The 68,395-nt window shown below is 41.4% G+C and overlaps 1 protein-coding gene across 3 annotated transcripts; it reads right to left on the reverse strand.

Annotated features, from left to right (window-relative positions):
• Positions 1 to 16,797: 16,797 nt before the first annotated feature.
• nudcd1 (NudC domain containing 1) lies at positions 16,798 to 57,376 on the reverse strand. Of its 3 annotated transcripts, none has more exons than XM_029735948.1 (10): positions 57,150 to 57,376; positions 53,806 to 53,960; positions 46,112 to 46,297; positions 44,407 to 44,599; positions 42,625 to 42,816; positions 39,163 to 39,370; positions 27,856 to 28,003; positions 27,089 to 27,214; positions 20,683 to 20,842; positions 16,798 to 17,509 (listed from the first exon to the last, which is right to left on the reverse strand). In XM_029735948.1, the coding sequence occupies exons 1-10, from the start codon at positions 57,262 to 57,264 to the stop codon at positions 17,223 to 17,225; spliced, it is 1,770 nt and encodes a 589-aa protein (XP_029591808.1). In that variant the 5' UTR covers positions 57,265 to 57,376; the 3' UTR covers positions 16,798 to 17,222. The 3 variants fall into 3 exon arrangements, with proteins under 3 accessions (XP_029591808.1, XP_029591807.1, XP_029591809.1); XM_029735947.1 differs by having other exon boundaries at positions 42,601 to 42,816; XM_029735949.1 differs by lacking the exons at positions 53,806 to 53,960; positions 57,150 to 57,376 and adding exons at positions 49,742 to 49,994; positions 50,408 to 51,779 and having other exon boundaries at positions 42,601 to 42,816.
• Between the last annotated feature and the right edge of the window lie 11,019 nt (positions 57,377 to 68,395).

A 68,395-nucleotide genomic window follows, 5' to 3' on the forward strand; every position in this document is an offset into this window, starting at 1 on the left:
GTTCAGTTGTGTGGTCAGGTGCCACAAAAAGGGCAATTGGCTCAGAACAGGGCAGCATGGCTGGCTCTTGGATGTACACAGAGAGTTAACATTAATAATGTGCATATCAATCTCTCTTGGCTCAAAGTGGAGGAGAGACTGACTTCATCACTACTTATATATATCTATGAGAGTATTGACATGTTGACACCCATACATACCCCACAAGACATGGACACCCATACATACCCCACAAGACATGCCACAAGAGGTCTCTTCACAGTCCCCACGTCCAGAACAGACTATGGGAGGCACACAGTTCTACTTAGAGCCATGACTACATGGAACTCTATTCCACATCAAGTAACTGATGCCAGATTTAAAAAAACGAATAAAAATACATCCTATGGAACAGCAGGGACTGTGAAGGAACACAAACATAGACACAGACACATGCATACACACACAATAACATATGCACTATACATACACGTACGCATGGATTTTGCACTGTAGATATGTGGTGGATTAGGGGCCTAAGGGCACAAAGTGTGTTGTGAAATCTGTGAATGTCACGCCCTGACCTGAGAGAGCCGTTTTCTCTGTTTGGTTAGGTCAGGGTGTGACATGGGGTGGGCATTCTATGTGTCATATTTCTATGTTGTTGTTTTCTTTGATTGGCCTAGTATGGTTTCCAATCAGAGGCAGCTGTCTATCGTTGTCTCTGATTGGGAATCATACTTAGGCAGCCCTTTATCCCTCCTTCAGTGTGGGATCTTGTTTTTGTACTGCTCAGTAAAGCATGCAGAACGTGATGTTCGTTTTCCGTTGTTTTGTTATTTTGATTTAGTGTTCTGAGTTACAATAAATATAAATATGAGCATTTTCCACGCTGCACCTTGGTCTACTCCTATCAACGATCGTCACAGTGAATGTATTGTAATGTTTTTGAAATTGTATAAGCTGCTTAATTTTCCTGGACCCCAGGAAGAATAGCTGCTGCCTTGACAGCAGCTAATGGGGATCCATAATAAATACAAATACAAATAGTAAAACAATTGTGGGAGCTGCTGAAAATCTGTGAAATCTGTTGTGAAATGTAATGTCTTTAATTGTATATAACTGCCTTCATTTTGCTGGACCTCAAGAAGAGTAGATGCTGCCTGGGCAGCAGCTAAGAGGGATCCATAATAAATACAAAATACAAACCCCATTATCTCAACTAGATCAAGAGCTCCCTGTCCCCTCATACCACATTATTAAAAAAAGTCCCTATGGGTCGAGTCTATTCAAACCCCATGTCCTGCTAACTTCACTCTTAATTAACACAATTGAAATGGTCTGCTTGTCCTTAGATTACTGTCAAGCATTCCCATATTAATATGTTTTTTACTCTATTGGGCTGAGAACTTCCAATGGACAGAGCGAGAGGCAAGAGCCATATTCTGTAGCGTGAAGTATTACATAATTATGCATATTCATACCGCAGAATTGTGAGAGGAATGGGGAGCTTCATTTAGACTTCAGTTCTTCTGTTCTGTATTTAAATGGCTGGCATCCATGTAAACAACACCTCCTTCAAGTCAATGCCATATCCAAAGGCAGCCAGCTGAACATTATTTTGCATAAATCAGTCAGAGTCAGTCTAATAACAGGTTAAGTCTTTTGTGACAAAGTTATTTTCTTTATCACACTGAGTACCTTTTGTTCATTGTTTCTGTTGTTGAAGAGCCCAGTGCCTAATGATTGTGTTGACCATAAGAAGACCCAATTACCTATCCTGCCAATCTGTGGTAGGTCTGAGAAGTATTTGGGTTAGATTACCACACCACCGCTGCCATCATCCCAACAAAAGAAAAGCAATAAGACCTATTTTCAAACCTAGGTAGAGTTGAATGTTCTATTTTCTAACAAACAGACATAATTAAATTGATTTAATTGGGTCGCAGTGGTCTTACTAAATAGGGTGAGTGGGTCTGACTGGGTCTGACTGATAGGGATGAGGGATGGTGATTTTGGTTCTTTTCTATTTGCCATCATCCATTACGCAATGCTCTCTGAGATTTGATGATTTGGGGGAATTACCTGACACCAGTTGCTTTATGCAGTTGTGAAAAGTGATTTTGTTTAGTAATTGAGTAAACAATTTAATCAATTTAAGTCTACTGTTGATAACTGTGGGTAAGAATGGTGAAAATAATTGGAATGGTGATGATGAGAACAATCCACAATACATAAAGCTTTGATACCCTTTTTTATGATATCATTGTAAATACAGTATATATTTCATATTTAGTCCCACTTTAAATGATGTTCAGCTTATAAAGGCATCATAAAACGTTCATAATGCCTTCATAAGCATTATATAAATGTGTTACAAAGTATCTATAACCATATGTCATGCTTTATAAAGGGTTGATAAATGTGGCATAAATGTGTGACATAATCACCAATGTCAAATGTGACATAACCCACTATGTTGAATATGGAGTGGCCATCACAAAGCCCTGACCTCAATCCCATAGACAATTTGTGGGCAGAACTGAAAACTGCGTGTGTGAGCAAGGAGGCCTACATACCTGACTCAGTTACACCAGCTCTGTCAGGCGGAAAAATTCACCCAACTTATTGTGGGAAGCTTGTGGAAGGCTACCTGAAATGTTTGGCCCAAGTTAAACAATTTAAAGGCAATGCTACCAAATGCTAATTGAGTGTATGTAAACTTTCAACTTCAACTGTCGATGGGAAATGGCATTCTGAGATGTCACTACACACAGTTCAAACATGTAATGTTAGCTAGCTAGACAGCCATCTAACGTCAGCTAACATTAGCTAGCTAATAGCAACTTTAACTTGGGGTCTTTTGTTTAGATGTGTAGCTTGCTAAATAATGAACCATAAGCCCAATCCATAGAGTACTAGCAATACAAACCAATTGTCATAGCTAGCTTATAACTAGCAATGCGAAATGGGATTCTGAGAAAACATAGCTAACGTTAGACACAGTTCATACACGTAAGTTAATGTTAGCTTTCAAGCCAGCCATCTAACCTCAGCTAACGTTAGCTAGCTAACACCAAGCTTTAACTTGGGGTCTTTTGTTTAGATTTGTAACGTTAAAACCTCTCTTGGGTTCACACTATTCAACAGCCAGTGAAAAATCAGAGCGCCAAATTCAAAACCACAAAATGTCATAATTCAAAGTTCTGAAACGTACGACTATTTTACACCATTTTAAAGATACATGTCTCCTTAATGTAACCACATTGTCCGATTTCAAAAAGGCTTTACGGCAAAAGCATAAAGTTAGATTATGTTAGGACAGTTCCAACACAAGAAAAACCACACAGCCATTTTCCTAGCAAGGACAGGCGTCACAAAAAACAGAAAAACAGCTAAAATTATGCACTAACCTTTGACGATCTTCATCAGATGACACTCCTAGGACATGATGTTACACAATACATGCATTTTTTGTTCGATCAAGTTCATATTTATATCCAAAAACAGCATTTTACAATGCCGCGTGATGTTCAGAAAATATTTTGCCTCCAATACTGCCGGTGAATCAGCACAACAATTTACAAAAATACTCATCATAAACGTTGATAAAATATTAAACTGTTATTCAAAGAATGATAGACGAACATCTCCTTTATGCAACCACTGTGACAGATTTCAAAAAAGCTTCACGGGGAAAGCACACTTTGCAATCATCTGAGCACTGCGCTCAGAAAAAGACATCAAGCAATACAGATACCCGCCATTTTGGAGTCATCAAAATACTGCCCCCTACCCAAGAGAGGTTAACATTAGCTAGCTAGCTAGCTAAACAATTAACTATAATCCCAAACCATAGAGTACTTACTAGCAATACAAACCGAGTGTCATAGCTAGATAAAGTTAACCAAATAGGTTTGATGTTAGCTAGTTAGCTAGCAAACATTAGGCTATAACTAGCATTGCGAAATGGCATTCTGAGAAAACATCACTGACGTTACACAGAGTGCATACATGTACATTTACATTACATTTACATTTAAGTCATTTAGCAGACGCTCTTGTCCAGAGCGACTTACAAATTGGTGCATTCACCTTATGATATCCAGTGGAACAACCACTTTACAATAGTGCATCTAAATCTTTTAAGGGGGGGGGGGTTAGAAGGATTACTTTATCCTATCCCAGGTATTCCTTAAAGAGGTGGGGTTTCAGGTGTCTCCGGAAGGTGGTGATTGACTCCGCTGTCCTGGCGTCGTGAGGGAGCTTGTTCCACCATTGGGGTGCCAGAGCAGCGAACAGTTTGGACTGGGCTGAGCAGGAACCGTGCTTCCTCAGAGGTAGGGGGGCCAGCAGGCCAGAGGTGGATGAACGCAGTGCCCTTGTTTGGGTGTAGGGCCTGATCAGAGCCTGAAGGTATGGAGGTGCCGTTCCCCTCACAGCTCCGTAGACAAGCACCATGGTCTTGTAGCGGATGCGAGCTTCAACTGGAAGCCAGTGGAGAGAGCGGAGGAGCGGGGTGACGTGAGAGAACTTGGGAAGGTTGAACACCAGACGGGCTGCGGCGTTCTGGATGAGTTGTAGGGGTTTAATGGCACAGGCAGGGAGCCCAGCCAACAGCGAGTTGCAGTAATCCAGACGGGAGATGACAAGTGCCTGGATTAGGACCTGCGTCGCTTCCTGTGTGAGGCAGGGTCGTACTCTGCGAATGTTGTAGAGCATGAACCTACAGGATCGGGTCACCGCCTTGATGTTAGTGGAGAACGACAGGGTGTTGTCCAGGATCACGCCAAGGTTCTTAGCACTCTGGGAGGAGGACACAAGGGAGTTGTCAACCGTGATGGCGAGATCATGGAACGGGCAGTCCTTCCCCGGGAGGAAGAGCAGCTCCGTCTTGCCGAGGTTCAGCTTGAGGTGGTGATCCGTCATCCACACTGATATGTCTGCCAGACATGCAGAGATGCGATTCGCCGCCTGGTTATCAGAAGGGGGAAAGGAGAAGATTAATTGTGTGTCGTCTGCATAGCAATGATAGGAGAGACCATGTGAGGATATGACAGAGCCAAGTGACTTGGTGTATAGCGAGAATAGGAGAGGGCCTAGAACAGAGCCCTGGGGGACACCAGTGGTGAGAGCGCGTGGTGCGGAGACAGATTCTCGCCACGCCACCTGGTAGGAGCGACCTGTCAGGTAGGACGCAATCCAAGCGTGGGCCGCGCCGGAGATGCCCAACTCGGAGAGGGTGGAGAGGATGATCTGATGGTTCACAGTATCAAAGGCAGCAGATAGGTCTAGAAGGATGAGAGCAGAGGAGAGAGAGTTAGCTTTAGCAGTGCGGAGAGCCTCCGTGACACAGAGAAGAGCAGTCTCAGTTGAATGCCCAGTCTTGAAACCTGACTGATTAGGATCAAGAAGGTCATTCTGAGAGAGATAGCAGGAGAGCTGGCCAAGGACGGCACGTTCAAGAGTTTTGGAGAGAAAAGAAAGAAGGGATACTGGTCTGTAGTTGTTGACATGGGAGGGATCGAGTGTAGAAAAATAGAACTATAATAATCTACTAATGTAGATCGCCGTTTCTTCCACATCACCGTCATCAGAAGACTACAATGTTTTCCTCAATGAAAATGTTTTTACCTAAAACAGGGATTTCCTCATCATCTGATTCATTTTTCATAGTCCATCACAACTTTTTGCTACTGACCTTCGTCGATAGCACCTGACAAATTCAGGGCAGCAATGTTATTGAGAGCAGTAGCAGCATATTTGCAGTTCTCCATGGCTAACATTATATCTTTCGAAAAAAAACTGCAGTGGAAAGGATACGCATAACGCATAACGAGCAGCTAATTTTATAGACACAAGTTGCTACACTGCAGACCAATCTGAAACTCATCTTCAGCATTTTCAGCCCACTCATTATCTCAGCCAATAATGGCTAGCAGGAAGGTTCCTGTATTTTCTTTGTCTAATCCAACTAGCCTTGTAATTTAACATGTATTTTTTGTATTTACAGATGGCATAAAAGTTTGTTATTAAGGCACATGAAAGTTCACATGTTCGAGAGGGCATTTCTGTAATTAGATAATTTTTTTTAATAATACGTTCAAATGGCTCTCCTGTGAAGTCATGACTTGCGACATACGCGTAGTTTCCTGAAACGGGTCACATATGCTGAGCACTTGTAGGCTGCTTTTCCTTCACTCTGTGGTTCGACTCATCCCAAACCATCTCAATTTGGTTGAGGTCGGGAGATTGTGGAGGCCAGGTCATCTGATGCAGCACTCCATCACTCTCCTTCTTGGTAAAATAGTCCACAATTGTGTTGGGTCATTGTCCTGTTGAAAAACAAATGATAGTCCCACGAAACCCAAACCATTCTGCGTATCACTGCAGAATGCTTTGGTAGTCATGCTGGTGAAGTGTGCCTTGAATTCTAAATAAATCACAGACAGTGTCCCAGCAAAGCACCCTGACACCAAAACACCTCCTCCTCCATGCTTTACGGTGGGAAATACATATGCGGAGATAATCCGTTCACCCACATCGCGTCGCACAAAGACACGGCGGTTGTAACCAAAAATCGCAAATTTGGACTGCAGACCAAAGGAAAAATGTCCACCGGTCTAATGCCCATTTGCAGCAATTCAACCATGAAGGCCTGATTCAGTCTCCTCTGAACAGTTAATGTTGAGATGTGTCTATTACTTGAACTCTGTAAAGCATTTATTTGGGATGCAATTTCTGAGGCTGGTAACTCTAATGAACTTATCCTCTGCAGAAGAGGTAACTCTGGGTCTTCCATTCCTGTGGCGGTCCTCATGAGAGCCAGTTTCATCAAAGCACTTGATGGTTTTTGCGACAGCACTTGAAGAAACTCGCCAATGTCCAGTCTCTTGACAACAAGGTAGACGAAATCCGAGCAAGGGTTGCCTTCCAGAGAGACATCAGAGATTGTAACTACATTTGACTCTATGGAAACCACATATCCTGAGGCTGAATTTATTGTAGCTGGGGATTTTAACAAGGCTAATCTTAACAAGTACATTTGTATTGAGCAGCCTACCACTGACAATTATGTATCTACCATGGGGATCTGCGATCACATTGGAACATGTAAAAGGTACCGATCTGTGAAGTAAAATAGCCACCCCTCTTGCCTTACTCTGAAATGAGGAATGAAATCTCAGGTAGTCTCAGGTAGTCTCTTCAGACACCTGTGCAAACACAAATATATACAATTTTGAAGGTTAAATATATTACATTTACGTTTAAGTCATTTAGCAGACGCTCTTATCCAGAGCGACTTACAAAATGGTGCATTCACCTTATGATATCCAGTGGAACAACCACTTTACAATAGTGCATCTAAATCTTTTAAGGGGGGGGGGGGGTTAGAAGGATTACTTATATATACATTTGGTCACTAACTCAGGAGTGATAGGGAAACGCGTTCTACATCCTTGGCTTCCAACAGCGCCCCCTGGATTGTATTTCTTCAGACTTTAGAGCAAAGCATGATAACTCTTACTCTGTGCTAACTGAGATTTGTGACCATTTAACCTCTCAACAGCAAGTTTGCGGGGGGTATGCTTTTTCTGAACGTCACATGCTAATGTAAAAAGCTGTTTTTTGATATAAATATGAACTTGATTGAACAGACATGCATGTATTGTATAACATAATGTCCTAGGTGTGTCATCTGATGAAGATCATCAAAGGTTAGTGCTGCATTTAGCTGTGATTTGGGTTTTTGTGACATTATATGCTAGCTTGAAAAATGGGTGTCTGATTATTTCTGGCTGGGTACTCTGCTGACATAATCTAATGTTTTGCTTTCGTTGTAAAGCCTTTTTGAAATCGGACAGTGTGGTTAGATTAACGAGAGTCTTGTCTTTAAAATGCTGTAAAATAGTCATATGTTTGAGAAATTGAAGTAATAGCATTTCAAAGGTTTTGAAAATCGCGCCACAGGATTCAACTGGCTGTTACGTAGGTGGGACGATTTGGTGCCACCTAGCCCAGAGAGGTTAAAGTGACCACGTATAGTCAATAAACAGAGAGTAGCAGCAGCGTCAAAGAAGGGTCTGTGTAGCCCTTTGATTAGCTGTTCAGGAGTCTTATGGTTTGGGGTAGAAGCTGTAAAGAAGCCTTTTGGACCTAGACTTGGCGCTCCGGTACCGCTTGCCATGCGGTAGCAGAAAAAATTGTCTATAACTAGGGTGGCTGGAGTCTTTTAGGGCGTTCCTCCGACACCACCTGGTATAGAGGTCCTGGATGGCGGGAAGCTTGGCTCCAGTAATGTACTGGGCCATACGCACTACGCTCTGTATTGCCTTGCGGTCAGAGGCTGAGCAGTTGCCATATAAGGCAGTGATGCAACCAGTCAGGATGCTTTCGATGGTACAGCTGTAGAACCCTTTGAGGATCTGAGGACCCAGGACAAATATTTTCAGTCTCCTTAAGCTTTGTCGTGTCCTCTTCACAACTGTCTTGGTGTGCTTGGACCATGTTAGTTTGTTGGTGATGTGGACACCAAGGAACTTGAAGTTATCAACCTGCTCCACTGCAGCCCTGTCAGAGAACGGGGGCGTGCTCGGTCCTCCTTTTCCTGTAGTCCACAATCATCTCCTTTGTCTTGATCACATTGAGGGAGAGGTTGTTGTCCTGGCACCACACAGATAGTTCTCAAACCTCCTCCCTTTAGGCTGTCTCATTGTTGTTGATGATCAAGCCTACCACTGTTGTGTCATCGGCAAACTTGATGATGGTCGTGCAAGTCGTGCCTGGCCATGCAGTCATGAGTGAACAGGGAGTACAGGAGGGGACTGAGGATGCAAAATTTATTTTAAACAGCGGTTGACATGCTTCGAAGTACGGTAATGGAATATTTAGAATTTTTTTGTCACGAAACGCGTCGGGCGCGTAACCCTTATTTACCCTTTCGGATAGTGTCTTGAAATCTCTCTCTCTCTCTCTCTCTCTCTCTCTCTCTCTCTCTCTCTCTCTCTCTCTCTCTCTCTCTCTCTCTCTCTCTCTCTCTCTCTCTCTCTCTCTCTCTCTCTCTCTCTCTCTCTCTCTCTCTCTCTCTCTCTCTCTCTCTCTCTCTCTCTCTCTCTCTCTCTCTCTCTCTCTCTCTCTCTCTCTCTCTCTCTCTCTCTCTCTCTCTCTCTCTCTCTCTCTCTCTCTCTCTCTCTCTCTCTCTCTCTCTCTCTCTCTCTCTCTCTCTCTCTCTCTCTCTCTCTCTCTCTCTCTCTCTCTCTCTCTCTCTCTCTCTCTCTCTCTCTCTATATATATATATATATATATATAGATGTTTCGTCTGTCTTTGCGTTCAATGATACCGAATTCCTAGCTGCAGACTAGTAATTAATATCAAAGACTTGTTATTATTCTGTCGGTTTCAATAGTCTAAGAGTTTAACCACGTGGTATGGATCAAGTTCAGAACGAGGAATGCATAGTCAAACCTTGCAAATAAATAAAAAAAACCTTGGCCCTCTCTTCTCGAGGTAAGCTGGTCTCCTGATAGAAAATCTGGGTGGGGATTATATTCGGAACGTAGAAAAGGCTGTCTCATGATGCCAGGTCCTGTCTGTGTCCCTGGGGGCGTGCCAAGGACTTAGTTAAGACTCCAAAGGGAATTTGAGTTTCCTTCATTAAACAGTCCAAAATCACATTTACACAATTTCACAAACAGTTCCATCCTTATTCATTAATTTTATACAACCATTAGATAAAAGTCTCACAACTGAGGCTATTATATAAACAGAGCCATGGTAATGTGGCCGTATTGTCTCTCATGAGTTTCACAAAATTGTACCAAACGGACCAGTTCGTAGCTGGATTCTTCACCGATCATTTATACCTTCTCCAGAACATAAATGTTGTTCGGTTCCCCAGTCCTGTGAGGTGGAAGAATTCCTTTGTCTCTCTCTGTCTGTGGCCATGAGGCGGGACATTTTCTTAGGAATTTATGACCACTCAACAGGGCCTGAGTAGGGGGAGGTAGGGGCATGGTACATAGAAAACCCAAAGAGGGCAACGTCATGACAGTAGCCACCCTTTTGTCTTGATGACAGCTTGATGACAGACACACTCTTGGCACTCTCTCAACCAGCTTCTTGAGGAATGCTTTTCCAACAGTCTTGAAGGAGTTCAGACATATGCTGAGTACTTGTTGGCTGCTTTTCCTTCACTCTGCGGTCCAACTCATCCCAAACCATCTCAACTGGGTTGAGGTCAGGTGATTATGGAGGCCAGGTCATCTGATGCTGCACTCCATCACACTCCTTGGAGTCCTTACACAGCCTGTAGGTGTGTTTTGGGTCATTGTCCTGTTGAAAAACAAATTTACATTTACGTAATTTAGCAGACGCTCTTATCCAGAGCGACTTACAAATTGGTGTATTCACCTTATGATATTGATAGTCCCACTAAGCGCAAACCAGATAGGATGGCACATCGCTGCAGAATGCTGTGGTAGCTATGCTGGTTAAGTATGCCTTGAATTCTAAATAAATCACAAACAGTGTCACCAGCAAAGCACCATCACACCTCCTCCATGCTTCATGGTGGGAACCACAGATGCGTTGATCATCCGTTCACCTACTCTGCGTCTAACAAAGACATGGCGGTTGGAACCAAAAATGTAAAAATCTGTCTAACGTCCATTGCTTGTGTTTCTTGGCCCAAGCAAGTCTCTTCTTCTTATTAGTGTCCTTTAGTAGTGGTTTCTTTGCAGCAATTTGACCATGAAGTCCTGATTCACACAGTCTCCTCTGAACAGTTGATGTTGAGATGTCTGTTACTGTGAAGCATTTATTTGGGCCACAATCTGGGGTGCAGTTAAATCTAATGAACTTATCCTCTGCAGCATAGGTAACTCTGGGTCTTCCTATCCTGTGGTGGTCCTCATGAGAGCCAGTTTCATCACAGCGCTTGATAGTTTTTGCGACTGTACTTGAACTTCTTGAAAAATGTTCTGGATTTACTGACCTTCATGTAATGATGGCCTGTTGATTCTCTTTGCTTATTTGAGCTGTTCTTGCCATAATATGGACTTGGTCTTTAACCAAATAGGGTTATCTTCTGTATACCACCCCTACAACTGGCTCAAACACATTAACAAGTCACACAAGTTAAATGAAATGCATTACAGGTGACTACCTCATGAAGCTGGTTGAGAGAAGGCCAAGAATGTGCAAAGCGTCGTCAAGGCAAAGGGTGGCCACTTTGAAGAATCTAAAATCTAAAATCTATTTTGATTTGTTTAACACTTTTTTGCTTACTAAATGATTCCATATGTGTTATTTCATAGTTTTGATGGCTTCACTATTATTATTACAATGTAGAAAATAGAACAAAGAATGAGTAGGTGTGTCCAAAGTTTTGACTGGTACTGTAGATCATGAAGGAACGCATCTGGGTTACAACGTAAAAAAATGTATCTTCACAATTATACAAGGGTCATAGTTTTTCAATTTGGTATCTGTAATGCAAGAAATTGGGCAGTGTTCACTGATATCATTTGCAAAAGCACCACTAGCCAAATATTTATGGGGATGGAGGAGTTTTTATTATCAGCTGAGTCAAGTTGAACTCAAGACAGATATTCTTAAACTGATCTGTGGCATGTGTATGCCAATCAAGATTGAGATCTAACACAATCAGTTCAGTTACCAGAAGGGGTTTTAAATAATCATAAATAATAGAATGCATCAATTAATATATGCATATTTTGGCTAATGGACACTTTTTTATAACCAACAGCTCAAATATTTTGGGGGCAGAGATGCTAAGAAAGCATGATGCCATACAGGTCTTACATAAATAAACTTTAAAAAAGAGGGAGGGGTGGCTATTACATAGACTAAATGGCAACGTCCTTATCCATAATCAAATTATTCAGCCAGGTCTCTGAGATAACCAGAACGTCTGGCCTAGTGTCATGCACCCAAACATCCAGAAAGTCCAGTTTAGACATTAGGCTTCGCACATTTAATGGAACAGTCCAAGCCCTCTGCGAGATTTGAAAACATCAGGAGTATCCATGGTGACAAGAGTCAATAGAACTGAATGAGCTAGCCAGGGCACAGGGCCAGCGAGGGCACAGGGCCAGAAATGATAGGACGTTTTTAATTAGCCAGCAGAGACCCAATCCATTCTTCAAAGTCCTGTTTCAGCCATTCAGAGCTACCATTCCTAATGTCATTAAATCCCACATGGACTACAACAGGATAAATTTCCGTGTGCTGACGTAGAACAGTGGGGAGCAGTCTAGTAATATCCTGTACTCAAGCCCCGGGGTAACACAGGATTTTTGTTCCAGAAACCGAGACGTTTCTTACCATAGAGCTGCTTAAGACAACGGCCGGCGAGATGAAAGAGGAAATCTGCCCATTCCCACGCCTGGCATGATTCAGGAGACCCATCGAGGACCTGCGAGAGGCGGAATCTCGTACGCCCGCAACTTTTGGCACACGGTTCGAGCCTCCCATAACCAACAAAGCCTCATTCACCATAGAAGCAACAGGGAAGCATCCGAATCCAACGCGGAAGCCCCCAGGGGTGAAGGCACCGGAACCTCTGTATCCAGGGTGGCAAAGCTGTTTGAAGTCTGTATCCTGTCTGGGCTTCCCACTGCCAAGGAGGCCCCAATTGCCAAAGGCTGCTGCTTTTGATTCTATGGTGAGTGATGTGCCTCCATGGCTGGTTGGCAGGGTCAAGAATAGGAACGTCCACTAACTCATCAAAAAGGATTCCATTTTCCAGGGAAGGGGGAGACCCCTTCGGGGAGGGATCCCTGCAGAGCACCAGCCAGTCGGTTACGGAGAGATGACGCGACAGTGACACTCCCATCATCAGGTCAGATCGACGTTCAGCTACCTGAGTAGAAGAGAAAGTAGGCGGAAGTGGATTCCCCAGTACCTTGTGTAAGTTTGCTACTTGTTTGCTAAGAGTAGCCACTTCTCTATAGTCCTCTGCGAGCAAACATTTGCCACATTGAAAGTCCGGAAGGTCCACATTGTCCCGGAATAAATATGTAAATATCACACCCACGTGTTGTATGATATTTCCATCCTAGTGTGAAGTCACTCCAGGGTGTGATATTCAAATCCTTGGCGGAAGTCCCGCCCCCCTCTTAAATAACAAGATATATATATATATATTTTTTTTTATTTCACCTTTATTTAACCAGGTAGGCAAGTTGAGAACAAGTTGTCATTTACAATTGCGACCTGGCTAAGATAAAGCAAAGCAGTTCGACACATACAACAACACAGAGTTACACATGGAGTAAAAACAAACATACCGTCAATAATACAGTAGAGAAATAAGTCTATATACAATGTGCGCAAATGAGGTGAGATAAGGGAGGTAAAGGCAAAAAAGGCCATGGTGGCAAAGTAAATACAATATAGCAAGTAAAACACTGCAAGTAGATTTGTAGTGGAAGTAAGAGAAAAGTAGAAATAATGGGGTGCAAAGGAGCAAAATAAATAAATACAGTAGGGGAAGAGGTAGTTGTTTGGGCTAAATTATAGATGGGCTATGTACAGGTGCAGTGATCTGTGAGCTGCTCTGACAGCTGGTGCTTAAAGCTAGTGAGGGAGATAAGTGTTTCCAGTTTCAGAGATTTTTGTAGTTCGTTCCAGTCATTGGCAGCAGAGAACTGGAAGGAGAGACGGCCAAAGGAGGAATTGGCTTTGGGGGTGACCAGAGATATACCTGCTGGAGCGCGTGCTACAGGTGGGTGCTGCTATGGAGACCAGTGAGCTGAGATAAGGGGGGACTTTACCTAGCAGGGTCTTGCAGATGACCTGGAGCCAGTGGGTTTGGCGACGAGTATGAAGCGAGGGCCAGCCAACGAGAGCATACAGGTCGCAGTGGTGGGTAGTATATGGGGCTTTGGTGACAAAACGGATGGCACTGTGATAGATTGCATCCAGTTAATTGAGTAGGGTATTGGAGGCTATTTTGTAAATGACATGGCCAAAGTCAAGGATCGGTAGGATGGTCAGTTTTACGAGGGTATGTTTGGCAGCATGCGTGAAGGATGCTTTGTTGCGAGTAGTTGGTGAACCAGGCGAGGCAATCATTTGAGAAACCAAGGCTATTGAGTCTGCCGATGAGGATGTGGTGATTGACAGAGTCGAAAGCCTTGGCCAGGTCAATGAATACGGCAGCACAGTATTGTTTCTTATCGATGGCGGTTACGATATCGTTTAGGACCTTGAGCGTGGCTGAGGTGCACCCATGACCAGCTCTGAAACCAGATTGCATAGCAGAGAAGGTGGGGTGGGATTCGAAATGGTCGGTTATCTGTTTGTTGACTTGGCTTTCGAAGACCTTAGAAAGGTAGGGTAGGATAGATATAGGTCTGTAGCAGTTTGGGTCAAGAGTGTCCCCTCCTTTGAAGAGAGGGATGACAGCAGCTGCTTTCCAATCTTTTGGAATCTCAGACGACACGAAAGAGAGGTTGAACAGCCTAGTAATAGGGGTTGCAACAATTTCGGCAGATCATTTTAGAAAGAAAGGGTCCAGATTTTGCAGCTCTTTCAGAACATCAGCTGACTGGATTTGGGAGAAGGAGAAATGGGGAAGGCTTGGGTGAGTAGCTGTGGGGGGGTGCAGTGCTGTTGACCGCGGTAGGGGTAGCCAGGTGGAAAGCATGGCCAGCCGTAGAAAAATGCATATTGAAATTCTCAATTATAGTGGAGGTGACAGAGTTTCCTATCCTCAGTGCAGTGGGCAGCTGGGAGGAGCTGTTCTTATTCTCCATGGACTTTACAGTGTCCCAGAACTTTTTTGAGTTTGTGTTGCAGGAAGCAAATTGGCTTGAAAAAGCTAGCCTTGGCTTTTCTAACTGCCTGTGTATATTGGTTTCTAACTTCCCTGAAAAGTTGCATAATCACTGTTCGATGCTAATGCAGAACGCCACAGGATGTTTTTGTGTTGGTTAAGGGCAGTCAGGTCTGGAGAGAACCAAGGGGGGTCAAGATCTGTTCCTGGTTCTACATTTCTTGATGCTTATTTAAGATGGTGAGGAAGGCATTTAAAAAAAAATAACCAGGCATCCTCAACTGACGGGATGAGGTCAATATCCTTCCAGGATACCCGGGCCAGGTCGTATCACGGGGGCTGTTTGATGCTAATGCAGAACACCATAGGATGTTTTTGTGTTGGTTAAGGGCAGTCAGGTCTGGAGAGAACCAAGGGTTATATCTGTTCCTGGTTCTAAATTTCTTGAATGGGGCATGCTTATTTAAGATGGTGAGCAAGGCATTTTAAAATAACCAGGCATCCTCTACTGACGGGATGAGGTCAATATCCTTCCAGGATACCCGGGCCACGTCGATTAGAAAGGCTTGCTCACTGAAATGTTTTAGGGAGCATTTGACAGTGATGAGTGGAGGTCGTTTGACCGCTGACCCATTACGGATGCAGGCAATGAGGCAGTGATCGCTGAGATCTTGGTTGAAAAGAGCAGAGGTGTATTTAGAGGGCAAGTTGGTTAGGATGATATCTATGAGGGTGCCCGTGTTTACGGCTTTGGGGTGGTATCTGGTAGGTTCATTGATAATTTGTGTGAGATTGAGGGCATCAAGCTTAGATTGTAGGATGGCTGAGGAGTTAAGCATGTCCCAGTTTAGGTCACCGAGCAGCACGGACTCTGAAGATAGATGGGGGGCAATCAGTTCACATATGATGTCCAGAGCACAGCTGGGGGCAGAAGGTGGTCTATAGCAGGCGGCAACGGTGAGAGACTTGTTTTTAGAGAGATGGATTTTTAAAAGTAGAAGTTCAAATTGTTTGGGTACAGACCTGGTTATGATTGATAGTTTGACAGAAGCCATCCTATATAAACTTATTGATGCTGTTCTGCACACCGCTGTTGTATTGCGCCGTTATTTGCCTGTTTGTAGCCTGCCTGTTAGCTTCCACGAATCTTGCCATTCTCCTTCGACCTCTCATCACAAGCCTTTTTCGCCCACAGGACAGCCTCTGACTGGATGTTTTATTTGCCGCATCATTCTCAGTGAACGTTACACACTGTCGTGCGTGAAAAGCCCAGGAGGACGGTCGTTTCTGAGATACTGGAACCAGCGCACTTGGCACCGACAATCATACCATCCTCAAAGTTGCTTAGGTCACTCGTTTTGCCCATTTTTAATGTTCAATCGAACAGTAACTGAATGCCTTGAAGCCTGCTTTATATAGCAAGCCACGTGACTCACTGTCTGTAGGGGCGAACCATTTGTGAACAGGGTGGTGTACTTAATAAACTGGCCACTGAGTGTATATGGGAACATCCTATATTGATATCACCATTACGCAAGTAATACTTTTTCAATTTATCCTTCTCTTACCCAGGCATGTCAAAATAGGAAAGGAGTAAACAGAAAAGCACAGGTGATATGATGACACATTTTGGGCTTGAGTTCACATGCTTCTTTGTCATTTACTACCAGCACTTCTATAATTTTAGCAAAATGTAGAGGGCGCTTTAGTGAGTTCCTGTGCTCAGAGGCTCTAGATACGTGCCTACGGGGCCTGGTCAAAAGTAGTGCACTATAAAGGGAATAAATAGGGTGCCATTTGGGACTCACAAGGCTTCCCACTTGCCCACTCCTTCCTTGTTCTTGATTGATCAATTAAGGTAATTGATCAGTTATAAACTCCCCTCAGCTGGTTGACTAGGTCTTAAATTGGACACGAATTGAAAGGAAATAACAAAAATCTGCAGACACATGGCCCTCCAGGAATTGAGTTTGACAGCCCAGGTATAAAGGTACAAAACTCTTTTTGACAACAAAAATATTATAACGTTGTTTGGCTTTATTGGAATTTTTTCAGTACATTCTGCTTCTATTATACTGTGAGAACATGAATCATACTACATTTGGGCTCCTAAAGAGTGTCAACACCATAGGATATTCACAGAATAACATACAAATATGAAGACAGACATTTGAAAGTGTAGACATATTGCTGACAGATCAAACCCCTACCACAAATGACATTACACTACCACACTTACTGTAGGTTCTAGATACACTCCTTTTACTTTGTGGAATGGTATAGCTGTCTCAGGGGTAGACAGTGTGTATGGTGGATGGAAACATTCTAAGGGGCAGATTCCCAGACACAGATTAAGCTTAGTCCTGGACTAAAATGCTATCTCAATGGGGATTCTCCATCCCGGATGTGTCCGTAAAACTGGCCATAAAAGTAGTCCCAGATCTAATTGTTGATCTTCAGAACAAATAGGTTGTTAGAGGTCAGGACGAACAGTCTCTCATTGGTTGCTCTGAAGCCTAGGACAATGTTGTTTGACTCCAGGCTGGCCACCTGTTGCTTAGCGACCTGGCCCACCTGACGACCCTGCATCCTGTTGAACAGGACTGTGTCCACCGGCGACGGCTGCCGGTAGATGAACACCCGGCGAAGACACTCCCCCAAGGCGGCATAGGAGAAGTTTGGGGGGCAGGTGGCAAATTTCTTGTCACGTTTCGACGCCTGGACGTAGCCTAGGAGATCCGAAAAATGAAAAAGACAATGAGTAAGTTGGAAGAAAATAAAAACATTTTTGGTTGCACCTCGTGTCACGTTGGTAGAATACCTTCTACTCATCTCCAAAGACACGGAGAAACACAGGGCTTGTTGTGACAAACATCAGCCACACGGGAATTAGCATCGAACTAGCTCAAGATGGCGCCGAAAGACATGGCAGCTCTGCTTCTAGCTCGTATGCAACTTTGCAGTATTTTCTTTTTTTGTGTGTTATTTCTTACATTATTAGCCCAGAAATTTTTTTTGTGTTATTACATACAGCCGGAAATAACTTTTGGATATCAGAGCGGCGGTAACTCACCAGCATTACGACTTTCCCGAATTGGATCCTTTGTTCGTACCCCCCAGGGCAATTGAAGTTATCCCAGAGGCTGCACAAAGACGCCACCAGCAGAAAAGAGGTATTCGCAGTGGACTTCTAGTCTGACTCAGGAGACGTGTACACCATCCACCGCTTCAGAGTATATTACTCGCTAATGTTCAGTCTCTGGATAATAAAGTAGACGAACTCAGGGCAAGGATCTCCTTCCAGAGAGACATCAGGGACTGTAACATACTCTGTTGCACGGAATCAAGGCTCTCTCCAGATATACTGTCCCCGTCTGTACAGCCAGCGGTGTTCAGTCCATCGCGCAGACAGGAATAAAGAACTCTCCAGGAAGAAGAAAGGCGGTGCTGTATGTTTCATGATTAACAATTCATGGTGTGATTGTGATAACGTACAGAAACTCAAGTCCTTTTGTTAACCCGATCTAGAAAACCTCACAATCAAATGTCGACCGTATTACCTCCCAAGAGAATTCCCTTCGGTTATAGTCACAGCCTTGTATATTCCCCCTCACCACGACAGCCCTCAAGGAACTACACTGGACTTTGTGCAAACTGGAAACCACATATCCTGAGGTCGCATTTATTATAGCTGGGGATTTTTACAAAGCAAATTTGAATAAACACGATACCGAAGTTCTATCAACACATTGACTATAGTGCTGCCGCTGAAAAAAAGCTTGGCCGCTGTTACTCCCCCTTCCGGGATGCCTACAAGGCCTTCCCCCACCCTCCCTTCGGCAAATCAGATCACTACTCCATTTTGCTCCTCCATTCCTATAGGCAGAAACTCAAAACAGGAAGTGCCCATCGTAAGGTCTATTCAATGCAGGTCTGACCAATCGGAACCCATTTTTCAAGATTGTTTTGATCACGTGGACTGGAATATGTTCCAGGTAGCTTCTTAGAATAACATTGATGTATACACGGACACGGTGACTGAGTTCATCAAGAAGTGTATAGGCAATGTTGTTTCCACTGGGTGTATTAAAACCTACCCAAACCAGAAACCGTGGATAGTTGGCAGTATTCGCGCAAAACTAAAAGCGCGAACAACTGCATTTAACCATGGAAAGGTGACTGGGAATATGGTCGAATACAAACAGAGGAGTTAGACACTGTGTAAGACAATAAAACAGGCAAAACGTCAGTAAAGAGAAAGTGAAGTCGCAATTCAACGGCTCAGACATGAGACGTATGTGGCAGAGTCTACAGACAAGATTACAAAGGGAAAACCAACCACGTAAGATCGGGGCCCTGGGTCTGAACCCCACCCTGTGCAACTGGGTCCTGGACTTCCTGACGGCCGCCCCCAGGTGGTGAACGGTACGACAACACCTCCACTTCGCTGATCCTCAACACTGGGGCCCCACAACGGTGCGTGCTCAGCCCCCTCCTGTACGCCCAACTCAATCATAAAGTTTGCAGACGATACAACAGTAGTAGGCCTGATTACCAACAATGACGAGACAGCCTACAGGGAGGAGATGAGGGCCCTGGCGGAGTGGTGCCGGGAAAATAACATCTCCCTCAAAGTCGACAAAACCAAGGAGCTGATCGTGAACTTCAAGAAATGCCCCCATCCACATCGAAAAGACCGCAGTGGAGAAGGTGAAAAGCTTCAAGTTCCTCGGCATACACATCAGTGACAATCTGAAATGGTCCACCACATAGACACTGTGGTGAAGAAGGCGCAACAGTGCCTCTTCAACCTCAGGTGGCTGAAGAAATTTGGCTTGGCCCCGATGACCCTCACAAACTTTTACAGATGCACAATTGAGAGCATCCTGTCAGGCTGTATCACCGCCTGGTACGGCAACTGCACCGCCCACAATTGCAAGGCTCTCCACGGGGTTGTGCGGTCTGGCCAACGCATCACCGGGGGTACACTGCCTGCCCTCCAGGACACCTACAGCACCCAATGTCACAGGAAGGCCAAATATATAATCAAGGACATCAACCACCGAGCCACGGCCTGTTCACCCTGCTACCATCCAGAAGGCGAGGTCAGTACAGGTGCAGCAAAGCTGGGACCGAGAGACTGAAAGAAAGCTTCTATCTCAAGGCCATCAGACTTAAATAGTCATCACTAGCCGGCTACCACCCAGTTACTCAACCCTGCACCTTAGAGGCTGCTGCACTATATACATAGACACGGAATCACTGGTCACTTTAATAATGTTTACATATTTCTTTACTCATTTCATATGTATATACTGTATTCTATTCTACTGTATTTTAGTCAATGCCACTCCGACATTGCTCCTCCTAATATTTATATATTTCTTAATTCCATTCTTTAACTTTTAGATGTGTGTGTATTGTTGTGAATTTTTGGATACTCCTGCAGCTAGGAACACAAGCATTTCACTACACCCGCAATAACATCTGCTAAATATGTGTATGTGACCAATAAAATTTGATTAGATTTTAATTACCATTGTGCCATTTCTATAGTAGTTTACAGGTCTCCATCTACACTCACTCTTCACACAAAGAGAACATCGCAATAATGGCATCCAGCAATCACAATCATGTCCTTGAAATACCTAAATGTACTCTCGTGACTGGCAGGCTGTAATTTAAAACAATATGCCACTAGCACACTTTTTGGGGTCAATTTTCATGAGTGTTTTGAGCATGTTAAATAAACTCAGTCTGAGGCAATGTCCTGAGACTAGCACAAAGACGCCACCTGAAAACAAATTTGTTTCCCTGATTTAGCGTTGTAAGAGGTGTGTCTGAGGTGTTGACAGAATTGCCAGTACTAATAATTACTAATCTAAAAAGTTTCTACACGTACCGAGGGCGTTGAAGGTGGCGATGTGTTCCCACATGTTGCTGGGCTGGTCCGGGCGGGGCTGCCACAGCAGGGCGTCCACATCATGACGCAGGCAGAAACTAGGCATCTCAGATGGGTTCAAGTCCACCGTGAACAGGTACTGATGGCTCCCTAAGTTCACCTGGAGAAAGAGATATACTGTAGTAAGACTTTATTAGTCCCAAAAAGATGGTTTGTAGATGTAGACATTTCAACTAACTTTCCACTAACCCTAACCCTTATCCGTAACCTAAAGATATGCAGTTCTTCATCTTGCATCTCTTTTCATCTCTCCAATCATAGCTTTTAGAGCCCAGTGAATCTCAACTCGATTAAAAAAAAGAAAAGTAAAATAGTTCCCTCAAACAAAACCAGAGAATATTATGGTTCCTTTTAATCAAATTATACATAAACATCCATGAAACATACACAACATTCCAAATTAATTGTCTATTAACTGAGGACAGAAAAACAATCAATAGGGACAGAGAATCAAAGTATTCTAATCAGGAGAGGACATGGAACCAGTGCATGCAACCAGTTTTTCTGAATGCATCAGTCTGCCTTCATTATTCCTCCCACAGTGGAGGCAGGAAGAGAGAAGGCGAAAGTGAGAGAAAAAGAAAGACAGCGTGACAGAGAGAGATAGACACGGAGATAGAAAGAGAAAAAGAAATTGAGAAAGACAAAGAGAAAGCCAGAGAACGATTGAGTCCCATTTCGAAGCACATGTTCACACAATTTATACCATGACGTTGTTCCTCTTTATACACGACCTTGTGCTATTATTGTATTGAAAGGTCTGGTCATCCAGTGTTTCACATGTGAATCTCTTTGCCAACAAGTTTTATCGGTAGACAGTTCTCCCCTCCAGTTTCCATGCTCACTTGACATTTGTATCATAAACAGGCCTGTATGTGATTGATAGTTGGCGATTGGTGACAGTTCCACGGACATGAAACAATCCTCAAAGCTATAGTTCACTTTTTTGTGGCTGCGTCCCTCACATTGTCAAATCAGCCAATTGGGATTTCAGAAGTCTTGTTTGTGTAAATATAATGACAATGAAAGTTGTCAACAACAGCTTTGGCCGTAATTTAAAGTCTGCAACGACGTTCAAACATAATAAATTATGTAAGAATAGAGTAAAGCACTACCCTCTGAATCGCTTTACGGTCGGATGCCGAGCAGTTGCCATACCAGGCGGTGATGCAACCGATCAGGATGCTCGCGAAGGTACAGCAGTATAACTTTTTGAGGATCTGGGAACCATGCCAAATATTTTCAGTCTCCTGAGGGGGAATAGGCGTTGTTGTCATGCCCTCTTCACCACTTTCTTGGTGTGTTTGGACCATGATAATTTGTTGGTGATGTGGACACCAAGGAACTTGAAACTCTTGACCCGCTCAACTACAGCCCCTTCAACGTGAATGGGGGCATGTTCGGCCCTCCTTTTCCTGTAGTCCACAATCATCTCCTTTGCCTTGCTCACGTAGAGGGAGATGTTATTGTCCTGGCACCACAATGCCAGGTCTCTGACCTCCTCCCTATAGGCTGTCTCATCGTTATCGGTGATCAGGCCTACCACTGTTGTCATCAGCAAACTTAATGATGGTGTTGGAGTCATGCTTGGCCACACAGTCGTGGGTTAACAGGGAGTACAAGAAGGGACTAAGCACGCGCCCGAGGGGCCCCCGTATATAGAATCAGCGTGGCAGATGTGCTGTTTTCTACCCTTACCACCTGGGGGCGGCCTTCAGGAAGTCCAGGATCCAGTCACAGAGGGAGGTGTTTAGTCCCAGGGTCTTTAGCTTAGTGATGAGCTTTGTGGGAACTATGGTGTTGAACGCTGAGCTGTAGTCAATGAATGTGATTCTTACATAGGTGTTCCTTTTGTCCAGGTGGGAAAGGGCAGGGTGGAATCCAATTGAGACTGGGTCATCTTATTTTTTTGGGGCAGTATGCGAATTGGAGTAGGTGCCCCAAATTCCTAATGAGTTAATTATTACATGATTCATTTAAATTGAGTAAAAATTTAACGTAGTAGGTAATTATTCGATAAATAGCAGTCATCACGCAACAGTAGCTAAGATGGGAAGAAATCTGTCCAACTACAACTGGCTTAGAACAGGGTAGCACGTCTGGCCCTTAAATGTACACGTAGAGCTAACAATAATATGCATGTAAATCTCTCATGGCTAAAAGTGGAGAAGAGATTGACTTCATCACTACTTGTTTTTGTAAGTGAATGCACAGAGGTGTCTGTCTAAACTACTAGCACACAGCTCGTACACCCATGCATACCCCACAAGACATGCCACCAAAGGTATCTTCACAAGGGGGTATCTCCCCAAGTCAAGAAAAGGCTATGGAAGGCACACAGTATTAAATAGAGCCATGGCTACATGGAACTCTACTCAACATCAGGTAACTAATGCAAGCAGTAGAATCAGATTTAAAAAACAGATTATGGAACAGTGGGTACTGTGAAAAGACACACACAAAGGCACAGACACACATACACATGATAAAGACATGCACTCTACACACACGCACACATTGATTTTGTAGATATGTCATAGTTGAGTAGTGGCCTGAGAAGCCACACTTAATGCATTATGAAATGTAATATTTTTTAATTAGCTGTATGATATACCACTAAGTAGCGTTGAGTCACTACTTAAGATTGGCAAATTTGCCACTGGCGCCCTGTGCTCTTCACAGATGAAAGCAGGTTCACACTGAGCACATGTGACAGACGTGACAGAGTCTGGAGACGCCGTGGAGAACGTTCTGCTGCCTGCAACATCCTCCAGCATGACCGGTTTGGCGGTGGGTCAGTCATGGTGTGGGGTGGCATTTCTTTGGGGGGCCGCACAGCCCTCCATGTACTCGCCAGAGGTAGCCTGACTGCCATTAGGTACCGAGATGAGATCCTCATGACCCCTCGTGAGACCATATGCTGGTGCGGTTGGCCCTGGGTTCCTCCTAATGCAAGACAATGCTAGACCTCATGTGGCTGGAGTGTGTCAGCAGTTCCTGCGAGAGGAAGGCATTGATGCTATGGACTGGCCCGCCCGTTCCCCAGACCTGAATCGAATTGAGCACATCTGGGACATCATGTCTCGCTCCATCCACCAACGCCACGTTGCACCACAGACTGTCCAGGAGTTGGCGGATGCTTTAGTCCAGGTCTGGGAGGAGATCCCTCAGGAGACCATCCACCACCTCATCAGGAGCATGCCCAGGCGTTGTAGGGAGGTCATACAGGCACGTGGAGGCCACACACACTACTGAGCCTCATTTTGACTTGTTTTAAGGACATTACATCAAAGTTGGATTAGCCTGTAGTGTGGTTTTCCACTTTAATTTTGAGTTGACTCCAAATCCAGACCGCCATGGGTTGATAAATTGGATTTCCATTGATTATTTTTGTGTGATTTTGTTGTCAGCACATTCAACTATGTAAAGAAAAAAGTACTTAACAAGATTATTTCATTCATTCAGATCTAGGATGTGTTATTTTAGTGTTCCCTTTATTTTTTTCAGCAGTGTACACACACACACACACACACACACACACACAGCTCTTTTATAAGGAACAACTTCCTGTATCCAGACACTCCTTCTGAGGGACAGACAGAAGCTCCATGTCACCACTCAGGAGTGGAAACCACGAGAGCAGACATAGAAAAATAATTATTCTATTTCTATGAGAGAGCAGGTCATCAAGGAGACTTGGTAACAAAAAAAAACGATGTCAATTTGAAGCAGAGTGGGGGGGGGGGGGGGTGAAAGAAAGGGCTCCAAACAAACAAGGTGAACATAAAAAAGACTGAACATTTTAATATCTCATATAATCACTTTACATCAAATCAAAGTTCATTGGTCGCGTACTCAGTTTTCCAGATGTTATCGCAGGTGCAGAGAAAAGCTTGTTTCTACCTACTTAATATGAGATAAAAGCTTTAATATAATACTACAAAACATCAATATAAACCAGTTTTTGTTACATTCACTGTCTATAATTTGACCTGTCAAATCCTAAATCCCAGGCTTTAAAATGACTGTCTGGAGCAGACAGCGAATCCCGATGAAGAATGGCGCCGGAGGGGATGGCTGCCGTTTTAAAGGCTCCTAACCAATTGTGCTATTTTGTGTGTTTTTTCCGCATTGTTGGAACTAATTTTGTCCGAAATGTTAATGCTACCGTCTCTTAAGACCGAAAAGAGCTCCTGGATATCAGAACAGTGATTACTCACCTTGAACTGGACAAAGCTAAAAAAATATTTATTTGTCTGACGAGAAGGATGTAATGTTGCTCCCAGACAGGCCCAAATCCCTGTCATTCGCATGAAGGAAATACAGGGGGCAGAGATCTGGGTGCCTTGAGAGAATTCGTCGGCGAGTGGGTAACCCGCCTCTGCCATCCGTTCTATTGGTCAACATACAAACACTGGAGAATAAACTGGATGAGCTCCGTACAAGACTATCCTACCAACGGGACATAGAAAACTGTAATATCTTATGTTTCACTGAGTTGTGGCTGAACGACGACACAGGTAATATACAGTTGGCTGGGTTTTCCGTTAATCGGCAGGACAGAATAACTACGTCTGGTAAGATGAGGGGTTGGGGTGTGTGTCTATTTGTCATTAACAGCTGGTGCACAATGTCTAATTTTAAGGTAGTCCCGAGATAATACTCGCCTGAGTTAGAGTATCACATGATAAACTGTCGACAGCACCATCTACCAAGAAGTTTTCATCTATATTTCCGTAGCCTTCAATGTACCACCAAAAAAACGACGCTGGCACTAAGACCGCACTCAACGAGCTGTATAAGGCCATAAGCAAACCAGAAAACGCCTATCCAGAAGCGGCACTCCTAGTGGCTGGGGACTTTAATGGAGGCAAACTTAAATCTGTTTTACCTCATTTCTACCAGCATGTCACATGTGCAACCAGAGGAGAAAAAATAAAAAACTCTAGACCACCTTTGCTCCACACAGAGAAACGTACGAAGCTCTCCATCGCCCTCCATTTGGCATATCTGACCATAATTCTGTCATCCTGATTCCTGCTTAGAAGCAAAAACTAAAGCAGGAAGCACCAGTGCCTCGCTCAATACGGAAGTGGTCAGATGACACGACTACTCCTATAAGACCCACATAGATCTCAGCTGTGATATAAATCCAGAAAAAACTACCAGCAGCTTGTTAAGCCGTTGCACCACAGGTTAAAAATCCTTACGTGTCTTTTCTGTGGCCTGGAGTTTTTCCTTATCTCATAACCTGGTCAGGTAAAACTCTGGGTCCTATTTATAGGCTATGACAGGGTCCAACGTTTTTACTCAATGGCCCGACCGGCCGAACAGAATTTGTGTTTAATATAATTTAGCAACGTAAGTCATTACTCCATTCTTAAGCATTGCATTGTCTTAATTGCATTCATTTTTGTTTCTAAAGTATGTAATTTTGAGAATATTTCTTTCCCCCCACTTAAAATAGAATGCTGCCCCTTTAAGACAATTCCGTTTCTGAAAGAGATATCGATCTGGCTGCAGTAGGCTAGCCAATGCTAAAGTGTAAATAATAAGTGACTATCAACAGTGGCCAGCATATTGCTGCTATGTTAACTATTGAAGGTTTAACCTTTGTAAATCACTTTCCCTAAAATAAATAAGATCAGTGAGTAGATTGATGGGTGCTTCTTTTTTGCTCAGGACAGCTCGCAGGTGCTGTGTGAATGTAGCTATCAACTTCTGTACTGATTGAGAAGTTGTGACTTGCAGTAGAATGCTGTACTTGAATGAACGGCCAATCATATTGCTCAAATACAAAGAGCACGACTATTCTGCTTGTAGTCTTCAATAGTTTTCCATGGTAGACCGCGACAGAGCAGGTAAATGTTGAACTGGAACGCAAAAATGCGCTGAGAAGTAAATAGCCCGGTCACTGCCGCTGCTTTGAAAGTGGTGTGGCAGCGCTACACCGAATATAAAATTACTGTGGCAAATGCTGTCTCGCCACATGTTTTCTGGTGGCTCTGAGCCAATGCCAAGTGTACTCAATTGGTTCTACTAACACAGCAGCCTGAGAGACATTCTAGGCATCTGAATTGAGACATTCTAGCCATCCTAATTGAGTCTAATGGATAGCTCTCTTAATTTCAAATAAAGAACCCCAAGATATGTGTGTGGACAATTCCATGTTCATTAAATCAAGACGAGCGTCGCTGACGACGCAAATGGAGAAGGTGTGCATGTCTACTGCGCCACTGTGGGGCCTCTTAGGGGAGAGGGGCTGATGTGGATATGACCAATAGGGGCTCACTGATAACAATGAAGGAGGGAGTGGATTAAAGGAGGGTGGCAAAAAGTGTCTCACCACGTGAGTGGGCTTGAGAGACTCTCCATCGAAGCGTGTCAGGTTGGAGCTGTCTTCTGGGAAGCCATCGCAGTCCTCCAGCTCCTGGGCGTTGCACGGGGGCTTGTCCTTGTCTGGGTTGGCATTCTGAACTCAGAGAAATGGAAGCAGAGATATTGGATAGCGTTAACAGTGAGAGGATGCATTGAATTCATTCATTAGAAGCCAATGGCGATGGGAACGCTAAATCCCTAAATGAGCAGTGAGTGGTTAAACAAGTTTGGACTGAAAATATAATAAAAAATAGGAAGCTGAGACTGAGGCAGCTCAAGAGAACTGGACATGATGGTGTGAGGGAGAAGTAGAGCTGATTTGAAAAACTAAAGAGGGAGGGGTGAGAGTGAGGAGAAGACCTGAAGGTAGGCGAAAGGGGCAATAAGAGGCTAAAAGTGAGGGCTCAGTGAGGGGGTTGAAGGGGGGTCAATTTAGGGGAGATTAGATGCATAGAGGCACAGAAAGTAACATCAAGATTGGAGGTAAAAAGAGAGATGGACAGCAAATGAGGGGTTCATAAAGGATAAATAAAGACTGAGGGTGTTGAGGAGAGCATAGGATTGGATTCATCATCAGTAACCCAGGGTCATGTTCATTAGAGCAATGGAAAAAGGAAAGATGCATTTCAGGTTAAGTAATCACTCCCTGTTTCACTCCTTTTTCTTCCGTTTCATGACTAATGAACACTTCCCAAAATTAAAAGACAAGGCTCAGCAAATGTCAGTGAGTCTCACCATGTCCTCAGTAGTGAGGTATGTCAGTCTCTCGTGGAGCAAGGCCGTCTGCTCCTCACTCATCAGGAACTCTCCTCTCCCGTCTCCTCCAGTCAGCAGCTCTGGCCACATGGGCCCCTCGCTCCTCTTCTGGAGAGTCACCTCCAGGCTAGGAACACACACAGAGACAGACAGGGTGGTAGGACTATACTGGCTGAGGGGTATGGTGGATAATTGCAAGATTATGTTATAATACTTTTATTGTATCAAATGGTTGTTTTATGCAACAGAATAGAGGATTCTTATAACTATTGTGTGTGTGCTCTACTGTGGATGGGCCTCTGGGAGATAACACTGACAGGAGATTTACGATGTCTTTTGGGTGATAAAACATAAATAGACCGCATTCCAGAGCATGAGTTAATGTTTCTGTTCTATATGGTACCAAGGAGAGATGACCCCAGGGCCAGACCCTGGTCTGCACACAAAGATGACTGTTTTTACAGCAGATACTGTCTGCTATGAATTATAGGTAACTTTCAGACAAATCTTAACCTTGTGATCCATTCTATACACCTGTTGTTTGTCATGTAGGTTGAAAGGGGTGTATGTTGGCTATAAAATACCTTTGTACTTTTGTCTCGGGGCTCTCAACGAATGATCGGAGCGTGAATTGTCAACCAACCATCCATATCGTAGAGCACTCAATCGATTGACTTTATATGTGTGCGTTGTATTGATCTGATCCCTTATTAATAAGTGATTCAAAATTTAGTTCAAGTATAACTCTGACTTGTGTGATAAGTTTGTCTCTCCTCATTTGATAGTAAAGGAATTAGCCACATTTGGTGACGTGTACCGCTCCTGACGACCTGGATAAATCGTGCACGAGGGATCCCTCAAACTTGGGATCTCAGGGAGACCACACTTCGGGAACGAAGCAGATGGACCCACCTTTGATCTGAGAGGCAGCGAGCCGAGTGGATACCACATCGCAAACTTAGTAAAATAAAGAGGTGAGCGAAACACGCAAAGTCAAGTTTTTAAGAAAAGCCTCTGATACGTAGGCTCCGAGTGTGTATTCCTGTGTGAGGGGGGCACCTTGGAGGCGTAAACAGGGCTGAGTCAGTGGAGGATGATCTGAGAGTTAGTCGACTCAAAGACACCTATCATTGGTCGGGTTGCGGGCGACCTAGAGCCGTCCTGACACTGAATTGATCACAGTGGGGATTGGTGCAGTCCGTAGGTGTGAGGGGCCAGGGTGTAGAAAAAGCCCATGGAGTTGGTGGAATAATCCTTTAATTCATTGCCACTTACTCAGCTGGGCCAGGGGTGCTTTAATTAGGTCAGGTGGAAATGTCCGACAGATCTCCACTCCATAAAAGGAGGAAATCACCATCGCCTGATCGCGCTGCTTTCTCTTCCTTCACTCTGTCTAATCTAGAAGTTCTGTGCGTCCATGAATCAACGTAAGTCCACCGACTCTGTTACCTTTCATCTGAACTATCTGTTACGATCGGGAGAGTGGGCCATCAGTTGTTGTTTGAAGTTATTTTCGCGTGGCTTGGAGCGCACGCTTCAAACATTTTGTCTAATGTGAATGGTCAATGATTCCGGCCCTACGGATCATAATAGGCCAATTATGCAATTGGTATGGTTAATATGTAATGAAATTCCATGTACACATGAAGACACTTGAAAGGGTGAAATAAGAAAGTAATTGTTTGTTGAACTGATCGGCACTGATATCCAACTAATGGCGATTATAGATTGAATAACCGATCACTGTTTGTATTATTCTTTCATGATAAATAGTTACGAGCCTAAATTACTCACCGATGATTCCTATTGACTTATTAATGAACTGAATTGTTGAATTCCCTAAATGATGTTAATAATGAATGATTGTTATGATTAGATCTTTGTGATGATGGATTTCATTGGATACACGTTATTCTGTTTCCTTTGTTATGCAGCACAGACTACTCAGTAAATATACCACTGTATGGTTAAAGGAATTCCTGCCTCAGTCTCATCCATTCCTCTGTCACCTGACCCTTGACCACCTGTTCACCCTCACTGTCAGTCATCCTACCTGTCCAGCTACCCACACAGATTCCACTAATCTTTCACAGGGTGACTGGGTTCTGTTTGAAGCACGGTACCTGGTGAAACCCTATCGGAAGGAGGACCTCATTCTGAAAAGTGTCTGTGTGAACGTCTACGTAATCCTCAGAAGTGGTGAATTCCAATTATTTTAAATGTGCTAGCCAGGTATGCCCTGGGTTTGGTAATTTAGCGTTAAATATCTAGAATCTGTGTGAACTAGTTTTGGCCATTTAACGTTAAAACATCCGGAATCTGTGCGAACTAGTTAAGACCATTTATGATATAATGTAAGATAGTAAGGTGCACCTGTAATTGTTTTAAATCTGTACCCCATTTTAGAAGTATTGAAAAGATGTAAATATATGAGTTGCATTATCCTAAGAACTAACCATGAGATAGAAATGAGAAAATATTCCTGCAAGTTGAAATATTGTCGAAAAACATCTAATTGATTAGGTATGTTTGGGAATAGCATTGTGTGGCTGTGATATGAGAGTTGTGTGAATGTGGAAATGAGTCTTAATCTGAAGTTTGGATAGTAACATATAGAAATATGCTTAATCAGATTGACATTTGGATAATAAGCTTTGATATAACGTTATATTGGGGTTCCGTTCCTTCACTGCCCATCACTTTAACCTCTATGGGACCGGCGGGACGAATTCGTCCCACCTACGTAACAGCCAGTTGAATCCTGTGGCGCGATTTTTAAAACGTTTGAAATACTATTACTTCAATTTCTCAAACATATGACTATTTTACAGCTATTTAAAGACAAGACTCTCGTTAATCTAACCACACTGTCCGATTTCAAAAAGGCTTTACAACGAAAGCAAAACATTAGATTATGTCAGGAGAGTGCCCAGCAAGAAATAATCAGACACCCATTTTTCAAGCTAGCATATAATGTCACAAAAACCCAAACCACAGCTAAATGCAGCACTAACCTTTTATGATCTTCATCAGATGACACACCTAGGACATTATGTTATACAATACATGCATGTCTGTTCAATCAAGTTCATATTTATATCAAAAACCAGCTTTTTACATTAGCATGTGACGTTCAGAAAAAGTATACCCCTCGCAAACTTCCGGGGAATTTACTAACAATTTGCTAAACTACTCACAAAAAGCATAACAATTATTTTAAGAATTATAGATACATTACTCCTCTATGCACTCGATATGTCCGATTTTAAAATAGCTTTTCGGGATGAAGCACATTTTGCAATATTCTAAGTACATAGCCCAGCCATCACGGGATAGCTATTTAGACACCCGGCAAGTTTAGCCTTCATCAAAATCACATTTCCTATAAGAAAAATGGTCTTACCTTTCCTGTTCTTCGTCAGAATGCACTCCCAGGACTTCTACTTCAATAACAAATGTAGGTTTGGTCCCAAATAATCCATCGTTATATCCAAACAGCGGCGTTTTGTTCGTGCATTCTAGACACTATCAGAATTGTAAATCACGGTCGTGCGCAATTTATGCAATTTATCTCGTAGAAAAGCGATAATATTCCGACCGGGAATCTGCAATTAGCTAAACAGCCGAAGGAAAATACTGCACGGGGGCGAATCGCGCCTAATTCTATTGTCCTCTGATGGGACACTTGGAAAAGGGGATAATGTGTTTCAGCCTGAGGCTGCCTCGTCATCGTTCAGGTTTTTCCCGGGTTCTGAGAGCGTATTGGAGCCCTAGGAAATCACGTTACAGCTAAGATCCTGACTCTTCAATAAACAGAAGCAAGAACAACAACACCTTGTCAGACAGGGTACTTCCTGCATGAAACCTTCTCAGGTTTTTGCCTGCCATAGGAGTTATGTTATACTCACAGACACCATTCAAACAGTTTTAGAAACTTTAGGGCGTTTTCTATCCAAACCTGAACAATAATATGCATATTCTAGCTTCTGAGTTGGTGTAGGAGGCAGTTAAAAATGGGCACATATTTTTTCCAAAATTCTCAATACTGCCCCCTTGCCCGTAGAGGTTAAAAAGCAGCAGAAGGTCTATAGTTCCTGAGAGGCTTGATTTTGCCATGGTCTCTGGGAGGTTAGAAAACTGTTGAGGATCCCATGACGGGCCGGTCATTGTCCGGGAAACAAAAGTACATTTTTTGGGTTCTGCTGGGAGTATGTTTGGAGAGATGCTTCGTAGCTATGGAGAGTCCTTGAAAAAGCAAACGGAATGGTTGTCTTGAGTACCTAAGAATTTCTTACGTTTTATATGGATTTTGCGAAGATACAATTCATCATTTTCATATGCGTGCATAATCGATTACTAGAGATTTGATGAAGTAATACTGGGAATATAATTAGATACAATTTAAACCACCGATACGTAGACGTACATAGGTTTTGAGTTGGTATCTTTAATGGATAATTTGAATAAAGATGAGGTTTAAGCATTATTAAACTGTCTGGGCAATTGTGCTCTAGAAACTGATTGGAGTGTGTCCACTTTTGGTTAACTTACTGTGACAATGTAACTATAAAACGCTTTTTGGATTTTCTCCGTACGGGTACTACTACATTTGAAATAAAAAACTGCCCTCAAGGCCTGAAAATGTGTTTTATTTTTTTCTTCCCAGTATGAGAGAAGATGCTGGATTTATTGAATAAACCTTTTCCATAAAGTTAGAGCGAATTAAGATGGAATCTCAATGTAATTTATAACGTCGTACAAAGCCTAGGGTATCCATCAAACTAATTATCATTGCGTGATTAATGTGATGTAGTAAAGTAATTGAAATACGTTGCATGAGAAAACAATCTGCTTTTATTAAAAAGTGCAAGATTTGTTTCCTAGTCAATGAATGTCGACTTAACTCTGACTGCTACTCTATTCCTTTGGCGAATGTGAGAATCTCGCCGGAGAAACGCTTGGACCTTTAAAACCTCTTTGGGCAAGGGGGCAGTATTTTGACGTCCGGATGAAAAGCGTGCCCAAAGTAAACTGCCTGTTACTCAGGCACAGAAGCTAGGATATGCATATAATAGATTTGGATAGAAACCACTCCAAAGTTTCTAAAACAGTTAAAATAATGTCTGTGAGTATAACAGAACTGATATGGCAGGCGAAACCCCGAGGACAAACCATCCAAAAAATAATAATTTCAGCTTACCACTGTTTCCAATGGCTGTCATGTTAATTATGAGGCGAAAACCTCCCAGATTGCAGTTCCTAGGGCTTCCACTAGATGTCAACAGTCTTTAGAAAGAGTTTCAGGCAGTTTTTTTGGAAAAATGAGCTAGAATTTGTAGTTTTTCTAAGTGGCTCCCATTTTGGCTGTAGTGTTTTCATGCGCGTCTTAAATTGTATAGTTTATTTACGTATTAGGGTACCTGAGGTTTGATTATAAATGTTGTTTGACTTGTTTGGAGAAGTTTATTGGTAACGTTTGGGATTCATTTGGTATGCATTCTGAAGGAGGGAGTTTTTGGGGTTATAAAAAATGACTTTATCGAACAAAAGGACCATTTGTGATGTAGCTGGGACCTATTAGAGTGCCAACAGAATAAGATCTTCAAAGGTTAGGCTTTTATATTATCGCTATTTCTGACTGGTTGAAAAATGTTTTTCATGCTTTTGTATGCGGGGCGCTGTCCTCAGATAATCGCATGGTGTGCTTTCGCCGTAAAGCCTTTTTGAAATCTGACACAGTGGCTGGATTAACAAGAAGTTAAGCTTTATTTTGATGTATGACACTTGAATTTTCATGAATGTTAAATATTTCTATTTCTGTCATTTGAATTTCCCGCTCTGCAATTTCACCGGATGTTGTCGAGGTGGGTCGCTAGTGGAACGCCTGCGCCAGAAAAGTTTTAATTAAGGCTATTTTCTGGGAATTGTGTTGTTATTATGTGCCTGATTTTACGATTACAGACAATTGTAAATTGGGCTATTTGTGTGATTTCTTCATCGTTTCAATAACATTGGGTCTATGGTATTACCTAAAATCTGTGTTTCTGATTGTAATTCAACTATTAGTATGTTTTGTCTGAACAGATACAGCCACTAGTGTTTGTTTAAAATAAAAACTGAACGTTTAACAGCTTGCTTAGTTCAAATTGAAAGATACATTTATTCAACATAAATAGCGAGGCGATTTCGATGAAATACGTTGTTGCCTAAATGGTCTGCTGAAATAACAGAGAATGGAGTCATATTTCAATAACTGAATCAAAGAAGAGACAGTTATCTAAATCTAATGAATTCAAATAATAGTGGATAGGTAATTGCGATAGAGTTGTGCACACCGAAATGTGTTTTTTTTATGCTTAGGGATTGAGTGATGTATTTTATAATTTGGCTCATTACATGCTATTTTTAAAGTCTTGGACATTTCATAAATGTGAAGCAGAAAGAGAAGAGAAAGTTGTCAAGTTTGTTTTTAATCTTACGAGGGAGGTAAGCACAGCACGTTGTTTGAGTATGGATTATACCTTTTTCCTACTGGTAAGAATAGGAGAGTTAGTTGTGCTCCCTGGGCTATATCGGGCTGTAAGGGATTCAGGTCTGAATAGTTGAATCAGAAACATTTTGTGATATTTTCTGATTATTGTTGCTTGGTTTTATAGTTTAGGGGACACCAGTGAATTTGAGCAAGAAGTTAAAGTATTTTAACATAATAATCTGTTTCCATTACGTGGAACAATGTCCGGTCATTAAAGTGGATTGCAGTTTGAGTTTATTTTTATAGGGACAGTGCACATTAATCACAGATGTGTGTGTGTGTCTAACGGCAGGGTATTCCAGACATGGGAAGCTCTCACAGAGAAAGCAGATTGACTAAAAGTGCTTTTCCTTAAAACCTGTTGGGGATAGGGGGCAGTATTGAGACTTTTGAAAAAAATATGTGCCCATTTTTAACTGCCTCCTACACCAACTCAGAAGCTAGAATATGCATATTATTGTTCAGGTTTGGATAGAAAACACTCTGAATTTTCTAAAACTGTTTGAATGGTGTCTGTAAGTATAACAGAACTCATATGGCAGTCAAAACCCTGAGACAAATTCTGACAGGAAGTGGATACCTGATGTGTTGAATTACCTTTAAGCCTATGCCATTGAAACACACAGGGGCTTATTAATCGTTGAGCACTTCCTATGGCTTCCACTAGAAGTCACCAGTCTTTACAAAGTTGTTTGAGTCTTCTACTGTGAGAACTGAACGAACAAGAGCCTTGGAACGGTGGTGGCCGACAAGACTCTGGCACGCGAGTTCATGTTGGGTACTCTCGTTCCAATACGTTTTAAAAGAGAATGCAATCGTCCGCCTTGAATATTATTCATGTTCTGGTTGAAAAAGGCACTAATGATTTATGCTATACAACGTTTGAACGAATGTAAATATTTTTTCTCCCCTCTTTCATGAAGAGAAGTCCGGCGGGCTTAGATCATGTGCTAACAACACGGAGCTTTTTGGACATAAATGAGCTTTTTCGAACAAAACTACATTCGTTATGGACCTGGGATTCCTGGAAGTGACATCTGATGAAGAGAATCAAAGGTAATGGATTATTTACACAGTATTTTCGATTTTAGATCTCTCCAACATGGCGGTTAGTCTGTATCGCAAAGCGTATTTTTCTGGGCGCAGTGCTCAGATTATGGCAAAGTGTGATTTCCCAGTAAGGTTATTTTTAAATCTGGCAATCCGGTTGCGTTCAAGAGATGTAAATCTATAATTCTTTGAATGACAATATAATACTTTACCAATGTTTTCGAATAGTAATTATTTAATTTGTTGTGCTGATTTGACTGGCGGTTATTGGAGGGAAACGATTTCCTGAACATCAACGCCATAGTAAAACGCTGTTTTTGGATATAAATATGAACTTGATAGAACTAAAAATGCATGTATTGTCTAACATAATGTCCTAGGAGTGTCATCTGATGGAGATTGTCAAAGGTTAGTGCATAATTTTAGCTGGTTTTCTGCTTTTGGTGACGCCTGTCTTTGAATTGACAAAACATTACACACAGCTATTGTCAATGTACTCTCCTAACATAATCTAACTTTATGCTTTCGACGTAAAGACTTTTTGAAATCGGACAACGTGGTTAGATTAAGGAGATGTTTATCTTTCAAAGGGTGTAAAATAGTTGTATGTTTGAGAAATTTGAATTATGACATTTAATTGTTTTCAAATTTGGCGCTCTTGATATTTCACCTGTTGTTGATAGGGTGTACCAGGGGTGGCACGCTTGCGTCCCACATAGCCCCTAGAGGTTTTAACATGTTAGGGCTAGGGGGTAGTATTTACACCGCCGGATAAAAAACGTACCCGATTTAATCTGGTTACCACTCCTACCCAGTAACTAGAATATGCATATACTTATTAGATATGGATAGAAAACACCCTAAAGTTTCTAAAACTGTTTGAATGGTGTCTGTGAGTATAACAGAACTCATATGGCAGGCAAAAACCTGAGAGATTACTTTACAGGAAGTGGCCTGTCTGACCATTTATTGGCTTTCTTTGACATCTCTTTCCAAAACAAAGGATCTCTGCGGTAACGTGACACTTCCCACGGCTCCCATAGGCTCTCAGAGCCCGGGAAAAAACAGAATGTCGTCATTGCAACCCCAGGCTGAAGCACATTATCGCCTTTGTCAAGTGGCCGATCAGAGGACAAAGGGCTTAGGCTCGTGCACTGGCCGCCCCCGTCTTTCTTTTTTCCCCTCTATTTACCGAAACGCAGATTCCCGGTCGGAATATTATCGCTTTTTTACGAGATAAATTGCATAAAAATTGATTTTAAACAGCGGTTGACATGCTTCGAAGTACGGTAATGGAATATTTAGAATTTTTTTGTCACGAAATGCGCCATGCTCGTGACCCGTTTTTACCATTTCGGATAGTGTCGTGAACGCACGAACAAAACGCCGCTGTTTGGATATAACGATGGATTATTTGGGACTAAACCATCATTTGTTATTGAAGTAGAAGTCCTGGGAGTGCATTCTGACGAAGAACAGGAAAGGTAATAACATTTTTGTTATAGTAAATCTGATTTTGGTGAAGGCTAAACTTGCTGGGTGTCTAAATAGCTAGCCCTGTGATGCCGGGCTATGTACTTAGAATATTGCAAAATGTGCTTTCACCAAAAAGCTATTTTAAAATCGGACATATCGAGTGCATAGAGGAGTTCACTATCTATAATTCTTAAAATAATTGATATGCTTTTTGTGAACGTTTATCGTGAGTAATTTAGTAAATTCCCCGGAAGTTTGCGGGGGGTATGCTAGTTCTGAACGTCACATGCTAATGTAAAAAGCTGGTTTTTGATATAAATATGAACTTGATTGAATAAAACATGCATGTATTGTATAACATAATGTCCTAGGTGTGTCATCTGATGAAGATCATCAAAGGTTAGTGCTGCATTTAGCTGTCTTCTGGGTTTTTGTGACATTATATGCTAGCTTGAAAAATGGGTGTCTGATTATTTCTGGCTGGGTACTCTGCTGACAATCTAATGTTTTGCTTTCGTTGTAAAGCCTTTTTGAAATCGGACAGTGTGGTTAGATTAACGAGAGTCTTGTCTTTAAATAGCTGTAAAATAGTAATATGTTTGAGAAATTGAAGTAATAGCATTTCTAAGGTATTTGAAAATCGCGCCACAGGATTCAACTGGCTGTTACGTAGGTTACGATTTTTTCTCATTTTGTCTGTCATAGTTGAAGTGTACCTATGATGAAAATTACAGGCCTCTCATCTTTTTAAGTGGGAGAACTTGCACAATTGGTGGCTGACTAAATACTTTTTTGCCCCATTGTATATAAAAAACACCCGAACAAAAATGCACTGGCAGGGCAATTCAAGCAATGCCAATATGTGGTGATAATGTATTGGGCCTATAGCTTACTACACAAACCTCATTGCTACAGTAATGTTTTTAATTAGTTAATGTTGCATAGGCTTACGTTTTTAAGTCATGTTCAAAAAAATCGGAGCACTAGATCTCGGTTTGCATTTTGACTCCGTGATCTTGACTCAGATAAGGTTGGTGACCACTGTTCTAGAGTTCTCTGTTTACACTATCAACATTTCCCTTTACTGTGGCAATAGTGATCAAATCAACGCAATATTAGCCACTTTCAATGCAACATACCAAAACAAAACGAACAATGCAAGAGATTTTGTTGTAGGCAGAACGCATCGGAGCAGGATTCTATTGCATTGACACACACTACTCAGCTTGTACTCTACACAGACCGGTGCGGCATAAACAAGCAGAGCTGCAGTAGGGTTATATGCAAATAGACCATTGCCATCTATGGATTTGTGCCATTTACTTTAAACTGGACTATGTTTACAGCATGAGCGGTCGTGAGTAGAAGTGCTTGTTTTGAGATCAAAGCGAGAGCAGCATTTTGTTCATATCCTTTGCTAGTTATTGCGTTATTAGCCCAGTTTTAGATAATTTGTAGTCAGCAATAGGGGAGTGATTGCTTCCAACAAGAGCGTTTCTAGACATTTTAGTAAAGAGCTTTTTTTGTTTTAAAGGGACAGTGTTGTATTTTGAGACAGGCTTAAATAAACTAAGTAGAGAACAGGCAGAGGGTAGCATAAATTGTCTGATTCTCTGTAATAATGATATGAGAAAACGAATGCATTTGTTAGTCACAGTAGCCTACACTGTTAAAACTGTAACTTAAAGCAGGTACAGCCTGTGTTCACAGTAAACGCACACTACATACCTACCTCAATTACCTTGTACCCCCTGCACATTGACATTGTACTGGTACCCCCTGTATATAGCAAAATTATCATTATACTCATTGTGTATTTATTATTACATGTTATAACTTTTCCATTATTGCTCTATTTTCTCCTCTGCATTGTTGGGAAGGACCCGTAGAAGGCGTTTCACTGTTAGTTCATAAACAACCAGTGTAGACTATGTGACGAATAAAATGTAATTGTATTTGAATGGTATCTAACAAATAGGGAACAAAAAACTAACTCTTATATGAGTCAAACTATAGTTTCCTGTTTGTTTGTAGATAGTGGTAATGCTCTGATATTTCACAAAAGCGAATTCACCATGAAAGGAAATCTGACTCACGACTCTGGGCTGAGTAAAAGCAGATGTGTGCCTGCTTCCAAAATTGCACCCTATTCCCCATGTAGTGCACTACTTTCGACCAGGGCATCAATATCTCTTAATCCTCCAGGGCGGGCTGGCAAGGCCGCTAACCTTTTCTCATCTTTGATGATCCAGGCACTGGCTTCGGGGTCCACAGGGGCATGCAGCTGCCCCTCCAGCAAGGGGGCAAAACCCTGCACCCCCACACTCACATTTTCCATGGAGAGCTTGAAGAGCACGTCGTCTTTGGTGATGCCCTCAGGCATACGCACAGATACTGTTATATCCTCTATTGTCTGCTGCCAGAAGTAGATTGGATCTGAATGGCAATGGGGAGAAATAAAAATGAAATGTATGGTCAATAATGTTGAGCACATTAAGATTTCTATAGACTCGTATCTGATTAATATATAAAAAACATGTAATACAAAGCATGAACTGTATCAAATTACCATGAAAACCAAGTCTGAAGTTGGAAATGAGGATCCTAAAACTATGATAAATGGTCATAGAAATACTTATTTTCCACCATAATTTGCAAATAAATTCATTGAAAATCCTACAATGTGATTTTCTGGATTTGTTTTCTCATTTTGTCTGTCATAGTTGACGTATACCTATGATGAAAATTACAGGCCTCTCTCATCTTTTTAAGTGGGAGAACTTGCACAATTGGTGGCTGACTAAATACTTTTTTGCCCCACTGTAAGTATTCAAGACCATTTGCTATGACACTCAAAATTTAGCTCAGGTGCATCCTGTTTCTACTGATCATCCTTTCTACAACTTGGAATCCAACTGTGGTAAATTCAATGGATTGGACATGGTTTGAAAAGGCACACACCGGTCTATATTAAAGGTCCCACAGTTGACAGTGCATGTCAGAGCAAAAACCAAGCTATGAGGTCAAGGGAATTGTCCATAGAGCTTTGAGACAGGATTGTGTCGAGGCACAGATCTGGGGAAGTGTACCAAAACATTTCTGCAGCATTGAAGGTCCCCAAGAACAAAGTGATCTCTATCATTCTTAAATGGAAGAAGTTTGGCCAGACGGAAGCCACTCCTCAGTGAAAGGCACATGACAGCCCGCTTGGAGTTTGCCAAATGCACCTAAAGACTCTCAGACCATGAGAAACAAGATTCTCGGGTCTGCTGAAACCAAGACTGAACTCTTTGGCATGAATGCCAAGCGTCACATTTGAGGAAACACTGGTACCATCCCTACTGTGAAGCATGGTGGTGGCAGCATCATGCTGTCGGGATGTTTTTCAGTGGCAGGGACTGGGAGAGATCCTTGATGAAAACCTGCTCCAGAGTGCTCAGGATCTCAGACTGGGGCGAAGGTTCACCTTCCAACAGGACAACGACCCTAAGCACACAGCAAAGACAATGTAGGAATGGCTTCGGGACAAGTCTCTGAATGTCCTTGAGTGACCCCGCCAGAGCCCGAACTTGAACCCGTTCGAACATCTCTGGAGAGACCTGAAAATAGCTGTGCAGCAACGCTCCCAATCCAACCTGACAGAGCTTGAGAGGATCTGCAGAGAAGAATGGGAGAAACTCCCCAAATACATGTGTGCCAAGCTTGTAGCATCATACCCAAGAAGACTCGAGGCTGTAATCGCTAACAAAAGGTGCTTTAACAAAGTACTGAGTAAAGGGTCTGAATACTTATGTAAATGTGATATTTCAGTTTTAAATTTTTAATAAATTAGTAAACATTTTTTTTTAAACTGTTTTTGTGTAGATTGATGAAGAAAAAAAACAACTTAATCAATTTTTGAATAAGGCTGTAACCAAACAAAATGTGGAAAAAGTCAAGGGGTTTGAATAATTTCCAAAGGCACTGTATACTGTCTAGGCTACCAGTCTATTACTTTTGAGCATGCTTGGTTATTGAATGAGAGATGGATAAATGGTAGCCTAATATTTGTCGTGTAGAGGGAATAAACCAGTCAGAAAATATTATAATGAGTGAGGCCCATATAATAACACTCAAAGAACTCAAAGACACATATTAGGCTACACGCAATCTCCTTAATGGCAAATGCATCTCGTTTATCATTAGCAAAAGTTATTAGCTGACCATTAGGCCTATTATAATGGTGCCAGGTTTCCCCCATGCTTGTCTAATACCCTTGTTTGAACCAAGTATTGAGTTTATTTGTTATAATTAATTGGTTATATGTTTAAGATGATTGAATTGCTCCTAAACTGTAATGATGTTGATGCATTATGCTTTTGAATAAATATTTATTTAATGTATAAGTGAATAGTTTGCTTTACTTTGAAGTTTAAGTTTTGACCAATAAGGTCGCTTGTTAAGTTGTGGCCAATAGGAGTTGACCTGGTTAACGGGAGGCCTGGGAAAAAAAGAGAGGGAAAAAATACGTTGATGAAAGGATGGACGTGTTACCTTAGGACGGTTGGTAAAGAAAAGTTATAAAAGAAGACGACAGAACTAGAACAAAACCCATACCTACTAAGACATGAAGGAAAATACATATTTTATTTTATAAAAGAGTTATAATTTTGTTAAAACTTAGTAAAGACTGAAGCTGTCGTCTCGTCGTGGAGGTATTTGCCAGCCTTGAGGTTAGCCTAGCATCGTGTGACACCGGGAGATAATTGCTTGGGAAGCTTAACGAGTTCGTGTTCCCATGGGATATCGGTTACGGCTAATGAGTACTGTCTGCATGGGTAGCTGTGCTTGCCTTGGACTTTGTGAGGAAACCTGCATAGAACTGCCATACTTCGCTGAGGGAATATCTACCAAGGAGTCAGTAACCACAACGTGAGGTGCTTCAGGATATTTTTGGGTGTCGTCATTTTTTTTTAGCTCCAACGCGCACCAACGGTTTATTTAAGCAAACTTGAAATAATTTGGACACGGGTTGTGCACGACTCATTGGGGATTATTTTTTTATTTCTTTTGATGTTGTGTCTGAAAATGTATTTGAAAAGGTTTTAATACACATATGGAACGTTATGTATATTGCCTTGGTGGAGTCATTGATTGTTTCAATTTCATTTAATGCATGGGATGGTTTATCCTGATTCAATAACAGAAACCTATAATAATTTAATCTGAACGTAATACCCTATTGTCATAACCCTAGATAGTTTACAAAAGGAATTCTTATTGGAGATGTCCTTCTCACCTAACATCCCATGCTGCTGAGATACTCTGCATAAGTTAATATTGTGAGAGTCATATTTGAGCCTGGTGAGAGGGTTACACTTGAATCACGATTTCAAAACAACAAAGGGCCACTTCATCACAAAACTCAGACACTGGGATGACAATGCATTCAGAATACTAAAATCTATGAATTTAGTCTAATGTTGCCTGTCACCCATTTCATGTTATTTCCCTGGCAACTGATGCTTATCACATACGCACGCCCGTTCCAATCTCAAATACAAACTGTGATCAATCACAAACCCTTTTACACCACCTTTCAAAGTTCTATCCAATCCTGAGCAGTGGAAAAAATGGCATACTTAAAACAGTTTCTTCATATGTTTTATTTTCTATGCAGCTTTTACCTATGACCTGTAGCATTGACCCACCAGTGCTCGACTCCATCTCCATGGCCTGTGCCGCAGGTTGCTCCAGCAGTGCCCCGTCCACATGTGTAAAAACAAAGGGTTTCTCCGAAGCCACCATTAGCCCTTTCCCTTGGGGCTCCAACGCTGCATAGTGGGGCACTGACTTCCCCCTCAGCACCTTCCTCTTTCTTACCTTGTACTTCTTCTCCTGACCTAAAAATGGCCGATACAGCACACACAGAATACATGTTCAAGCATTATTAGACTGATTTGATTGCAATTTACAGGTTTAATTCTCATACCTGGCTACAAACATGTATTTTCTCTGCAACTTCAATATTACATGTCTTTATTATCATCAGTAGCATTTCATTATTATTCAAGTTATTACCTCTAAATATTTGTCTAGTATACAAATTAAGAAAATGCTTGTTACAGAGAGGATTGTTACATTTTCATACTGACAAAACTTAACGTATAGGCTATCGGACTCAAAAGAAACATGCAATTTCAGAGGTGTGGACTCGAGTCACATGACTTGGGCTTGAGTCTCACATTTGATGACTTGAGACTCGACTTCACTTGGAGCCTCAAGACTCGGGACTCGTCTTTGACTTGAGACTGATGACTTGAAATTATTTGGCCAGGTTTTGTAATGTTTTGTCACTCATTTTGTGGCACAGAGTCTCCGTGGATTACTCTCCACGCAGCCAGAGACAGTAGCCACAAAACACCAGTCTCAACATCAACAGTGAAGAGGCGACTCCGGGTTCCTCTGTCCAGTGTCTGTGTTCTTTTGCCCATTTTAATCTTTTCTTTTTATTGGCCAGTCTGATATGGCTTTTTCTTTGCAACTCTGCCTAGAAGGCCAGCATCCCGGAGTCGCCTCTTCACTGTTGACGTTGAGACTGGTGTTTTGTGGGTACTATTTAACGAAGCTGCTAGTTGAGGACTTGTGAGGCGTGTTTCTCAAAATAGACACTAATGTACTTGTCCTCTTACTCAGTTGTGCACCAGGCCACCAACCTCCTGTGGTGTATCATGACAATACTGCAATACTCGATTTTCCATGGCAAAAGGAAGTTTCGAAGTAATTAAAGTTCTCTATGGACCCTGATCAAAATAAATGCACTATATAGGGAATATAGTGCCATTTGGGATGCATCCCATGTCTAATTTTCTCATTCTGCTCTACCCTCATTTTATTAATTACTACGAGGTAGCTTGGTTTCAGGTCGAATGTCCAGAATTTTTATGAAAATTCTCCTTAGCAACATTTATTTTGGAAGACACAGATCTACAGTTGAGATATCAGAGCAAATTAAAGTCAATTAATGCACATTTCGATTTCCCAAACCCTAAGTAAATGTTGTTTCTGTAGGCCAGGCTTTGATAATAGAAATTATAGCCATTGATAATAGAAATGATGTGCATGAAGGTGGTAAACATGCCACAAATGTTCACATTCTAATTCCCAGCTACATGCTAATTAGCTAGCCGTCATCAACTTATGCTCTTTCACTGAGAAACTAAAAAAGCAATGATGTGATCTATCTCCATATGAATAAGATGTTTAGTTTAACTGAGGCACAAAATTATCCTGAATGACTTAGTTACTATTCCCAACTCCCTCATCCTTGACAACACAACGAGGTAGATCACATACAATGGTACAGTGAACTACATACACTATACCAGCACCCATATAGAAGAGTTAGGTTTCGTCATCCCCTAGTGTTATGAGCAGTATATGGAATATAGGGTGCCATTTGGGACGCAAACACAGTGCCCCACCCCACTCACCCTGTTCTGCAGTGTTAGAGACTGTGATCCATTCCAAAGAAACAGAGTAGCCACTTCCCTTTGCATCAGAGTCCGATGATAGGTCTTTCTGGATGCGGAGGAGCAGGACCTCCATGGAGTGGACCCCAGCCTGGACGTGAGATATGCTGTGGAGGATGGTGAAGGGCTCCCCCATCTCCTCACTGAACAAGGGCTGACAAACACACACAATCAACAAGTCTAGTTAGTTCACAGACAGAAATGTGTTCTAAGTTAAGATCAATCCATGCACAGTGGGTACGAAATGTAGTATTTATAACACATCTATAAGAACAAGATATTAGGTACACCCGTTTATTAGGTACACCCGTCTAGTACTGGGTCGGACCTCACATCGCCTCCAGAACAGCCTGAATTCATTGGGGCATGGAAAAGTTGCTCAATTGGTATCAAGGGATCTAATGTGTGCCAGGAAGACATTCCCAACATCATTATACCACTGCCACCAGCCTGTACCGTTGACACCAGGCAGGATGGCACCATGGACTCATGCTGCTTACGCCAAATCTTGACTCTGCCATCAGCATGATGCAACAGGTACCGGGATTCGTCAGGCCAGGCAATGTTTTTCCACTCCTCAATTGTTGGTGATCGTGTGCCCACTGGAACCGCTACTTCTTGTTTTTAGCTGATAGGAGTGGAACCCGGTGTGTTCGTCTGCTGCATTAGCCGACCCGTGATAAGGACCGACGAGTTGTGCGTTCCGAGATCCCATTCTGCGCCATTAATATTGCCCGGTTTGTGGCCCGCCTGTTTGCTTGCACGATTCTTGTCTTTCTCCTTCGACCTCTCATCAACATTTTCGCCCATAGGACTGCCGCTAACTGGATGTTTTTGGTTTGTCGGTAAACCCTAGACACTGTTGTACGTGAAATGTCCAGGAAGCCGGCCATTTCTGTGATACTGGGACCGGCTCCTGGTACTGACAATCATACTACGCTCAATGTCACTTAGGTCACTCGTTTTCCCCATTCTAACCTTACATCGAACAGTATCATAATGCCTTGATTCCTATCTGCCTGCTAAATATAGCAAGCCACGGCCACGTGACTCACTGTCTGTAGGAGCGAATAATTTTCCGGGAATGGGGTGGTGTACCTAACAAACTGTCCACTGAGTATGTGACATAGCGTGAGTAAAGCTTCATATAACAAGCTACATCTTATTTTGCATTTATACCATAAATAATCATGTCAAATACATTATAAAGCTTTTATAAATAATGATGTACAATGTTCATTTAATGTGAATTCCCTGTCGCTGGGTAACCTATGTTATTAATGCGGATAGAGTTAATGTAAAGCTTTACCCAAATGTCTAACTGGCTGGGCTTGTGATTACCGTAAGTAGAGGTTATTAATTTCTTTCAAGCTTATCAACATGCTAAACCTGATCTTCAGAATGGTATATAAAAGAGGACTCAAGATAAAACAGGCCTGGATTAATATATTCCACCAAGGGTTGATGATAGGTTAATTTGACAATTGAGATTGATATCTCTTTTTCAAGTGAGATATAACTGCTGACCTTTTAAAATGGGATGAAACATTATTATTATTTTTTTTAAATCAGGGAAAAAAACTAAGAGGAAAGTGGATGCAATGTTTTTGGTCAATATCTGAACATTGATTATGACAGAGTATATTGCATGTCCGAGTCTTCTTACCTCCCACTTCAGACTGCGATTCTCCCTTCTCATGCTGGTTCTGAGGAGGTAGAGTCTGCCCGCACCGTCGGAGAGGGATGCCCAGGTGGCAGAGATGAAGCTAAGAGAGGCACAGAGACGGTCCTCACACGTAGTGGGGTCAGAGGGCATGTGGAAGACCTCTATGGGCTTCCCCAGTGCCGTGTCCTGTCAACACAATACAAAGACCTGTCAGTCTCCTGTCATCAATGGAGGATTTTTACAGAACCTGAATTCTGCTTATGAATGAAATAGTATATGCCAGGGTTTATTTGGCCCAAGTTTTTTTGTTTTACCCTCTACTGCACATTGTAAGTATTCAGACCCTTTGCTATGAGACTCGAAATTTAGCTCAGGTGCATCCTGTTTCCATTGATCATGCTTGAGATGTTTCAACAACTTGATTGGAGTCCACCTGTGGTAAATTCAATTGATTGGACATTTTTGGAAAGGCACACACCTGTCTATATAAGGTCCCACAGTTGACAGTGCCTGTCAGAGCAAAGACCAAGCCACGAGGTCAAAGGAATTGTCCGTAGAGCTCCGAGACAGGATTGGGTTGAGGAACAGATATGGGGAAGGGTACCAAACAATTTCTGCAGCATTGAAGGTCCCCAAGAACACAGTGGCCTCAATCATTCTTAAATGGAATTAAGTTGGAACCACCAAGATTATTCTGAGAGCTGGCCACACGGCCAAACTAAGCAATCAGGGAAGAAGGGCCTTGGTCAGGGAGGTGACCAAGAACCCGATGGTCCCTCTGACAGAGCTCTACAGTTCCTCTGTGGAGATGGGAGAACCTTCCAGAAGGACCAACATCTCTGCAGAACTCCACCAATTCAGGCCGTTATGGTAGAGTGGCCAGACGGAAGCCACTCCTCAGTAAAAAGTCACATGACAGCCTGCTTGGAGTTTGCCAAAAGGCACCTAAAGGACTCTGACGATGAGAAACAAGATACTCTGATAGAACTCTTTGACCTGAACACCAAGCGGCATGTCCGGAGGACACCTGGCACCATTCCTACGGTGAAGCATGGCGGTGGTGGCATCATGCTGTGGGGGTGTTTTTCAGCGGCAGTGACCTGGAGACTAGTCAGGTTTGAGGGAAAGATGAACGGAGCAAAGTACAGAAAGATCCTTGATGAAAACCTGCTCCAGAGTACTCAGGACCTCATATTAGAGCGAAGGTTCACCTTCAACAGGACAACAACCCTAAGCACACAGCCAAGACAATGCAGGAGTGGCTTTGGGACAAGTCTCGGAATGTCCTTGAGTGGCCAAGCCAGAGCCCTGACTTGAACCCGATTTAACATCTCTGGAGAGACCTGAAAATAGCTGTGCAGTGATGCTAACAATCCCACCTGACAAAGCTTGAGAGGATCTGCAGAGAAGAACGGGAGAAACTACCCAAATATAGGTGTGCCAAGCTTGTAGCATCATACCCAGAAGACTCAAGGCCGTAGTCGCTGCCAAAGGTGATTTAACAAAGTACTGAGTAACGGGTCGGAATACTTATGTAAATGTGAGGTTCTGTGTGTGGATTAATGAGGGGAAAAAAACATTTAATCCATTTTAGAATAAGGCTCTAACCTAACAAAATGTGGAAAAAGTCAAGGTGTGTGAATACTTTCTGAATACACTGTATATTAATAATGTTAGCTCTCCATGTACATTTAAGGGCCAGCTGTGCTGCCCTGTTCTTAGCCAATTGTAATTTTCCAAGGTCCCTCTTTGTGGCACCTGACCACACAACTGAACATTATTTATTTTAAGATTTAGTTGAGGTTTAATAAATGATTTGCCCCAAATACAATGCTTTAAGTTTTTGAAATATTTAGGACTTACTTATTCTTTACCATCCATTTGGAACTAACTGCAGCTTTTTGTTAATTAAGTGTTGCAGTAATTAAACCGTAGCGCATTTCCCAAGCTCTGTCCTGGGGACCCCAAGGGGTGCAACATTTTGGTTTTTGCCCTAGCACTACACAGCTGATTCAAATAATCAAATCGTGATGAGTTCATTATTTGAGTCAGCTGTGTAGTGCAAAAATCTAAACGTGCACCCAGGACCAAGTTTGGGAAATGCTGGACTAGTGTCTTACAGACTAATCCTGCTGCATTTTTTTATTTTACCTTTATTTAACTAGGCAAGTCAGTTAAGAACACATTGTTATTTTCAATGACAGCCTAGGAACAGTGACAAACATTGACTGTAGAATGGCCTTACTGAAGAGCTCAGTCACTTTCAACATGGCACTGTCATAGGATGCCAGCTTTCCAACAAGTCAGTTCGTCAAATTTTGTTCAGGGGCAGAACAACAGATTTTTACCTTGTCAGCTTGGGGATTTGATCTTGCAACCTTTCGGTTACTAGTCCAACGCTCTAACCACTAGGCTACCTGCCACCCCCTGCTGATGATGACCTTGACACTAGCTTTAATAGTGCAGATCATGTAGACCCATTGGATGAAAGATTTCAGCTGGGAACAAACTCAACATCATCTGACTCGGAAGAGGAAAAGACTGCACGACGCTGGCAAGCGACAAAGTGTATAGTCTATGAGTCCAAGGTCATGGAGCTCATGCAGTTCTGCCAGATCAGCTGCCATTGCCCAACACAAGATGAGGTTCACCAGCTGAACATCATTCAGGACCCTGCCTAGAACATTCAGCCAACACAACATCCATATTCAGTTAGACTGATGTTGTCGTATAATATAGAATGCACACAACTGCATTGTGTTATAGATATTGCTAGCTCATTTAATGGAGTTTGATTAAATGTTTTATAATCTTTTTACAAGTGTACTGACAAGTGACCAGTTGCATCAGAAACCAAAAGTGTTTGTCAAGTCCTGACCAGAAAAGGGGTTATTTGTTATTATTGTTTGGTCAGGACCTGGCAGGGGGTATTTGTTTTATATGGTTCGGGGTGTGTGTTTATGTAGAGGGGTGTTTGATTTATGTATTCTGGGGTTTTGGTCTATGTTTGTATATTTCTATGTCTGTTCAATTCTATGTTTAGGTATTTGGGATTGGGCCTTCAATTGGAGGCAGCTGTTTATCGTTGCCTCTGATTGAAGGTCCTATAATTAGGAGTATGTTTGTTTTGGGAATTGTGGGATTTTTTTTTTTTTTTTTGCACTGCTGAGTTTAGCCTGCAAGACTGTTTGTTTATTGTTTTGTTAACTTAAGTGTTCACAATAAAAGTGAAAATGAGCACTCAACCTGCACCTTGGTCCACTTACTACGACGACCGTTACAGTGTTGACTTCAACTTCCGGATCAATTCATTGTGATATTCATGAAATGTATTTGAAAGTACATAACTCCAATCTTACTGCCAAAAAAATTATTATGCAGGGAGTTGGCATAACATTTCAAATACATTTTTTCAAGTAAATACGTTTAAATAAAATAGTAGATTAGTCTGTCAATGTAGCAAATAAGTAGACATGGCTTGTATTCAAGACAACGTTTATTTACTCTGGAAACCTAGGAACAGTTAAAGGCTAAACTAAAAAAATAAAAGGCAATGTATGATATACAACAGAAGAAAAATACTACTAACAACTATAATAAATACTACAGTTATACAAAGGGAATACTTGCATTTGGTGTGGGGGGTGCAGTGAGGTGTTCATAGTCACTTTGATACAAGGGGAGATTGTTGTTATGGGACCTTTCACATCTCCTCGAGTCATCAACTTCTTTGTATCCAATATACTGTCCATCATGTGAGCGATAAATTGCTCAAATGGCCCCAACAACACATGCAGGCAAGGGTATTCGGTGTTCTCTGCCTAACTTCTCCCCACATAGACCAAACTCCAAAAATAATATGTAGGCCACCAAGCGGTATTGTCTGTAAAAGAATGACAAAAAAATGCGATTAGACTTTCATGGGCAATCGTTGTGTACTGTCTGTCGCAGCACGATGGAGTATATTACACATCTCAGACACACGTTAACTAGAACACACAGGTATAAGCTTTGACTAATGAGTCAAAGCCAAAGTCATCCCTTTACTCTTCGTCATCATCGTCAAAACATTTATCCAGTTTTGTTACTAGATGCACGGAGGCTGGCTAGCTACATTAGGCTACAGTACATTCTGGGTATAGCAAACAAAGCTAGCTGGCTCAACTTGGCTTGTAGTGGTACTAGCAAGCCACGTTATGGCCAAATCTATCTCAAAAGTATACTGTTACCGAACACTGCATTGTGTGAAAAGAAAGTGTATATTGCTAGCTAGCTACTGACAGCCAAATAACTTACTCTGTAATTTGCCCCCCGGTCCAGCTGGTTTTGGTTGCCGCCGCAAGTTGATCTGGAAGGTTCTGAAGAACGTCTCCAGCACCCCTCTATCCTTATGTGCATTGAAACTTTGATGTCGGTCACACACACACGATCCATGGGGTCTGCAGTGACCCTCTCCAGTAACAACTGTCCGCGATCTAATCCGTGGCAGCAGACATTCCTCTTCTGCCTGTATAGGCACCACCTGACCGTTGCTCCCCATCGCTGCACGCTAGTCACGAAATTCTTGTTCAAATTAATAGGGCTGTATGCCCCCATGTAAAATAATATTAAAAAACGGTTTTGTCGTCCAGCTCTTCTTGGAAAGAGGAAGCATCAGAAGCAGCCATTGTAATTACTTAGCAATCTTGGTTAGACATAGCTCCCGTGAACCTGTAGAAACTAGTACCGTTTCCATTTTCAAAAGGCTTCCTTGGAGGATGGGAACACAATTGGACAAGGAATTAGGGCTCCCGTCAGCGGTAGTCTTAAACAAAGCCAGAAAAAATGGGTCAATCTAGATATCCTGCAATGTCGTGGCAGATAAGAACGCTGAGACAAGTCCAATGGCTCTATTAAACAAGGACAACCATATTTACATGCTGCTAGCGTGATTGTGCAATCGTCAAAACAAAGGACACAATAATTGCTACAAAACATGACTCTGTTCATTTTTAGATCAGACAGCAGGCTCAATCAACTAATGACGTCATTGGTTGAACTCTCCCGGCGCCAAAATTCTAAAATACCGCTATGATGCATAATTATGTCTCAAACACCTTTCATCACTCATAATTATGTACAGAGACTGGGTTAAAAAACAAAAGTGTCTAGCGGTAAAATTTCCCTTTTTTTTACCTTAAACTTCAATGATCTAAAAACGCATAAACTTTCTTGATTTTTTTCATATTTGCATATGTTGTAGCTTAAACCCTACTTGACATCTTTTGTTTTTTGTGTTGTGCCCGTCATCGGTTGAGACAACATGCTCTTGAATACAGGGTGGGTGTCATGTTTCGGCTGATAAACGTACTAAAATGGGAATAAAATTGAAAATGTTTACTTTTAAATGGTACCACAAATATGGTTGGAGGCTCACACATCAGAGAATGTTGACTTAAATGGGAATATCTCTGTTTTAAAGTATACTGTCAATCCTCCATAGGAAACCATAGAAATATAGATAATAGAATAGACATGACCACTTAAGTTGACATTTGACAGTGAGTGGACCGGCAGCCATCTTTGTGGTAGTAAATAGAAGTAAAAATGTCAATTCAATTTACATTTCAATGGTGTACCAACTAAATTGCAGCGGTTTGAAGGGCTAGTCAATTCTATTTCTATGACTGAAATGAGACCCACCCTGTATTCAAGAGCATGTTGTGTCTCAACCGATGGCGGGCACAATACAAAAACCTCAGATGACGTAAAATAGAGTCTAAGCTTCAACATATGTGAATTAGTTTATGCTTTTATAGATAATTGATGTTCATTGGTTCAAACGATTCATAATTTTTTTATGAAATAAAAAAACAATGTTTAAATAAGGACAACACTGTTTGTAACCTTTTAAATTATATAAAACTCAACTGTATACCTTTTCCAGTGATGAAGACATGGATCTCACGGTATGGTGGGCTGTGCAAAATTGGCAAAAATTTGAGCAGCTTTATCTACTGAATGTTTTGGCATTTAGGTACAAAAAGTCATTTTCTGACCACTTCTTCCACGGGAAAACATATGGAAAGTGTTGTTGGAGTCAAAAGGGATACTGTCAAAAAGTGGTTCAATTCAAATGGATTTACCCAAAACAAATTGTATTGGTCACGTACACATATTTAGCAGATGTTATCTCAGGTGTATGAAATGCTTATGTTCCTAGCTCCAACAGTGCAGTAATAACTAACAATACAAACAAATCCAAAAAATGTAAAAGAAATTCAAAAATATAGAAATATTAGAACGAGCAATGTCAGAGTCCGAAATATAAATATATACAGTGCATTTGGAAAGTATTCAGACCTCCACTTTTTCCACATTGTTATGTTACAGCTTATTCTAAAATGGAATAAATGTTTTTTTCTCCTCATCAAATCTACACACAATATCCTGTAATGACAAAACAAAAAACGGTTATAAAAATTGTTTGCAAATGTAAAACAAATTCTAAACGGAAATACCACATTTAGATAAGTATTCAGACCCTTCACTCAGTAATTTGTTGAAGCACTTTTGGCAGCGACTACAGCCTCGAGTCTTCTGGGTATGATGCTACAAGCTTGGCACACTGTATTTGGGGAGTTTCTCCCATTCTTCTCTGCAGACCCTCTCAAGTTCTGTCAGGTTGGATGGGGAGTGTTGCTGCACAGCTATTTTCAGGTCTCTCCAGAGATGTTCGATAGAGTTCAAGTCCGGGCTCTGGCTGGGCCACTCAAGGACATTCAGAGACTTGTACCAAAGCCACGCCTGTCAGAGAGACCATCGGGTTCTTGGTCACCTCCCTGACCATGGCCCTTCTCCCCCAATTGCTCAGGTTGGCCGAGCAGGCCAGCTCTAGGAAGAGTCTTGATGGTTCCACTGTGTTCTTGGGGACCTTCAATGGTGCAGACATTTTTTGGTACACTTCCACAAATCTGTGCCTTGACACAATCCTGTGTTGGAGCTCTATGGACAATTCCTTCGATCTCATGGCTTGGTTTCTGCTCTGACATACACTGCACTGTCAACTGTGGGACCTTATAGACAGGCGGGTGCCTTTCCAAATCATGTCCAATCAATTGAATTTACCACAGGTGGACTCCAATCAAGTTGTAGAAACATCTCAAGGATGATCAATGGAAACAGGATGCACCAACTCTAAAAAAACAGTTTTTGCTTTGTGTGTAGATTGATGAGGAAAAACATTTAATCAATTTTAGAATAAGGCTGTAACGTAACAAAATGTGTAAAAAGTCAAGGGGTCTGAATACTTTCTGAATTTTCTGTATGTATATGATGGTGTGTATAGATAGACACGGGCAGTATAGGAATATAAAAAGGTGTGTACAACACTAGTTATATAGGGTAGGCCTTGACTAGAATACAGTATATACATATGAAGTGGGTTACCCATGTGCTGTTTTACCAGTGTATTGAGTGGACAAGTCAGAATATTAGTATCAGATAGACTTTGCTCCACTAATAATAATTCTCAAAAGCTATGCATTATGGAGGCATCAATTTCAAGTTGGATGGAGGTATAACTGAAGCAATGTCCTGAGAGATGTTGGGCTCTTGGTATTAAAAAAAAAAAAACATTTCCACTGTGGAGCAGCATTCATTTTTCAGAAGAAATTTACAAGATACCCATCAAGCATTTTGAGAGACTTACTTACCAGGGTAACCGTAAGATTCAGCACTCGCCCTTTGCAGTCAACAAAGAAAACACTGTCCTCATACCAGGGGTCTAAATGCAGGTAGTTGTACATGCCAAAAGCACGCACATGGTCCAGGGTGTATTGACTGTCCTTCAGTTTCACCTCCGCCACAGCTATAGAGAGGAGGTAATGTAAATTTGTGAAATGTCATTTTAAAAAACTGGGTGCTATACCATTGACGAATATTATCTAGGCTAGTGTTTTTATGGCATAACCTATAAAAAGGTACAATCATTCTGCATAGATGATATTGCAACTCTTATCTATGAAGCACAAATAATTTTCCTGCATACACTTCTTATTTTTTGAGTATAAGGAATAAGTTATGCCAAATAGTGTGAGCAATCTGAAGTGAATAAACCCTAGAAATAAATCTACAGCCCAGATTTGTTTCAGCAATACTTTGCCATTGACTTAAAGGGATAGTTCGGGATTTTGGCAATGAGGCCCTTTATCCACTTCCCCAGAGTCAGATGAACTCATGGATACCATTTTATGTCTCTGCGTTCAGTTTGAAGGAAGTTGCTAAGTACCTTTAGCTCCTATTGACAATCTTTTGGCTGGTGGAGTTTTTGTTAAGAGCCCCGACGCTTGCTTTAAACATTAAAATGCATCGCTTGCAGCACGGTTTTGGAAACATAAGGAACGCATCTTTCATTTCAGCGAGAAATAATATAAAAAAAGGTTAAATTACTACACACCTTCATAGGGATAGGGTTCCCGCACAGCCATATTTCCACGTTACAGCGTTTGTTTACACAAAACAGACGGAAGACAGAGACCTGTGCTATTAAGGTATCTGCGTCTCTGAACACCTATGTGTAAATAGAAGACAGACACCACAAACGTGTTGTCACAGAAAAAAAATACTATTGCAAATGTTAAAACTGTGTACAGTAAGTGTATATTTTGCATTTGTGAAATTATTATCATTTAACATGGCCTTTATGAATTATTAAGCCTGTGTGCTTTATGTCCTTGCTTTTATTATATAAATGCTTCAACATTCACTAAAAGTGACTAGCTGATGAAAATGCTCAGAACAAAACATAGAAAATCTCTTAAGCCTGTTTACCACAGATCTTATTTTTGCCATTAATCCAACAACAACAAAAAATGATTTCCATAGGCTTTGGCCAATGAGCCATGGCGGAGTAGGAGCCTATAGTCGCCATTGATCTCTATTGGCTCGCGAAACTACCTCCAACTTCCTTTAAATCGGACTCAGATATATACAAGTGGCTCTGGGGAAGTACTCTTAGATAAAGGGCTTCATTCATTGTCGAAATCACAGACTATCCCTTTAACATTGACAAATGATTTTCAAAGACCATGTCATTAGTATTGCATGCGCAGTTATTGTAATACTGTATATAGTCAAACAATGGAAAAAAAAATAGCTAGCTATAGAGCTGCCAATTCTTACCTATTGGCCGTGAGACACACATTTCACCCTCTTCTCACGCTCTCACAACATACCTCATATCTCAAGCATTGAAAAGTACTGCTAGTATTTGTCCATTGTACTGTATAGTCAGCGTGTTACTAATGACTTTTCAACTGTGCTCCAAATCGTTTTGAAATTGCAGCATCTGCGCCTGCAATTTAACATCACGAGCGGAACTTCTATCATTGTCCTGTCTTGCCGCAGCACTCCAAATCACGGCACATTGAACCATTATGATTGGTCTAGTTATGTAAGGAATCATGTTGTAAAGAAAGGCCCCTCAAGATTAGAGTGGAACTGAATGGAGAGCTAGAATGTTCTCCACTGAGTTTATAAAACTGTAAAAAGAGTAGCACGGTAGCGCTGTTTTATGTACAATGTTGTCGACAAAATTAGGTTGCTTTTACTCCCGTCATTATTGCAGAATGCAGCCTTTTGACAGCATGTACTAAAGTTGATCAACACTTGCATTAGTCCCGTTTGGGGATTGGCATTCAGCCTGTGACAATGAAAAGGCAGCAGACAGACCTACAGTATGTTTTAGCAGGGAAGTTTGGTAGGGTGACCTGATTTGTAACTATGAAAATAATTTTGTTAAAACAGATTGTGAACCCATTTGATTTGATTCTAGATGGGGGACAATAGGAAAATAATTTGGTTAGGGTGTAGGGGCAGATTTGTCATCAATGGATGTTATTATCCATTTACTATATTTAGTCTGATCAGTGGAAAAATGTGCATTCTTAACAATGGGCTAAAATATAGGGTAATTACTGTGCTTGTCAGCAAGAATGCTGCTGTTATTCCCCACACGTATTTTATTATTCCACTTCTTCCCAATTTTGCCAGTGTAATCACATATTAGAAATCTCATATGCCTACTTGTGTCTTTGAAAGTTAATTATGAGGCCATGTATTTTTGCAGCCATTCATGAACAAGTCATACAAAGAAGCATTGGATAGTAAATGCTCCAAGAATCAAATAATTTGACATTTTACTATTGTGCACATTCTAGGCGACTCATAAAGCTTAATATTGTGTCTAGGTAGAGGAAGATGATGGTAAGGATCTTCACCTAGTAGGTATAAACCACCCAAATTAATCCGATTTTTCTTTATGGTTTGGTGATTTTGAGAAATTATTTGTAATAAGAAAAACATTTCAAAACACCCAGCACTTGGGAAACATAGATCCGGGGTGGTGGCCAACCCTCCTGGAGAGCAAGCAGGATTTTCTTAGAGACCTTTTTTAAAGAGAGTTCACCCAAATTACAAAATGTGTGTGTCCTTATCTTGAAAGCAGTATATAGACAAGTCAACTGCAATCTATGATTTGGTTACCCACTGCCATTAAACATGAATATTTCCTGTGCAGAGCCTTGGTGTATTGGTAACACTCCCTGGCACGTGTTGCATAAGAACTGGGATCAATCTCTGCTTTCCAATCTTCCCACTGTTTGTAGTATTTAATTAGTCTGAATAGTGTCAAACCACAAAAAAAATTAAATAATATTAGCATACTTTATTAGCAAATTTCATCCCCCCAAAAAATCGCTAAGTAACAAAGTCATCCAATGTTGAATGTTCATTTAACGTTGAAAGCACCCTGAACACTCCTGACCTGTGATTTTTTTATTAATTCCACCCTGGTCATAGGCTTAAGCCATGTCAAAATACATAGAATTGCAGGAAATTAGATTTAAAACATGGGTTGTGTTAGGGGAAATGAAATTCACAGAGCAAATCTCACTCACTCAAAGCTTTCTTCAAAAGTTAGCAGCCCTGTAGCTAAATCAAAATAATGGCAATATTAGCATGCTCTAAGGATAATGCGACGTGGCGGGCAGTTTCTCACCAGCATCTAGCTCTACGTTGTAAGTTGGTATGGGCTCCAGAGACAGTCTGTAACTCTCAAAGCTGGGATCCAAAAGCTGTCTGTTGACCTTCAATGAATAATTTGATACAGCCATGTTTCAGAATTATTGATAAATTGACTATATGTTTAAGATGAACTATATAGGAGCTGAACTGCACACAACTTAATGTGCTTCCTGTATGTATCAGTCGGAATATTTTACGGACGGACATATAGGGAGGTACGGGAAATTGAAATCTTACAGGACGTGAAACATTATGAAAATAATGAGCTTATAAGTAAAAGTTATTGAAGAAAATGTGTCTGTTGAGTTGTAGACACTATTAAGGAATCATGACTGATAAAAAACGAATGCAAACAACCTGCGTGGTTCAACACTCTCATAGGCAGAACCTTCGAGCTATCGTGTTCTTCACCGGAAGGTTTATGTGTAGGGACTGCTTGCTTCGTTGGTCTTTATTAGCGTCATGGCAGCAACATTAGCCTCCCAGCAGCAACATTAAGACTTCCGGTTTTCCGATTTGCCTTCAAAATAAACATCTGTTGTATAACGCTGTGTATGATACGAAATCAATATTTTTTTGCAGTTTTTCATAGTGCACAAAAGAGAATGACAACTTTACATAAGATAAATAATATTGTAAGGTGGAGCACATTGAAAAATGGCTATGTTATGTATACGAGTGGTTCTGTGCTTAAAGGTGTTTCTTGGTTCTACAGATCCTATCACAGTTTAAATGTATTTCCAGTTTGCTTGAGATGTATTCCTGGATGATTATATGGCACTAGTGGTGGGGCAGCAGGTACCCTAGTGGTTAGAACGTTGGGCCAGTAACCAAAATGTTGCTGGATTGAATCCCTGAGCCGACAAGGTAAAAAAAAAATGTAGTTCTGCCCCTGAACAAGACAGTTAACTCACTGTTCCCCGGTAGGCTGTCATTAAGAATAATAATTTGTTCTTAACTGATCTGCCTATTTAAATAAAGGTCAATTAATAAAAAATGTTTTCCTTATCTTTATCCTAGTGGCTTAAAGCCTCATGTGTCTTATCCTAGTTCTGTGAAACTATAACACTATGTACTGTGTCCAGCAGTTGTCTTACTATCTTTTGCTAATAAGTACTAATTATTTGGTCTTTCAGAGTTTGTGACTGTTTACCCATGCAACAGAACATAGAACATAACACTGGAACTCATATTGAACTGTAGAGCGCTAAAGTGAGGTGGAAAGGACTCAGTACGGTCTCTACTAACCTAATCTCAGTTACAGAGAAGTAAAATTCTTGCAGAAGTGTCACTAACCATTAATCTGTCCACTAGAGATTACTTCTAACCAAATATGTTTCGTTTTGCAGGGGGACTGTGTCGTGCGGACTGTTGCTGGCTTTTACTCCAAGGTGTGAACACTTTCTTTCAATATGGAACAGGATAGATGGCAAGGGAGAGGAAGAAATCATAGAGCTCGTGGACAAGGGGCCTGTTTATGAGGTGAGCATGGGCCCCATCAAATAGGTGGACATGGGCCCATTCAAAGTGGTGGACATCAGAGAGAGGGAGGCAGGCAGCAGGGAACTGTTGTGTCTTATGAAGTCTGGGCCGTCGTTGTTGACCATGGGGCAAACCGAGGCCTTACCATGGCAGAAGCTAACAGATTAGTTCACCTCAATCTGAAAAGATGCACTGTCAATTTGATCATGAGAACATTTTGCCAAGAAAACTGGTAAGTCTGCAGGATATGCATTATGCATTATGCATTACATTACATTTACAGTAAATTATGCATGTAAATTCACAAAACAAGTTACAGTATGAACTATTGACAGTATATTCTGTTTTACCCTCAGAATTGACAGAAGACCCCATTGTGGTGGCCATGAGTTGACCAACCAGCAGGAGTGGGCAGTGGTAGAAATGGTGAGGGCCAGGAATGACATACGGCTGTTCGAAATTAAGCAGGCCATTGAGAGAAACAACGACCAGGTGAAACAACTGCAAGCCAAGTATGTTCAGGTACCGCACTATATACTGTTACTATTTGATGCACATGCTACTTCACAATATCATATTGGAATTATAGTGTAAAAGGAACTATCCTAAATATATTTTTAGAGAGTGATGGTGCTTGATGCTGCTGTGAACCATCATAAGTGTATCTTTGATGAAGCAGGCTTCAACCTGGCCAAAACTCGTCGCTGTGGCAGAACCTCATTGGCCAATGGCCGTCCGTCCAAGTGCCTAAACAATGTGGGGGAAACATCTCCATGTGCACAGCTATCTCTGAAGATGGTGTGGTAGGACGTAGGCAGTGGTGGAAAAAGTACCCAATTGTAATACTTGAGTAAAAGTAAACATACCGTAATAGAAAATGACTCACGTACAGTGGGGGGAAAAAGTATTTGATCCCATGCTGATTTTGTACGTTTGCCCACTGACAAAGAAAGGATCAGTCTATAATTTTAATGGTAGGTTTATTTGACAGTGAGAGACAGAATAACAACAAAAATATCCAGAAAAACACGTCAGAAATGTTATACATTGATTTGCATTTTAATGAGAGAAATAAGTGTTTGACCCCCTCTCAATCAGAAAGATTTCTGGCTCCCAGGTGTCTTTTATACAGGTAACGAGCTGAGATTAGGAGCACACTCTTAAAGGGAGTGCTCCTAACCGTAGCTTGTTACCTGTAAAAAAAGACACCTGTCCACAGAAGCAATCAATCAATCAGATTCCAAACTCTCCACCATGGCCAAGACCAAAGAGCTCTCCAAGGATGTCAGGGACAAGATTGTAGACCCACACAAGGCTGGAATGGGCTACAAGACCATCGCCAAGCAGCTTGGTGAGAAGGTGACAACATTTGGTGCGATTATTCGCAAATGGAAGAAACACAAAAGTACTGTCAATATCCCTCGGCCTGGGGCTCCATGCAAGATCTCACCTCGTGGAGTTGCAATGATCATGAGAACGGTGAGGAATCAGCCCAGAACTACACGGGAGGATCTTGTCAATGATCTCAAGGCAGCTGGGACCATAGTCACCAAGAAAACAATTGGTAACACACTACGCCGTGAAGGACTGAAATCCTGCATCGCCCGCAAGGTCCCCCTGCTTAGGAATACATATACATGCCCGTCTGAAGTTTGCCAATGAACATCTGAATGACTCAGAGGACAACTGGTGAAAGTGTTGTGGTCAGATGAGACCAAAATGGAGCTCTTTGGCATCAACTCAACTCGCCGTGTTTGGAGGAGGAGGAATGCTGCCTATGACCCCAAGAACACCATCTCCACCGTCAAACATGGAGGTGGAAACATTATGCTTTGGGGGTATTTTTCTGCTAAGGGGACAGGACAACTTCATCGCATCAAAGGGACCATGGGCGAGGCCATGTACCGTCAAATCTTGGGTGAGAACCTCCTTCCCTCAGCCAGGGCATTGAAAATGGGTTGTGGATGGGTTTTCCAGCATGACAATGACCCAAAACACATGGCCAAGGCAACAAAGGAGTGGCTCAAGAAGACCTTAATCCAGACCTTAATCCCATAGAAAATCTATGGAGGGAGCTGAAGGTTCGAGTTGCCAAACGTCAGCCTCGAAACCTTAATGACTTGGAGAAGATCTGCAAAGAGGAGTGGGACAAAAATCCCTCCTGAGATGTGTGCAAACCTGGTGGCCAACTACAAGAAACGTCTGACCTCTGATTGCCAACAAGGGTTTTGCCACCAAGTACTAAGTCATGTTTTGCAGAGGGGTCAAAAAAAAATTTCCCTCATTAAAATGCAAATCATTTTATAGCATTTTTGATATGCGTTTTTCTGGTTTCTTTTGTTGTTATTCTGTCTCTCACTGTTTAAATAAACCTACTATTAAAATTATAGACTGATCATTTCTTTGTAAGTGGGCAAACGTACAAAATCAGCAGGTGATCAAATACTTTTTTCCCCCACTGTAAATCACCCAGTAAAATACTACTTGAGTAAAAATCTAAAAGTATTTGGTTTTAAATATACTTAAGTAGCAAAAGTAAATGTAATTGCTAATCTATAATTAGCTTCTTCAGGATTGGTGGTTCCCCTGAGGGACGGTTGAGCTAACGTAGGCTAATGCGATTAGCATGAGGTTGTAAGTAACAAGAACATTTCCCAGGACATACACATATCTGATATTGGCAGAAAGCTTAAATTCTTGTTAATCTAACTGCACTGTCCAATTTACAGTAGCTATTACAGTGTAAGAATACCATGCTATTGTTTTTTATTACATTTTTTATTTCACCTTTATTTAACCAGGTAGGCTAGTTGAGAACAAGTTCTCATTTACAACTGTGACCTGGCCAAGATAAAGCAAAGCAGTACGACACAAACAACAACACAGAGTTACACGGGGAATAAACAAGTGCACAGTCAATAACACAATAGAGAAAAAGAAAGTCTATATACAGGGTGTGCAAATGGCATGAGGAGGTAAGGCAATAAATAGTCCATAGTAGCGAAGCAATTACAATTTAGCAAATTTACACTGGAGTGATAGATGTGCAGATGCTGATGTGCAAGTAGAAATAATGATGTGCAAAAGAGCAGAAAAGTAAATAAAACAATATGGGGATGAGGTAGGTAGATTGGATGGGCTATTTACAGATGGGCTAAGTACAGCTGCAGTGATCAGTTAGCTGCTCAGATAGCTGATGTTTAAAGTTAGTGAGGGAGATATAAGTCTCTAACTTCAGCGATTTTTGCAATTTGTTCCAGTCAATGGCAGCAGAGAACTGGAAGGAAAAGCGGCCAAAGGAGGTGTTGGCTTTGGGGATGACCAGTGAGATATACCTGCTGGAGCGCGTGCTACGGGTTGTTATCGTGACCAGTGAGCTGAGATAAGGCGGAGCTTTACCTAGATAGTTTGAGGAGAGTGTACAGTTTTGAACATGAAAAGTTATTAATAAACAAATTGGCACATTTGGGCAGTCTTGATACAACATTTTGAACAAAAATGCAATGGTTCATTGGATCAGACTAAAACTTTGCACGTACAGTGCTGCCATCTAGTGGCCAATATCTAAATTGCACCTGGGCTGGAATAATACATTATGGCCTTTCTCTTGCATTTCAAAGATGGTACAAAATAATACAAACAAACGTTTTTTCTTTGTATTATCTTTTACCAGATCTAATCTAACATGAAGGAAACACATATTAAAATATTACAATCCTCTGTTTTGACTTGACTCATGAAATCATTTACACTTAAAAGATCAAGGTTCGTAAGTCTATAAGGTGCTTTAGTCTGTTTATGAGGAAGGCGTCCACCAGCACTAATTTGAACTTTTAAAATCTGTTCTGTTCAAGTGTAGATCAAGAAAAGTAGATGTCTTGAAATGAATACCAGTCTGTCTGTGATCAAAGTACAGTACCAGCCAAACGTTTGGACACACCTACTCATTCTAGGGTTTTTCTTCTTCTTTTTTTTTACTATTTTCTACATTGTAGAATAATAGTAAAAACATCAAAACTATGAAATAACACATATGGAATCATGTAGTAACCAAAAAAGTAGCCACTCTTTGCCTCGATGACCGCTTCGCACACTCTTGGCATTCTCTCAACCAGCTTCATGAGGTAGTCACCTGGAATGCATTTAACACATGCAGTCTGAGAAACAAGGTCAAGGAAGTGAACTTGCTTGTAACAGATGACATTCATATTCTGACTATCTCTGAAACTCACTTAGATAATACCTTTGATGACACAGTGGTAGCAATGCATGCTTATAACACTTACCGAAAAGACAAATGCCTACGAGGGCAGTGTTGCAGTCTATACAAAGAACCACATTCCTGTAAAGCTCAGAGACAATCTAATGTTAAATACGGTTGAAGTAATATGGCTACAGGTTTATCTGCCTCACCTAAAGCCCATTCTTGTGGGAGCTGCTATAGACCACCAAGTGCTAACAGTCAGTTTCTGGATAATATGTGTGAAATGATTGATACTGTATGTGATATCAACAGAGAATAATATTTTCTGGGTGATTTAAATATTGACTGGCACTCATCAAGCTGCCCACTCAAGAAAAAACTTCAAACTGTAACCAGTGCCTGCAACCTGGTTCAGGTTATCAGTCAACCTACCAGGGTATTTACAAACAGCACAGGAATAAAATCATCAACATGTATTGATCACATCTTTACTAATGCTGCAGAAATTTGCTTTAAAGCAGTATCCAAATCCATAGGATGTAGTGATCACAATATAATAGCCATATCGAGGAAAACCAAAGTTCCAAAGGCTGGGCCTAATATAGTGTAGAAGAGGTCATACAATAAGTTTTGTAATGATTCATATGTTGATGATGTAAAGAGTATTTGCTTGTCTGTGGTATGTAATGAGGAGCAACCAGACGTTGCACTTGACACATTTATGAAATTGCTTATTCTAGTTACTAATAAGCATGCACCCATTGAGAAAATGACTCTGAAAAATGTTAAATCTTTGGATTTATGAGGAATTGAAAAATGGTATGGTTGAGAGGGATGAAGTAAAAGGTATGGCAAATAAGTCTGTTGAATCAGATGGCTAATCTATCCCAAAACCCACTGATATTGCCAACTAATTACTTTTTCATTGGCAAGATATACAAATTTAGGGATGATATACCAGCAACAAACGCTGACACTACACATCCAAGTATATCTGACCAAATTATGAAAGACAAGAATTGTACTTCTGATTTTCAGAAAGTCAGTGTGGAAGAGGTGAAAAAAGTATTTTTGTCTATCAACAATGACAAGCCACCGGGGTCTGACAGTCTGGATGGAAAATGACTGAGGAGAATAGTGAACGATATTGCCACATCTTCGATTTAAGCCTATTAGAAAGTGTTTTCCCTCAGGCCTGGAGGGAATCTAAAGTCATTCCACTACCCAAGAATAGTAAAACCCCCTTTACTGGCTCAAATAGCCAACCAATCAGCTTGTTACCAACCCTGAGTAAACTTCTGGAAAGAATTGTGTTTGACCAGATACAATGCTATTTTACAGTAAACAAATTGACAACAGACTTTCAGCACGCATATAGAGAAGGACACTCAACAAGCACAGCACTTACACAAAATACCCATGGCCATACTTGATGTTAGTAGACTCTCTACATCTTTGCCTGTGTTTTCATAGCACTCCTCGGAGGTGATGCTGGAAGAATCAAAGGAGTCCACTGCAACAGAGGTCAACACAAACCATCATTATATTGTCTCTTGCTTTTCACTGAATTGTTCATTCTTGAGTTCAAAAAGGTGACCCTCTGGGGAGGTGACTTTTTTGGGATATAAAGAAGGACTTTATCAAACAAAATTACCATTTGTTATGTAGCTGGGACCCTTGTGATTGCAAACAGAGGAAGATCTTCAAAGGTAAGTGATTTATTTTATCGCGATTTCTGACTTTCGTGTCCCCTCTGTTTGGAAAATGTTTAATGCTTTTGTACGCGGGGTGCTGTCCTCAGATAATTGCATGGTATGCTTTCGCAGTAAAGCCTTTTTGAAATCTGACAAAGCGGCTGGATTAACAAGAAGTTAAGCTTTTAAACGATGTAAGACGCTTGTATTTTCATGAATGTTTAATATTACGAATTTTGTATTTTGAATTTCGCGCTCTGCAATTTCACAGGATGTTGGCCAGGTGGGCCTAGCCCAAATTAATATGCTGTAATTTGTAAACACTTTTCCTAGCAGCCAACCTGCTTGCACCAATCCCCTTTAATTACAGTAAAGATACAAACCCCTCCCTCAATGAATTTCATTCATTCATTCATTCCGATTATGGTAGCTTTTGACTTTTTACAATATAATACAGTCAATTTTACGGTATTGTCATTACACAGTACTTGCTTTGATACCGTATTTATATTACAGTAAGTGTACTCTAATATGAAATACAGAATTTGACTTACCACCACACTGCTTGTATACTGTCAAATTCATGGCAATACCTTTACAGCGCAGGTTAAGTTACAGAGTAGGCTGCAAAGCGCATCTCCGAATGGCGCAATGTCACGTCCTGACCAGTAAAAAGGGTTGTTTGTTATTGTAGTTTGGTCAGGGTGTGGCAGGGGGTGTTTGTTTAGTGTGTTTCGTTTTTTGGGGTCCTATTTAATAGGAGTGTTTTTTCATTGGGATGTGTGGGTAGTTGTTCAGTGTATAGCGTTTAGCCTTACAGGACAGTCTTCTTTGTTTTTTTGTATAAGTATTTTTTCTTTTTTTTCTCCATCTAATAAAGAAGATGAGTATACACATTCCCGCTGCGTTTTGGTCCACTCAATACGACGAACGTTACACGCAATGCATTTATTTAACATGCATGCTTCTTTGTCGGCCCATACATGCCAGTTTCTTTAGAGAGTAAAATGTTTGCCTTTTCAATCATGAACATTATCATATAGAAAACGTATGTAAAGATCAACCCTGTTTAACCTCCCTGGGCAAGGTGGTACGTTTGCTGTTGGAATATTACCACTATTTTGGGAAACAAATCGCATAAAAATTGATTTTAAACAGTGTTTGACATGCTTCGAAGTACGGTAATGGAATATTTCGAAATATTTTGTCATGAAATGCGCCGGTGCATCACCCTTCGGATAGTGATTTGAACGCACGAAAAAAATGCAGCTGTTTGGATATAACTATGGATTATTTGGAACCAAAACAACATTGGGTGTTGAAGTAGAAGTCCTGGGAGTGCATTCTGACGAAGAACAGCAAAGGTAATCCAATTTTTCTTATAGTAAATCTGAGTTTGGTGAGTGCCAAACTTGGTGGGTGTCAAAATAGCTAGCCGTGATGGCCGGGCTATCTACTCAGAATATTGCAAAATGTGCTTTCACCGAAAAGCTATTTTAAAATCGGACACCGCGATTGCATAAAGGAGTTCTGTATCTATAATTCTTAAAATAATTGTTATGTTTTTTGTGAACGTTTATCGTGAGTAATTTAGTAAATTCACCGGAAGTGTTCGGTGGGAATGCTAGTTCTGAATGTCACATGCTAATGTAAAAAGCTGGTTTTTGATATAAATATGAACTTGATTGAACAAAACATGCATGTATTGTATAACATAATGTCCTAGGAGTCTCATCTGATGAAGATCATCAAAGGTTAGTGCTGCATTTAGCTGTGGTTTTGTTTTTTGTGACATTATATGCTAGCTTGAAAAATGGTTTTCTGATTATTTCTGGCTGGGTACTCTGCTGACATAATCTAATGTTTTGCTTTCGCTGTAAAGCCTTTTTGAAATTGGACAGTGTGGTTAGATAAAGGAGAGTCTTGTCTTTAAAATGGTGTAAAATAGTCATATGTTTGAAAAATTGAAGTTTTCGGATTTTCGAGGAGTTTGTATTTCGCGCCACGCCTATCATTGGATATTGGAGCAGGTGTTCCGCTAGCGGAACGTCTAGATGTAAGAGGTTTTAAAATGGTGTAAAATAGTCATATGTTTGAAAAATTGAAGTTTTTGCATTTTTTAGGTATTTGTAATTCGCGCCACTCTATACCATTGGATATTGCTGAGGCGTTCCGCTAGCGGAACATCTGTCCCTAACAGGTTTTAACCTGTTGGGGCTAGGGGGCAGTATTTGCACGGCTGGATAAAAAACGTACCCGATTTAATCTGGTTACTACTCCTGCCCAGAAACTAGAATATGCACATAATCAGTAGATTTGGATAGAAAACACTCTAAAGTTTCTAAAACTGTTTGAATGGTGTCTGTGAGTATAACAGAACTCATATGGCAGGCCAAAACCTGAGAAGATTCCATGCAGGAAGTGCCCTGTCTGACAATTTGTTGTCCTTCTAGGTTATCTCTATCAAAAATACAGCATCTCTGCTGTAACGTGACATTTTCTAAGGCTTCCATTGGCTCTCAGAAGGCGCCAGAAAGTGGAATGAGAGCTCTGCAGTCTCTGGGCTAAGTACAGCAGCTCTGTTTCTTACTGGCCTGCCTGGGGACAGTGACACTGGAGATGCGCGTTCATGTGAATTCTCCATTTTGTTCTTTCAGTCTTTGAACGAATACAACGTCGCCCGGTTGGAATATTATCGCTATTTTACGAGAAAAATCGCATAAATGTATTTTAAACAGCGTTTGACATGCTTCGAAGTACGGTAATGGAATATTTAGAATTTTTTTGTCACGAAATGTGCCCGCGCATCACCCTTCGGATACTGACCTGAACGCACAAACAAAACGGAGCTATTTCAATATAACTATGGATTATTTGGAACCAAAACAACATTTGTTGTAGAAGTCCTGGGGGATGAATTCTGACGAAGAACAGCAAAGGTAATCAAATTTTTCTTATAGTAAATCTGAGTTTGGTGAGGGCCAAACTTGGTGGGTATCAAATTAGCTAGCCGTGATGGCCGGGCTATGTACTCAGAATATTGCAAAATGTGCTTTCGCCGAAAAGCCATTTTAAAATCTGACACCGCAATTGCATAAAGGAGTTCTGTATCTATAATTCTTAAAATAATTTATGTATTTTGTGAACGTTAATCATGAGTAATTTAGTAAATTCACCGGAAGTTTGCGGTGTGTATGCTAGTTGCTAGTTCTGAACATCACATGCTAATGCAAAAAGCTGGTTTTTGATATAAATATGAACTTGATTGAACAAAACATGCATGTATTGTATAACATAATGTCCTAGGAGTCTCATCTGATGAAGATCATCAAAGGTTAGTGCTGCATTTAGCTGTGTTTTTGGTTTTTGTGACATATATGCTTGCTTGAAAAATGGCTGTGTGGTTATTTCTGACTATGTACTCTCCTAACATAATCTAATGTTTTGCTTTTGCTGTAAAGCCTTTTTGAAATCGGACAGTGTGGTTAGATTAACGAGAGTCTTTTCTTTCAAATGGTGTAAAATAGTCCTATGTTTGAGAACTTTGAATTATGACATTTTGTGGTTTTAAATTTGGCGCTCTGGTGTCACTGGCTGTTGAATAGTGCGGGACGATTTCGTCTCACCTACCCTAAAGATAATAAAGATCTGTTTATTTGTACGTACTGCTGACAACTGACTACTTGTATTCTACATTCAAACAATATCAAAGCTTGCAATATTTCGTTACATGAGCCTATGTGTGTCTCACCCTGATCTGTTTTACCTGACTTTGTGCTTGTCTCCACCCCCCCCTCCCAGGTGTCGCACATCTTCTCCATTGTCCCAAGTGTATTTATA

The sequence above is a fragment of the Salmo trutta genome, chromosome 36 (genome assembly GCF_901001165.1).
Source record: "Salmo trutta chromosome 36, fSalTru1.1, whole genome shotgun sequence".
Lineage (NCBI taxonomy): Eukaryota > Metazoa > Chordata > Actinopteri > Salmoniformes > Salmonidae > Salmo > Salmo trutta.

Bases quoted from the DNA above. Each gene is read 5' to 3' on its own strand.
- nudcd1 (XM_029735947.1), bottom strand. From the start codon at position 57,264: ATGGCTGTATCAAATTATTCATTGAAGGTCAACAGACAGCTTTTGGAT. The intron at 46,298-53,805 runs GTAAGTAAGTCT...TTGTGTTGACAG, and splicing joins TGAATCTTACGGTTACCCTG to GACACGGCACTGGGGAAGCC. The intron at 17,510-20,682 runs GTACGTGTAGAA...CGGATCTCCTAG, and splicing joins CGCCACCTTCAACGCCCTCG to GCTACGTCCAGGCGTCGAAA.